Source organism: Clytia hemisphaerica, unplaced genomic scaffold, assembly GCF_902728285.1.
Source record: "Clytia hemisphaerica strain Z4C2 unplaced genomic scaffold, Clytia hemisphaerica genome assembly, whole genome shotgun sequence".
In the NCBI taxonomy this organism is placed as follows: Eukaryota; Metazoa; Cnidaria; class Hydrozoa; order Leptothecata; family Clytiidae; genus Clytia; species Clytia hemisphaerica.
Window position 1 is genome coordinate 256,884 of NW_027103749.1, and position 57,588 is coordinate 314,471.

Consider the following 57,588-nt stretch of genomic DNA (forward strand, 5'->3'; position numbering starts at 1 on the left):
AGAATTCAGAAACAGAGACTTTTTTGAGATGTAAGAAAGGGTGTATCTGCAATGGTGAGTGCGAAGCTAAAGGACTAAAACAGTGTCCCGTTTGCTTGGAGGTGAAAAAGTCTGTGTGCAGCAAAAGTAAATGTCAAATCGACGGAAAAAAACCGACCATGATAATGCTTTCCAGCTCAACAAAATCCAAAAGTGCCAGAAAACGAAAACTCGAACTTGATATTTCAGAGTCTGAAAGTGACTGTGAGAGTGTTGCATTTGAAGATGAAGTTGAGGATGTCGATAACTTCTCTAACGAAGATGAAGATACTGAGGATAGAACCGAATTATTGGATGAAACATCAAGGAAATTACTTGACACATGGAGCCATCTTTCTCCACCATCAAAAGAGGCTGACATTCTCCAGAAATGGTATGTTAGCATACGTTCAACGAAAAAAAGTAATCAATTGTGCATTGGTCAACTAATGATGCGATTTCTAGATGATGCTGATGGAAAAGTTATTTCTGTCATCCTCAAGTGCCCAAAGGCTAAAGGTGGAGCAGGGATAGTAATGGATGAAAGTCTTGAGTATCAGTACGATGAATATTTATTTCAAATTGAGGATATCATTGATGGTCCCATAGAACTTGTTGAACGGCGTAATAAGAAATGGAACATTGTTAATTACGACCGAATTTCAAATCACTTCAACCATGCTCTTAATATGGATAGGGTATCTCTGAAAAACTATCAGTATTGACGTTATTTCTTTCATTTTTTAGAAGTTGAGTAAAATTGTGTTTTCTGAAATTTACAAGGTCAAAATTGTAATAAAAGTTGGTTTAGAGAGCTTAATCTTCGTGTTGTCGTTTTTTGTGTCTTGTACCCCTTAAAACCCACAAAAAGTCAACAATACTTTAAACTTGTATTTCTTTCTTTGGGAGCTATCTACGAGAAAGAAAATGTTTTTTTCACATCCGCTATAAGTATAGGTATCTAAAAAGTATAGGTTTTATGACCTTAAATTCAATTGTGTAATCTCTAGGTCCGAAAAACTTGATTTTTTGAAGGAATTTTTGATAAAATTTTGAATAATTTCGAATTTTACGATACTCTAACATATTTGAAATCCTTAAAATTTGGTATTTTACGAAAGAACATTTATAAGAGGATGTAAAAATGTGAAACATACCAAATTAAATTAAGTCAGACAGTTAAGAAAGCCCAAATTGCAATATTGTGGGTTTTAAGGGGTATGTGGTTTTAAGGGGTATTCACTGGTACTTATGGCGAGACCAATTTAATTTGTTGTTTTATGGGCCAAGCTACCTAGAAAAGAGGGTCGGTCGGCGAAAAAAATAAAAATAAAATTAGAATTTCACTAGATATAATCTCCTAAAAAGGCAGCAAAAACTATTACATTTGCCAAAAATATACGAAATAGAAAATAAAGACACAAAAAGGTCGAATTCATCGATAAAATGAAAAATCGAACATAAAATTCTCAAAACCTTGGAAAAACTATCAAAATTTTGAAAATTGGGGAGTCGGTAATGAAAATAAAATTGTACTAACATAATAAAGTTTATTTTTATTTCGATTTTGGAATTTCAGGGTCGGTCAGGCCCGTAAAACAACTAATCAAATTAATCTCGCCTAAGTCTAAAGATGGGAAGGGACTTTGAGTAAATGCCTTGAGGGTCGCTTTTTCACTTCCAAAGTTTCTCTTTGTGAGTTGAGCTTTTACAATGAACAAGTCAAAAAATTGTATTTAGAAAAACAGGAAATTTTCAAACAAATTAAAAATATTTCGTGAAATGAAGAAAATTTTGTGAAAAGGTGAAAAGGGTCAAATTTTTAGTAATAGGTGAGGTCCGGAGACAAACATAGCCAGTATCCTACAACTCTTACCAACTCTCCCCCATGGGGGATTCAGCTCCATTGAAATTATAAATAAATTAAATAAATTAATAAGTGAATAAACTTAAAAATTAAAATTGAAAATAGAAAACAAACCCAAAGATAGTATAGTCTCTCTGCAATACAAGAAGATTACATACGTTTTTATAGAAAAATAAGGATAGTTTAAGAATAATGCTAGCTGAGCCTGGAATGGCTTAATCTTAAGTCAATTAAGAAATTAAGGGTCAAATTAGTCAATATAAGTTATCAAAACTAGATTACATAAGATTTTACTCTATAAATAAGAACAGGATAAGAACAAATTCAGGCTCAAAGTGGCGAGTCTCATAAAAAACTTACAGTTCCTTCTTATTGTAAAATAAAGAATGTATATTGAGTGTATGTTTAATGTAAATACATGAATTAAAATACGAAAAATAAATTCCATGATTATTAATTTAATTGTCAGAGTCCTTTTTTTGAACGACTTTGGTAACAGATTTCAATGAGTTTTATTCTTCAATCGTATTTAAAGATATTGGCAGAGTACCTAGATAAAACTAGGAACTCTAGCAACAATCTTTAAATACAATTATTGGACTACAGCATTATTTTCAGTTCAAACAAAGTTCTTACGCTTTGTTTGCTTACTCTGTTGTTGCAGGTTCTGTTGATGGTGGTGGGCCATCAGCTTTGTCATCAGTCGTTTTCACTTTGGAAACATATTTGTTAACCCACATATTGGCCAAATCAGCTTTGGTAATATTCTTTAAAAAGAAATTGATAGGTACACCTACACTTGTTGTCTTGGCTTGAGTGACGTAATCTTCCAGAGCAGCTACAAGAGAATTGATATTCAGCACACTATCCTTTTCACCGTCAATCGTGCTCAATGCGGACATTGTGCTTTTGACTTCATTTTCCCTTATGGTAGCAACCGTTTTCCCCTGTCTTGCTATATTGGCAGCGCTGGCGACGGTCTGTTGAGCTTGGTTGTTTGAATTATGCATTGTAGCCAAATTCTCCATAGTAGCTGCTGGATCGAACTGAGCAAACGTTTTAACACCAAGTGCCACTTTGTTACTTGCAATGGTTGGAATGCATCCTTCGCAGATAAGACTGACGTGCGATGTTACCACTTGGGTGCTCAAGAGAGATTTCAAATCTCTTGAAAAGGATGAATCGACTCCAAAGCCACCAGAGTAGTGAGAAAACCAACCAGCAATATCGAAGCTGGCTGTCATAGATTCGGCAGATGACATCATACTCTCACTATTCTGGGTTGATGTCTCCCGCAAATGATGTACCATACCTACAAATGAAAGACAGAATTATCTCTATCGAACAAAATCCATTTTACACGATTTCGTCGAAGAATTGAAAGATGACATGAAAACAATATCTTTAGTAATAACAAAATTTCGAAGTTTTTCTCAGCACAAAAAAAAAAGAATTCTACAGTTAAAGTTCTCAAATTTGACTATTCCAAATAATTATAGCCCAGTTACAGCACGGTACCGAGTACAAAATATGGGATATCTTGTATTTGTACGGTATAATATAAAATACAGTATTTATGTACACCTTTTTAACCAATAAGATTACTCATATTTTTCATGTTGACGACAACTCTAAATAACCCCCGGAAATCGATGATAACTTCATTTCAATAGGCTCTCCACCAATCTGAGATAACAAACGTTATGAACGCTTTTCCACAAATAGTCCGAATATCCAGGAGGTTAAATATCTACAAGGGAGCAGCAAAGTGTCTTTTCAAGTAAAAAATACGATATCCAGGGGTAAGCATCTTTATTAGAGGACATCCAGGGGGTTGAGCACATTTTTAAGAGTGGATATCCAGGGGGTTCAATACTTCGAAAAATCAATATCCTCAACAGTGGGGGTAAAATCACAGTGACTTTCAGGCTGAATTCACGGTAAAAAGTTCTCTAAATCAAATACAGCTCTAAAATCTTAAAAATGAATCATTGAAATATTTTAGCTTCTCACCGTAAAAAGACACTATCATCAAAATAACATAAGAGTTTAGGGGTATATATGATTATCTATGGGGACATATAGGTATATGCTCCGTATATATTTCCAGGAATTCGTGTACTTAGAATTCCACTTTAAGACAGGAAAATAAAGAAAAATCACAGTGACTTTCAGGGTGAATTCACCGTAAAAAGTTCTTTAAATGAAATACAGTTCTAGAATCTTAAAAATGAATCATTGAAATATTTTAGCTTCTCACCGTGAAATAACCCAAAAAGTCACGAAGATTTTTTCCCATTTAAAAAGACACTACAGTATCATCAAAATAATATACAAATATATCAAGTACCTACAAAACAGGAACCATAAGTAGCGCCTGATACCAAATGCATTGAATTGTTGTTGTCCTCGTTCTGCATGACTAATTGACACATCTTACTTTTACTCCTAGGATTCAATTTGTCTTCAGGGAAATAATCATTCCAACAACTGATAGCTTTGTCAACATCAAGGACAAGTGGAGCAAATATGGAGGCGTTTGCGTGAGTACAAGTTGCAGTGATAACCAACGTGCCACTTGTATCATGCTTTTGAATTTGTTTTGTCATCTGACTTTGAACAGCACTAGACACCTTGGAACTGATATGATCACCAAAAAAAGATACTTCACCACCAGCAAAAGCCTTCATTTGAGAAATAGTTGCTCTGCTACTTTGCTTGTTTTGAGAGAAAGTGAAATACTGGGAGTTCATCTTGATTGTATTAGAACTGATTGGTAAATCTTTTTTCAATAAGGACAAATTGTAGTCAAGCGGTGATTCGACATGATCAGCAATATTAGCGATACCCGACTTCAATTTAGCAATAATAGGCAGGTTTTTTATTTGTGTTTCTGCATAATCCTTGATTGTTGCCTTGATTTCAATATTCATTTTTTCCGTTATTTCATCAAGGCTTTCATCCATTGCCACACCCATGGAATGAATCTCTTGCTTGGTCATATCAAGACTGTTTTTAGCAGCCAAGATGCTGTTCAACTCTTGCTGCTTTGCAGCGATTTCCGTCTGGCGTGTCCCAATCTGTTCCAAAACGTCAAATTTACGAGGATTGACAAGGTTACCAAGAACGATGGTTGGGTCAAACGGGATAGTTGCCATTTTTGCGTTTGTTCGTACTACGAAGAAAAATGAATACTTTTTGATAGACACTTGTGACTCGATATAATTTTACTAGATACAGTTATAGCTAATAAGTAAGATCAAGCGCTGACTTCAAGGCAATCATTGGAAAAGAACATTATATTCCAGCTTTTATTCAAAATTTCTTATAAATTTTTTTTATCAAACAGAGACTTGACGTGGATTCCAGAAAATGATGGCTGGTGGGTTGGAGGGTATGTTTTCCAGGGGTGAAGAAAATCATTAAAAAGTTTCCAATTTCAAGGGGCAATAACCCATTTTTTAAAGGCCGGACAAATTCTCAAGGGGGTTGAAATCATTTTTCCGTAGATAGTAGGGGGAAATTTGTAAAATCGTTCGACTTTTTTAGTCAAAGCACTTGCTATACATTTTTGGAAAGCTAAGGGGTAGGGGAATCAAAATAACTTGGGTGCCAATTTTTTTCGGACACTTGGATGTGTTTTTCGGACAAAAATGATGGTCTCAGGCAAAAATCATAGGGTCAAAATTTAATGAAAATTTTAGCTTGAGAAAAGTAAGACCTGTTGTATATTTTTGGAAAGCTCTCAAAAAATTAAGATTAGAGATATATTGCGAGTATAGGTGATTTCAGTACTTAACGGCTCTGGACATACCCAATTTTTTGATTTTACACCAACTTAAATGGCAATTTCTGCATTTTAAAAAGATTAATGTATAACTTTTTTTGAATGTCCTGTTAAACCTACCTTTTTAGAATTTAAAAATTTAAAAATTGAAAAGAAAAAATTAAATGAAAAAGAAAACGAAGAGTTTTTCGAAGAAGAGTATTTCACCTTTCAAAGCCCTGATCTTGGTAAAAATCAAAACATTTTGGAATTTTTTTTGGTTCAGGTGATGTATCTATTTAGTATCTAAAAATATAACTTCGGAAAATTTTTGTGGATATATCTTTCCACATGACCAGAGCCCTTAACTCGAGATATCGAGCTTCAAAAAGCGCCAAAACTGGACAAATCAGCTGTTTCTGGCTGAAAAACACTGTTTTTAAGGGTTAATATCTCGAGTTAGGTACATAAATCATCTATACTTGTTATGTATCTCTAATCCTAATTTTTTGAGAGCTTTCCAAAAATATACAACAGGTCACCGTTTTCTCAAGCTAAAATTTTCATTAAATTTTGACCCTACAATAATGGACAAAAGGTTTGTAGACTTCTGCAATATTTGTAAAATACTTCAATATCGATCAAAAACAAGTTCCCAGGAGGTTCTGGGTGCTTTCCAAACCCATCCAAAGGGCATAACCACAAGGGCTAACCATTGAGTTTCAAGCCCGAAGGGCTAGAGGTCAATCTCTAACCTTTCTCAGGCAAGAAAAATTGAAGCCTTGAAATATGCGCCGTATTTTTTATGACGGATTGAATCTAGCAATCCCTTTGTTTTCGAGTGATATATTTTTCGAAATTAAGCGGTAAATTTTAGTTTCAATCTGTCATTTGTGTAAAAACCAGGCGGGTCGCTCAAGGCCGCGCAACTTTGGTAGGATTTGTTGGCTTCAAATCCTACCAAAGAGATTGACTTCTAGCCCTTCGGGCTTATACTTCATTGGGGCTAACCACAACGGCTTGATTGACTGGCTTACACCAGTATCAAAACACTGATTTTTTGCTTGTGGTTCCCTCAAAAGCAATTCAAAAGCAATGCAACGACTTCAAAAGTGTTTTTCTTAACTTCCATCCCCTTTCAGACATATTGAAGAGTCATTTTGCTCTATTTCTCATCATTTTTCACTGAAATTTCATTTGTCTACAACCTTTTGTCCATGATTGTATGATTTTTGCCTGAGACCGTCATAATTGTCCGAAAATCACACCAAAGTGTCAAAAAAAATTAGCTTAGCTTAGCTTTCCAAAAATGTATAACAAGTGCTTTGTCTAAAAAAATCGAGCAACCTAAAAAAAAACGAACAAATTTCCCCCTACTAAAAGTTAAACTTCTTTTCTGGAAGATTTAAATAAGGGATGTGAGCCTGAAGATAATTATTAGACCCACCAGAAATTTCACTCTTTTGAGTTTCGCTTTGAGATTTGCTGTCTGGTATTCAGCTATGAGCCGAACGGCTTTTGACTTCGATTTCAACTTCTTTTTGGACTTTTTTGCTATTCTTAATTTTCACTTTTTCACGTTTTCCTTTGTTTCGTCTCATTGAGCTTTTCAAAAGGATAGCTTTCCATTTCATTTTGTTTTTTATTCAAGTCTTCTTACTTCGATTGGCAGTCCCCCTAAAAGAACGAAAATGCACTCGTTTCAAATTTTTGCGATCTTCGAAAACTAAATCTATTTTCTTTTCTGACAAAATAAAGGTATTGTAAATATCGAAACTATAATATTATTTGCTCTGTAAAGATTAAAACGGGTGCATTTCGTCTTTGAATTGTCTACCCTGAAGTCTATATTTTTATATGTTTGCAAGGGAGTAAAAATTTATGCTTTTGCATGTATGTAATAATATATAAAGTATTTGGCCCCCAAAACGTCGGTCAAATCTAAAATCTCTCTCAAATCCAGAGGAAAAATTGTACAAAAATTTCTACTTTTGTAGAAATTCCCGAAAGTTTTCTTTTACAATTTTTTTTCAACAACATTTTTCGATCGCTTTAAGATAGTCAGCTTTTTTCTAATGGCCCTCAAAACGTAGGTTTAGAAATTTCAGAAAAACAGCTTAAGTGAAACTGAAAAATTAAGCTTTGATGTTTTTTTTCTCCTATAGTTTGCAAAAAATGACAGAATTAGTAGTTTTTGCTGATTCAGCGAAAATGTATGAATGTATAATGTTATTTTTTTGTTATAAACTATTACGTCAAGCTGGTAGGAACGGAATTCCAAGATTTTTTGCTTTGTATTTAGAATTTTCGGTTTTATAAATGCTGGCTCTAGGGCCCTCAACCCAAAATACTGGTTGACTTTTAAGATGCTATATCTTTTACCCATCTTCTAAAGTCACAGATGCATCTGCATTATCTGAAAGGCATTAGACGTAGAAAGTTTTTCATTTTCATGACTTATCTTCAACATCCAAGGAGCTAGAGTGAGTTATATGCAATTTTTATCTAATTTTGGTGCTGTATATTTCCTTATAGACGCAAAATGTTATTTTGAATCGGTCTAACAAGTCACGAAAGATGACGAAAATTTCTACTTAAGCAGTCGCTTCATTTTTTATGTTTTACAAATTTGCTGCTTCAACATTTTACGTTCTCATTTTTAAGTATAACCATAATTTTTTCAAAATCCTCATTTTTAATAACGACCTACTTTTTGGGGCCATATATATTATACTGTAAAGAGACTGAAGAAGAATTCCTTGTAAACGGAAAGCCCGGGGGGGGGGGGGGGGTAGGTACTTAGGCAAAATGGGTGCCGGGTATGTGCGAGCCATAAGGGTACCTTTTCTCATTTCTCAAAAGTCTCTCAAAGGGGTACAAATTCAAAAGTTAGTCTCTGAAAGGGTCCCAAAATCACGAAAATCAAAAATTTCTCTCTCAAAGTGTCACAATTTCCAAAAATTTTGACCAAAATTTGGTGAAAATCAAACCAAAATTTGGAAAAAATGGACCAAAATTTAGGAAAAGTCTCTCAAAGGGTCCCAAAATCACCAAACTTTTGTCTCTCAAAGGGTCGATTTTCTATTTTCAGCTCGGACATACCCGTCACCTCGCAAACCTAGTACCCCCCACCCCCCGGGACGGAAAGTAAAGCACTAAAATAGCGGCTTGACTGTAAAATTTATTCCCAGTTATGGAAAAGCGTAAATCTTGAGGCTTCGCTTCCTGGGGAAAGTTAAAGAGTCTCCTCTAGCCTATAACTCAATCTTTGTTACTTTCTATAGATATAATCTTACCTTAAATGCTGTTTTCTCTTTACAATGTTACAAATGTTAATCCAAGTCGACTCTTGAAGTTGAATGGTGATAGGGTATTTGTGGCCAAGCTATATATAAGTTCTGGTTTACACTTCCGACTAATTCTACAAAAAAATAACTCCAAATTTTAAACCGTTTTGATTGGTTCATTTGTAGAACCACACCTTCAAAGAATTGGAACATGAGTCAATATTCAGATTTGTTTACAACTTTTGAGTAATAATATGGTACGATGCATTTTCTGGTTTACACTTCCGACTAATTCTACAAAAAAATAACTCCAAATTTTAAACCGTTTTGATTGGTTCATTTGTAGAACCACACCTTCAAAGAATTGGAACATGAGTCAATATTCAGATTTGTTTACAACTTTTGAGTAATAATATGGTACGATGCATTTTCGAAAATTAAATCTTTTGTGTAATAATCCATTCATGAATTGATAAATAAATATATCCACCTAAAATCACCTCAATTTTGGATATATAGATTTTGTCTATAATTAGTTTTTGTGGAGGTTAATGAGCAAATTGGCTTTACGGCTCTTTACTTTTAACGACTGAGCATTTTTTTGTTAGATATAATTCTGGATATAATACCTTAAGGGTATTGATTAAAATTAAAATGAGTCATGTAAATGTTTTTACTATCCTAGACGGTACAAAACGTCAAAACAACGTCTATATGTGACATTCATAACGTCCAAATAACGTTATTTGAACGTTAAAACAACGATGTGTGGTTGTTGGCTTTGTACCAGGTCCTCCTCCGCAAGGGACTGCGAGAGACCTCTGGGAAAGAAATGATGAGTAATTAAAGTAGGACATCTAAAATAAAATTTCTTTTCTAAAAATAATTTTTGGGAAAAACAATCAATCCCGTCCCATACCCCTGTGTTTAGTCTTTAGTGCAGGGATGATCAATAGAGCTCTCGATATTATATTTCTGATATGAAAGAGGAAGAGTTTTAGTTTAGACGTGTCTTGATAATTTGTAATTTCAGTTATTTTTTGTAGTTATATACCTGTTCTAGTAAAATCGAGTTTGAATAACCACTGACACAATAGTAAAAGAATATTCGAAAATATTTTGGTAGTTGTTGTGCGCCTTGTTTTATTTCTCGGTTTTTCTAAGTCATTTAGTTTCCTTTTGAAAATGGTGAAGTTTTCAATTTACCAGTAATTTAGAAAAAAACTGATCATTTTACTCAGATGTTAGCTTTAAGCGGTCTTTAACGAAACTGTTATCTGGTCAGATGTCATAACATATTCACCTGTTAAATATTTTGTGAGAAATTTGCAAACGAAAACGAAAACTACATACAAACAATATTTAAGGGTTAATGGTATGTTTTTCAAGATAGCAGAAACACACTGTAAGGATAGACTTCTTGATAAATACACTGAAAGGGTAAAAATTTCAGAAAATCCAGGAGAGATTTTAAATTCTGCCCAAAAGTTCTGATTTTTGTTTGCTCTAAAAAGAAGTTGAAAATTCGGGAAAAATACACTGTAACGATATGAATTCCACCAATTTTTCGCTGCTGCACTGTAAGGGTGCAATTCTAAAAGCCGATTTTTTCGCCACACATACCGCCAGTTGGTACACCCACTGCCCCCTCCCGGATCCCCTTTACATCTAGCCCTTCGGGTTTTATAAATTTATGGACTCCCCCACTTAAGGCTCCACCGACTGCCGCCAGATGAATATACTTACTTACTTAAAAACTTTTAAAGCTTATAAGCTTTTTTCGTCATATAAATGCGCATCAATAGGAAAAATATACTCAAGAATTGTCGGAATTGAAAAAATTTGCGTAAAATGTGAAAATCCATAGTTTGATTACGTGAATAATGTCGCGTACATGCGTAAATTTTTATTTTTGGCGAATCCCTCCAATTTTCTCATTTCCCAGAAATTTACCTGATCCTCTTGAAGCGGATTTGTGTGAATTTGGAAAAAGTTTGAATTTCGAAAAAAAATGCTTGAATGCAGTAATTTTGGGTCCCTTTAATGTAAAAAGACAAGGCCCCGGTTGTTCGAAAGTGGATTAGCGGCCGATTAGCTTAATTTTCGATTAAATCTCGATTAGCGCCGATTAACGCAGAACCGTCGGTTGTTCGAAAAAAATTAGGCTTAAATCTGGATTAAATCCCGATTAAATTGGCCAAATTTTAATCCTGCTCTGACCCAGGATTAACGAGGATTAAGAGACTTTTTCCTACAAAAAAAGTGAAGTCGCTGCATTGAAGTGAGAAATTTGAACAAAAAAAGATTTTCGAATGTGTCAAGATTAAGATTTTTGAAAACACAGGCAAAATGTCCACGATTAGTTAAACTGACGTTCGAACAACGGAAGTTAATCGCCGGGATTAACTAATCGAAATCTAATCGCAATTAGCGCTAATCGGGAGTTAATCTAATCGACTTTTGAACAACCAGGCCAAGGACTACATCAGCTAAGAACAGGAGTTCTGGACAAAAAATAACGCGATAAAAAAGCGCAAAGTTCGTTCCGAAACAAGGAAATAACAAGACAGAAAACTTAAAATGTTATGACTCATTATAATTAAACTCAGGTCTCTAAATCAAACATAGCAGATATAATCAAGCAAAAAAAACAAAGGATAACCACTACTGCCATTAGGTCCAATTTTAGTCTATTCAAACTAGGAAATGAAGGGCCTACACAATGGCTGGCAAAAGATTAAAATACCATGGACAGGGTGTGGAATGTTTTTGTTTGACGCGCTTCAAAAAGTTAATAGAGATGAACGAGGAAACTTAAAATCGGTCCAAGCTTGAGTCATAAACTTTTTATCGCGCTATTATTATCTGCACAATTCAAAGTGTATATAAAGCAAGGGTTTAAGATAAATTTCAGTCACATTTTAAAGGATCTCATCTAAAAAAAAAAAAAATCAAAACTTCAGTCTATCGATGGATGAAGAAAGACTAAAAAAAGCGAAGTCCACTTTAAAGGATTTACTATCGCACCACCCAGGTACAGATGATGAATCCGGACCAAGTTGTAACTCCTGGTGGTGTTTACCGTCCTTTGGGAATTGTCGCGGCGATTCTGATGATGTTAGTCAAAAAGACAAAGGTGAAGCCATCCCACTTAACACGCCATTTAAAATGTTCTTCGTACATGAGGATGGTGACATGAAAAAAGCAGCAGTGATTCCTGAACATGTCGTAAATTCATTGACAGAAAAGGACGTCGAAGCACATCAAATGACACAACAATTTCAAGATTCGACTAAACAAAACAAATCTTTGAAAGGAGCAGCACCACTTCAAGTACTGAAAGGTATCCATTCGTTTTGATGTTGTTTTTCTGTTTTTGGCTTACTTTATGAATCTTCATTTATGGGCTCTTTTACCTCAAAATAAATTAGTCATGTGTTTCTTTGCTACTGGTCTGTAGAATAAACTGTAAACCCGTTCCGATTCTCAAATCATTTATTTTAGCTTGAAGTTTTAACCAGTAAAGTAATAATTATTATTGGAGTGATAGATGGTATGTAAAATTTCAGTCCAGACACCTGCGGCTCAATATTTTAAAGCCCGGTCCACTATTTTAGCTTTTCACCAGTTTTTCACTTCACAAATTTTGTTATAGGTGAATGTGTACTGTTTGAAAGAACAAAACTTCACAATGTCGATGGTTCGAGTAAGGATGACAGGGTAAAATCTTGGATTGAATTCTGGAAGCATTCTTATGGTATATCGCATCCACCACCATGTTACATAGAGACCCCAGGTCAGCATTCGAATCCTTCAATACCTCCCGTAGGTGGTCACGTGCAAACGTTATGGTTAAATGATGATTACTGGTACATTCTTCCAATCTGTTATGCCCATAACGCCAAAACTTACGACCCTAATGGCACCGTCATGATTACCCACAAGAAAGCTTATGCTGTAAAGATTCCTCCTGTTTAACTTATTGATTACGATTAAAGGTTTATGCCATTTTTCTTATAAATACGTTTGAAAAGCAACTTATCATCATACAGCTCACTAATTGCACATTACATGTTTTTTTATAAGCATACAAAGATTAAAAAACTGGCTCGGAGATTAGATTAAGAGATTGACAAGGCTGACAAATGCTTGAAAGATACCTGTATCCTCAGCAAAATTTTAGGTAAATTCCGAAAAATCCATAAAATCCCAGCCAAAAACAGTCAAAAACAGAAAATGTAGGCTCAGGTAATGCTTATCATATGCTTAAAGTATTACCATATGCTGAGCCTATAAAATATGCTTATAAAAAAACATGTATTTAGGTAATTCTACCGACACCTTTTAAAAAGCACATTATTTGGAAATTTAAAGTTAGGAACCACAATGATTTTAAAATATTTATCAGAAATAAAATTATTTGAGATTCAATCACTCTTACACGTCCTTAAAAAAAAATTTATCCAATTCTCCTTGTTGGAGAGAAGCTTTGAAAACAATTTTTTTTAATTCGAAATTCCAGTCACCTCACGAATTACAAATAAAGGGTGACCTGGAATAACTCATATACCGTATACACTATGGCTTTCGAGGATTTCAAAATATTTGAAAATAAGATGAAAAATTTAAGGTGAGAAAATGAATGTTTTGTCGCTTGATACTAAAAACCTTTTGGTATAGAGGGTTGGAAGATCTGAAAACCAAGTTTTTGTTCGAAATTTTTGGACATAACTGCAGATTTTAGGTCTCTATATTATTTACAGCATTTTTGTAGATGGTCAAATTTCAAATATATCATGAAATAGTCCAACTTTTAATAGTTTTCGTCGAGAATTTTACTTTTTAAAGAAAGAAAGTTTCAGTGGCAGCTTTCATTTTGTGCACGGCGGAAGTAACGCATGATCGAGACCCTTAAAAATTATTTTACAAAAAACTATTGTGTCGATCGGTCAATCGAGGCCGGTTGGTTCCATTGTTGAAAAACACGGAGAGGTCTTTTTGTAAAATATTACTTAAAGACAGTCCGATTTTCAGGTACTTAAGATCGCTTCTGAGGAATCACAAACCTGTTCCGCTTTTTTTCCGGACACACAATATCAATATTGTTACGCAATTCTTAACAGTACTGTCTACGAAAGTAATAAGAGACCATTAAAATAGCAAATCACGAGACAAAAAGATAATTTCGTTTTTTAATTAAAATTGGAAAACCACAATAAGAGATCGTTAATCAAAAGCACGCTCAAAAGGAATTTTTAGACGTACTTCGAATTTGTGTTCGTATTTTTAGCAAAAATAACTACCTTATCAGTGGAAATTCGTCGGCAAAAAGTGAAAAAATCGCTTGCTGACAAAATTGTTTACCGACAAACTTTTAAACTTTGACGATTTTTTTTGCTGACGAAACTTTTCGGATGACGATCAATTTTTCCGACGACTTTTTTTTTTTTTACTAAATAATTTTTGTTTACTTCAAAAACGTTTGAACGTTTAAAAATGACTATTTTAGCACTAAATTTTGGGAAAATGTAATAATTGTTGGTGTTTTTCATAATGCTTGCCTTGTAAGCGGAAAGATGAAGTTACTGTGGTAAAAAGCTACTACTGTGCTATATCGCTATATGAACGCCAAAGAGTTCAAACTGTCGAGCGTCCCAAACGGTAATCTCCGAGTATATTCTGATATTCCGCGCATGACACGTATTCAATCTAAAGTGAATCTGCCCGCGAACCGATTTGATCTTTTTCGCCCAGATTTGGGATACAAATTAAATGAACTTTCGAGCGCGGTGATTGGCTAAAGCAAAACAATCGGCAAAATCAATGGCATCATAAACATAAACATTAGAACCCAGTCGCTTTCGCTTTGGCTTTCAAGCATAAGGCGATGCGTTCTTGAACGTTTTAGCTGAAGAACCAGGTCAGATCGTCATATTTGCCATATCCCTTTACCGTAAAGCTTGCGCAGAACAGATGGTCTGTGATGAGATGAGACCCAAATCGATATGATTGTTTTTTAAGCCCTCGTGCTTCAGATGAAAGAACATAATATAAGCGCTGTAAGCAGCTTAAGGTTAAATTCACCTTGAACCAATTCAAAGAGACTTAACTAGTCCCTTTTTGCGTCTTTTTACTTGCAAAATAACTTACGCAAATTTCTTGTTAAGGAATAGTTCATATGAGGCATTATCCAAACTCAACGAATTATAAAATAGTCACACCTATATCATGTTCCACACCGTCTTAAAGGTATTTCTAAGTAAAATCAAATGTCAAATCTAAAATTAACTCTTAAAAAAGGCACTCCAATAAACCCCAATAATTTCGAGTGTTTGAGGTGTAGCTTAGTGTGGTAAGTGTCCTCTCAAAGTAACTAAACATTTCAACCAACTCGTCAATTTGAAAAAATAACATGGAGTTTTTGATTTCAGTACTTACATTAACTATATTTTAAAACAGTAAGCATATACTAAGAAAAAAAGCCAATCTCGAGTTATTTTCAAGTTTTTTTTTGGTGGGGTATAAAATTAGGGCGGCTCTCCGAGGATAGACCCACCGATACAGGACCGAGAAAATAGCGATATCGTATGATGTCAGTGGCACTTAATGGGTTAAGAGGTTGAGTGGGGGTCTTTATGCCTCTTATCTATAAGGCTAATGATTAAATTATGACTAGCCGGTGCCCGGCGTCGCACGCCGGTTTAGCTGTTTGCTGAACGCACTTTGGATGTTGGGAAGGTGGCCTTAAACACGATGAAATCAAAATTAAAGGGAAGAATTCTCTTCAAAGTTTGACTCTTTGATGTTTAGGAAAACTTTGATGTCAAGATAAGCGAAGTGAAATAATAGACATGACACGAGATTCGTCGAAAAAGTGAAATATGGTATGGGTATGGGCCGGCCTTAAGGGTGCCTTTTTTTAAACATGGCAGTTTGAAAAATTGGAAAATCAAACTTCAGTCCCACTAAGAATCGGAAAAATAGGAAAATTTCAACTTTTTGCCCCCAGAAAGATAGAGATTTGGTCAAATTAGTCCCAAAAAGTGAATTAAAATTCACACAATTTCCCTTGTTTCTTCTCTTTATTCTGCTAAGGGTCCGAAGGGCAGCGCCGAAAGTCCAGCTCGCAACCATAGTCCCCCCGGAAGACAGCTAGGACACGCAGACAAAAAAGCGTGATAGCGCAATTTCATGTTACTTTTTATAAAATAACTTCGTCATAACTTTTCAAATTCAACAGTGACTTAGATTTACAGCAAAATAATTATCGACATAGATGTTTAGATGTTTTTATGAAGAAAGAACTCTAGTTTTTACCGCCTTTTGAATATATTTTTAATGTTGCTGTTGTTCTAACAAACTTGTCTTTTCTTTAACAGATTCTGTTTAAAAGATTTTATTTTGTTTTGTTTTGAAAGGAATTCGAATGTCTCAAATCAAATAAGGTCGTTAATTACATTCGAAAACATAAAACAAAAGAAAAGAAAAGAAAAAAGTCTATCAAAATCAATTAAAACAAACTTATCGATCAACTCAAAGTATTTATAAAACGGCGCGAATCTGATTTAACACATTTGTGGAACAAGAAGCAAAAGTCATCTTTTAAAAGAACAAAACATTGCTTGCGAAAACGAAAGTGACACACAAAAAACAAACAAAATGACATACAGACTACGGCTATTAATATATAGATGTAGCTTCTACGATCAAGAATCTTAGAGACCTTCTCGGAAGAGGAACTCCATATTACTCAATATTTTCATTAGTAAATCCATAGAAAGCAAGCTGAAATTGCACCTTTATAAAGCCTAAATGCAAAGATGCAAAAATGACGCGGCTACAGTGAATTCAATATCGAAACACTGTTAAAAACCCTAAAACGTCAAATCTCTGATGGACAAGACAAGACGCAATATTCTCTGAGTAAGGATCCTTCTTGGCAGAGAAACTTCAGATTACTCAATATTTTGATTGGTAAATCCATAGAAACCAAGCTGAAATTGCGCTTTTATAAAGGCTAAAATGCAAAATGACACGGCTATAGTAAGTGCAATATCGACACACTGTTTTGAAAACCCTGACAAGTCCTACAATATCAAATTACTGAAACCGGCTTGCAGTTAAAAGACCGTGAAATACAACTTTTCGACCGTAGCCGCCGATTACTGCACGGGCATTTGTTTGTCCGTTTTACCACCCTAAAACCGTCCCATTTTTTCGCATCTGTAGACAATAGAAAAATGTTTAAAAAAAGGATTGAATCGAGTCTAGGGGGAAATTAAATAATAAAGTGGCACGCACCTGACCGCGCGACTGCGGTCAAAAAGGTGTATTGAAATATAGGAAGAGGAACTTGTGATAAGTCATTCTGATTGACACCCTGATGGGAAACAAACTAAAATTGCGCTTTTACGTAGGACATCTTCTCGGGTGAACACTACACTTTATAAGCTTCAACCAGCCCATTGAGTTTTATGCCCGATGGAATTGAAAAAATCTTCGACCTTTCTCATTATAAGAAAAAGTGAAGCCTTGAAGATTTGCGCCGCTTTTGGAATGATGGATTGAATCTAGTTGCTTTTGCTTTCAGGAGACATATTTTTTCGAAATCTGGCTATGGATTTTACATTAAATCTGGCGTTTGTGTGAAAACCAACCGGGTCCAGCATTTCAGATAGGCAATAAGCGGCTTCATTTACCATCGAATGGTTTAGTTTCAACTCTAGCCCCTTCGTCGGGGCATTAAATTCAATGTTCAACCCCTTGCATGAGTAAGGAATAATAATTAAGAAAGTGAAAAAAAAAATAGATCAAAATGTGTCTCACTGATTTTTCTTGAATGTTATAATCTATAATTGTTGATGAAGCTCTTCCACCTATGCCAGTGTTTCCGTCACAATTTCCTGGTAAATATAAAAAACGATTCAAATAAGTAAGTCTCGGTAGCTATCTACCCGAAGCTAGGAGAGGGCGCCACTCTTTCTCCCTGGATTGCTCCACTTACCCTTGATCCTTCTCTTTGATTGTCGAGCATCAAGCAGAGAGACATGAAGTACCATTTTGAGAATCTTTGGTATGACCCGGCTGGGGGTTGAATGCTCGCACCACGGCTCAAAATAAAATAACCAAAATAGATAAAGCGTAAGATTTTGAGGTGAGTTTCAAGGCAAAGTATGTATGTATTAATATACAGGTATTGGTAGTTTTCAATGGTAACCTTACCGGTTGGGTAACTGGAAAGGGTCCCACTCTATTTGGAATTTTAGACACTTGACCCTCCTTATAAATTGCCGAGTAACCCTTTAACTGCCGATGTCGGCATATGCCGACATGAGCATTTTCGATTTCTTTGCCGATGTCGGGATTTGCCGACATGGGCACTTTTCATTTCTTTGCCGCAAAATTTAACACTTCTACAAAGATTTTATATTAGATGGTTTGAAATGAAAAAAGATAACAGTGAAAAGCTTTTCTATGTTGAAAAATAACTATTCAACAATGCTCAACTCGAAATTTACCCCCCGGACATTGTCAATTTTGACCCCCTGGAAATCAGGCCATAACCCCCCGGAATCGCATCAAAAATTACCCTCAAACAGAGGCTCCACCCCTCCTCCCCCCAATTCAGCAAAGAGGCGTATTTTACTATTTCTAATTCCTTGGCTTGGTTTGAGTCCACTAATTCATTGTCAAGAGTCCGAAAGAGCTGAAACAAGTTTCTTTGTTTATCATAAAAAGGCCTGAATTAAAATTTGCAACATTTAGTTCAAATAAACACAGAAAGCAAAGAGACCCTTTCATTGTCTTTTCAAGGGGTTTGCACATCCAAATAGGCGTGAATGTAATAATTTCTGGCATTTCGAAATGAGCAATCAAGATTTCTAATAGCTTCCTTAACAACACCCCTAACAACATATTTAAACAAAGTCATAAAAATTTCGAGATCCCTAAGCAACAGTAAGGTTGTTAAAAATAATAAAATGTGGTATGTCATAAAATCTGAAACAATTGTTTTAGTAATTCAAAGTGACCACTTAAAATCGTCATAGATAAAAGGCATTTTGGACCCTTTCCAAAATCTTGTACTCACCGCGAAGGAGAAAAAAATTAACCAATCACTATGATCCGTTGTATATAATTCTTTTGTTAAGGGTAAAACCTATATTTTTAACTTATCAAGCTTTCTTGGGAGAATAACAAAAAAAAAAAATTTTTTTCGCTGAATTCTCAATTTTTTCGAGCTCAACCTTAGAGGTTTTTTAATTTTGCGGTTTCATTAGAGGCCTATAAATAAGAATCGTTTTGGAATTCAAACGACCACAGTTCAACAATTAGACTTTTAATGATCAGCAACCTTTGCTGAAACGAGGGAAATATTGCTTTTTTGACATTTTTTGAGGAACATTTTTTGAGGAGTTTATAGGAAAGTCTAAGATGGAAGCACGATACTTGTTACTGCTTCTTGTTGTAGCGATCTGCGCTCAGGTAAGGAAACTACATTATTATTACAAATACTGAGGTTAAGCATACCAGGATAATCACCACGACGGACGAAAAATGTTATAGGCTAGTGAAAATACAAAATTTGATTGGTTCAAACTCACTAGCCTGTTAAATTTTCGTTCGTCGTCCATTTTACCGATTTACTTAACCTCACTAATAACTTGAAGAACCAAACGTTCTAAAACTAGATTATATTAATCATTGAACTAAAGCCGCGGAAGAGTTAAAAGAAGCTAATGGCTTTCTCGTGCATGGAAGGACTTCTTCATTGGCACGACGCGTGTTTTCTAGCGGTTTTATTTGACTTGTTTGAAGCCGTGCTTTTCGTACAGCGAATGTTGGAAAACCGCATTCCTGAAAGCTGAATATCTTCTTTGGCCGTTTTATTTCCTTTAAAACATAAGAGCTACAAGAGCTACTGCTGCACTTATATGATTTATGATTTAAATCACGAGTTAAAATCTTCACACTACAGTAATCAAGCAAGTAAGTCTACAACCGTAGTCAGAGGCGACTCGAAGGCTCCTCTTTTGATAGCTAACTACCCGAAGGTAGGCTCCCTGTATTATTCCACTAACTTTGCTGAGCAGAGAGGCACCAAGGACTATTTTTGTACCAAGTACAAAGTTCCAAGTACTACCAAAGTACCAAGTTTTTGGTATAACCTGGCAGGAGATTGAGCCCACGACCTTGCATACCCATAGCCTGATGCTCTACCGTTGCACAACAGGGATAGTAGCTTTAATAAAATTTTATAATTTTGTTCTATCTAGTTTGCATCAGCAGATATTTGCAAGCCGACCAGTCCTTGTTTAAACGGTGGCTTATGCCAAGCAGATTCGGAAGGTGGATTTACCTGCAAGTGTAGATGGAGCTTTTCTGGACCTATTTGTAGTGTAAGTAAAACCTAAAAATCTCCTTTTAGTTATTTTTTTTATTATTTTCTTCCGGGTACACAGATTTTAAGTTTTTAAACCTCTCCTAAAGATAGCCTTAAAACCCACACATAAAACACTTGATGAAAAAACTTCCTTGTATTTACGAGACTTCGGCGAAACTTTAGAATTGAAAAGTTAACTTGTTTTTATAACCAAAAAAAATGGACTATCATACTTAACCCTTAGCTTTATTCTGCAGACCCGTTTCAATTAGCCATAACTCCAAGAAGTGCATAGTTCGTTCGTCGTAGCATTTGTAGAACATATATATCAATAAATTTTCCAAAACGTAACATTTTGATGTATTTGTTTTTTCAGCGAAGGAACATCTGTCGGTTAAGAGAAGAAGTTTGCAAGAATAATGCAGCTTGTGTACCTGATAATTCGAAACACGGATTCAAATGTGTCTGTCCTCAAGGCCCGGGGGGGGCAGCTGGGCAAAAGGACCGACGGGTATGTGCGGGCACTAAGGGTGTGTTTTTCAAGGCACCTCAAATGCACTGTAAGGGTCGGAAAAACTAGAGATGCACTGTAAGGGTAGAAATTTCAGAAAATTCTTGAAAAATCTAGATATTTTGACCAAAAATGCTAGAATTTTGACCATTTTTTGCACGAAAGGGATCGAAAATTTGGGGGAAAATGCACTCTAAGGGTATGATTTTCACTGATTTTTGCTGCACTGTAAGGGTGCAATTTTAAAAGCCAATTTTTGGCCCGCACATACCGTCAGTCCACAAACCCAGTGCCCCCCCCGGGCCTCAAGGATATTATGGTGAATTTTGTGAGGTGAGTATTAGTACTAGTAATCGTATGGTTTGGAGTGCAATTAACGATTAAGCATGAGTAACAAAGGAGAAAATAGTAATTTGCACGAGTCCGAAGGACGAGTGCAAATTACGGTATTTTCTCCTTTGTTACGAGTGATTAAACGTTAATTGCACGACAAAACATACGATTCCGAGGTAATCGTCAGTAAACATTCGAAAACCTCCTTTTTTTCTTTTGTTTAAAAAGAAAACATTGCAGTGTAATTTTTCTTTGTTTTCAATTAAAAGAAGCTATTGTAACGTAAAATTTCTTTGTTCCCTTTCATATTCATGATATGCACCACTGCAATGTCTTCTGACATTACATCACGGAACCAGTAGCTCATTGGTTGGAAGTGACGTAAAAGCAGTCAATACGTCACTTTCAACCAATCAGCTATTGGGTGGAACGGAAGACATTGCAATGATGCATATCATGAATTGAAGAAAAAAAATGTCTTTGTTTTTTATTATATAGTAAAAAAAAGTCTCTGACACAGGACTTGGGAGGGAAAAGAATAAAGGGACAAAAGTGTCCCCCCGCCGAAGAGTGCAAAAAGTGGTAATAGTGCAATTAACGATTAATCGCACTCCTCTAAACCAATCAAATTCGAGTAATTTTGCACGGCTGACGATTATACTTTTAATTACATATTAGTATGTTGACTCTGTTACCTGTGTTTGAAGTTATAATTCTTCACTTTTTGGGTTCAAACCACTGACTTTTATATACCCCTGGACCAAGCTACATCCGCCATCTTTGATCGAAGTTTATTTGAAATTTGGTACCCGCAAAAAAACCATTGTGGTGTTTGAAACTTTGCCTAACGAAAAACGGCACTACATCATTAGTGTACAAGCGAAACTCCGCGGGTACAAATTTCAAAAGAACTCCGATCATAATATTCAACCATATTTTGCTTATGACCGGCATTGAGTAACTTGGCCCAGTGATATATAAAGGTCAGTGGTTTAAACAGTCATTCCACTGCTCCATTTGTCTTGTTTCTTTACTCAACACTTGTTCTTTCCTTCCCTTAGCTTAACAAGGTCGAAAGACAAATGTCTGTATCATAGAGTACGCCCACAGTAGCGTAGACAGGAGGGAGGGGCGCAAAATTTGTGCAGGAGAGCAGATTTTTATCACACTGTAATTATCTATTTATAATATAAAAAGATAATTGCTGTGTCATAAAAATCTGCTCTCTTACACAAATTTTGCGCCCCCTGTCTATGCTACTGCGCCCGTGCAATAACACTCGGCCTTATCTATTGGATAAATTTCACTAATTCAAATTTTACTAATTCTTCTTACTTTCTTGAATAGCTTTCAATATGCGATGATAACCCGTGTGAAAGCCAGGGTCAATGTGTACCCGACAACTCAAGAAGTCGATTCCATTGCAAGTGTAAACCAGGCACTGAAGGCCCAGTCTGTCAGGTAAAGGATATAGCGCTTTATACACTTTATACAGTATATCGGATCTGTCGGCCTTCCTTTGATGAAGTTAATTTATGAATTTTGTCATTTGACTGCTTTTTGAAAACTCAATAGAAAATGAATACACCCCGTTCTCACAGACCCACTAAAAAATTTGACCAAAATATCGTCCCCCGTGGAAAACTATCCTCCAATTTTTGTCCCTACTGAAAATAATCAAATAAGCAAATCCACACTAAAAAATATTATGCTATTTTTCCCATCCCCACTGAATTTTCTGACTTGAAAACAAAAGAATTCAAATCCTTGGCCATAAAAAATATGTGAATTATCAATCCCCATCGAGTTTTGTCAGTGATTTTTACCCCCATTGGCTAAAAACCGGGTCTGTGAGAAGGGGGCTGACTGTCGTTGACCAGATGATCACAACCAACTACGATTAACGGTCACCTTTCTACCGGTTAAAATTTTGACTCCATTCGCTACATTTTTATATTACTTCTCATTTTTCAGATCTCAAACTGTGACAGTTCACCATGCAAGAACAAAGGATTATGCACACCAATGGCTGGACTCAAGGAATTCTCTTGTAATTGTAGCGGAACTAACTTCTCTGGACCAACTTGCGAGGTATATTAAAACAGATCTTTAACGTAAATTCAATTGAATTTACAAAATCGGCACACAAAATATTATCAAATAGAAATATAGGTTAACCAAGAGGAAAACACTGAAGAATTATTTTCAATATTATTATATTACCTTACAAAAAACTTTTAAATTAAACTTCTTCCACACCAATACAAAGCGTACAAAGTCAGTTCCCCCAAGAAAAAGGTCTAAGCATAGAGCTATTTCTATAACGCTTGAAACTGCCGGCGCTGACATGGCACCAATAACAATATTCACACCTACAACGCATGAAGAGTCAGTTGTTGTTCGAGTTATGGAGAAGTATGTAATATTCTTGTTTTTCATTTCTATTCCAGATTCCAAATGTATGTCACCCGTCTCCTTGTGGTGAAAACGGCACATGCACAGCTGACGATTCCGTTGATGAAGGTTTCATTTGCAAATGTGACCCCGGGTTTAAAGGAAAATATTGCAATGTAAGTGAAAGTGAAATTTATTATTATCGCCAAGTTCTCAGATAAGCTCAGAAATCAGCAAGTTTATCCTGCTCCATAAGCATTATTAGACTGTATCATATAAGAAACAAACCTTTTTGCTAAAAGAACAATATTTCCCGCAAGACTTGGACAAACAAGCAAAGAACAACCTTCCAGATTACAGCAACATTATTTAGCCAAATGCTCGAATTCTAATCTCATCTCTAATCCGTAGGAATCAGCTTGTACAGTAGTACCAAGTGCATGCGGATCGAATGGTGTTTGTCATGTTGACGGATCTAAAAGTGGCTTTTATTGTGAATGCAATGGCAATTATTCTGGAGTACTTTGCGAGGTAAGAAAGGAATATTCTCGATTTGATTTCTCATTGTGGGACTGACGGCCAAGTGGTCAAAGGTGTCAGCGTTACGAACAAGGGATTTCTTCGTTCGAATCTTCGCTCCTTCAAATGTTTCGTTCAGTTTATAGATAGCTAAACCGCCTTGGCCTTCATGAAAACAATCGAAAGACTTTCTAGATATCCTGGATTAAACTGGTCTATCTACGTAAAATATCGAATCTATTTTAAAGATAAATTAAATAATTGCGCACCTCCTTTAAAAAAAAAACATTCAAATGACATTTATCATTTTTATGTGTCATCACTTTTGATAATCACAAACTTTAAAGATTCCTAGATTATTTAGCCTATCATCACATAGTATAGACTAAATCTACCAGCGTACCCTTTTATTATTCTAGATCAAATCAGCATGTGAAGACCCCTTAGTATGTTCGGGCCGTGGTGTCTGCTCCGCAACCACCGCAAACCTCAAAGGATATAAATGTGAATGCGATGGCGGATACTCTGGATGTAACTGCGAGGTGAGAACATTGCTTTTAAAGACAATTTCCCGGACATGTTCGGTTTTAAACTGTCCGAAAAAGTGGGTTGCCTTGTCCGGATTGATGGGGACATTTTTGGTAACTCAATATACCCTAAAGAACATCTGTGTCAATTTTCAGAACTTGATGGCAATTTTGTTCATTTCCTAGGTTAATTCTACCTAACTAGATCGGTAGTTCACGAGCGCTTGGAAGGGTAATTAATCTTTTAACAAGATAAGAATAAACACGAAATAAAACCACTCTTTTTTGCGTTATGAAGAAGGCTAACTTAACGAACTATCTCAGCTTTGCTCTTGCTTGATTTCGTTAGAATACTCTTTTCAAAAGCTTTCCCAATCAAAGTTACGCCAACCAACAGATATCACGATGGTCAAAGACGCCATGGTTCAAGGAAGAAAACATACCTTAAATACTCTATGCAATAATTGCAACACATTCTTCTTTCTTCTTTAGGATTCGGTATGTAACCAAGTCCAAGGGTTGTGTTTAAACGGCGGTGTGTGCAACCCAACAGCAACTAACCCTGGATTCAACTGTTCATGTCCTGAAGGCTATGCAGGTGTTCGTTGCCAGGTAGGTGATACCAGAATGTGCCTCTTGATACAAAGTGCTCGTCAATACTGAAAAATGAGAGAGATATAGAAACGATCAATGATTTCTAAATTACTAAAGTTGAGGCTCTCTTGTTCAATTTTAGAGGGGGAATGGAACCTTTTCATCAAATAAGGGAATTGTATCGAATAGTAGAGCGTCGTTTATGAGAGTTGTTGTTGAAAATGATTTTCAAAATCATCCATTAACGGATTGAATCGAATAATAAAACGTCGAATTAGAGAGGGTCATCTGCACCTCCTGAATTGATCCATATCAGAATTCGGGATCCGAGAAAGAGCTGCAAAGATTCGCCAATATTCGATATTTTTGGTTTGGAAATAGTCTAAGGCTGCCTTTAAAGAAGTAATCTAAAAGCCTGATTTTAAAGAAGCAGTTTCAGGCTGTACATGGTTTCAGCCCCCCCCCCCTTAAAATAAGGGGTGATTTAAAATTTAGAGAAAAACACAAGGGGCAAAAATGTTAAAAACTGAGAAATAAGGGGGGACTTGGTCTCAAGGGTCAAATGGAAGCCCTTGCTACTTGAGGGGGGAGTAATCTTGTTCCTTTCTTGCAATTTTTTTCGCTCGCTTCGCTCGCAATAAAGTTCATTGGTAACTTCTTTGCAATCTAGCTAATTTACAAGTTTTTTGTGTACAATATTGCATTATTAAATGAAAATCTAACTGCGCCCCAAGACCAATATGCTGACAACAATATTGAAATCGTAAAACATCAATTTTTTCGCTCGCTTTGCTCGCCATTGTTTCTCTAAGTTTCTTTTCACTCTAGAAAGTCTCTAATTTGTATATTTGTATTTAGTGATTTAGGGTATCTTGGCAGTCGATTTAAAAAAATTTTCTAGTCGGCCCCAACCATGGTGGGGCCTGTTGTCCCCTTTTTCATTCATCAAAGATAAATCTACTCTTCTCCACTAAATATTTCCTTCCTCATTATGCCTAGGCAAATGAATTAGTAAAAGTTTAGAAAATGGTGGGTGGGGACACCACTTTGGAAAATTGACTTTGGCCCCTCCAGAAAGATTTTCCCACAACGCCACTGCTTGCAAAGCATCTAAGGCTCAAATCACATTTCAGCTATGGAATTTTCTATTTCGATTCGAATGTTACATTCTAAAATATTTTTGTTTCCTTGGTGAGCCATCATCCTACACTACATCTAAGGCTCCAATCACATTTCAGTAATGGAATGGCCCGTGATTCGAATATTTACATTTTTTAAAGACATTCAATTTGGAATATTTTTCTGTTCTGCTTCTATATGGAATAGTTTCGTTCAAATGCTATCAGTTTGAGGAGAAAACGATTCTAGAAAAGTGTATTGTAGGGATTTTTATACCAGGTATATTGTTTATTGCAGTTTATCATTCTCTACTAATATTTTAAATTTGCTGGTATAGAAAAGTATATAATGATAAAAAACTTTTTCACAAAAGAAAGAAAGAAATATCAGTAGAAGAGCTTAAGGACTAATTTCTCGCTTGTCTCTACACCCCAAAAATTAAGGGCATGTATACATAAGAGTCTTGCAAATTTAAGGGGGCAGTAAGACTTAAGGGGCACCTCAAAACCATCTTTAAGCTTTAAGGGGGGATAAATTGATAAGGGGTGATTTGTGTTTTAAGGGGGGACTCAAAATCATGGATGAAACCATGGGCTGACTAAACGAAATAGTGGTTCAAGGCCAACTTAACGAAGTAGTTAAAGGATGAATTAAATAAATAGTTTAAGTATTAGTACTAGTAATAACATGGTTTAGAGGGTGATTTGGGATTAATAACCCCGAGGTTCATTGAAAACATTTCAAAATAGCCCGAACGTAGTGAAAAAATTTTTTTTTTACATCAGGGCAATTACAAAAAAGCGGGGCTATTACGGATTTATCGCCCCGCTCGTCCTTTACAAATCTAAGCTAAATGTAATCAACCATATAATTACTTGACGAACTAAAGAGAACTTTCTTTTATTCATAGGATTCTCTATGCAGTATTATTCGACCATGCAAAAATGGTGGAAAATGTAACGTGGATGCTTCAAATCCCTTAGGATACAACTGCTCGTGCCCGCCAGGCTTTTCTGGAACCAATTGTAATGTAAGAATATACTTATAGAATACTACTTACACATTAATTATCTACAAATTGCTTACACAGCATTTTTAATCAAAATATGAACAAGCCCGCCCCTCCCGCGGCGCGCTAGCCCAAATTTTGAATTTTTTTTTGGTTAATTCTCCTTTGTCAGCATAAGAGCGGAAGCTAATTTCGGTATCGTGAAAAATATTGATCTTTTATGTGTTATTTACTTCTAGGTGCCACAAAACCTGGTCATTATTCAAATATAATGATAGAGAACAGACTGCAGACTAAGAAACTCCTATTAGGGGGAGGGGGTTAGCTCTTTCCGAGAAAACGATATACTTTTAACCTCTGTAACTGTAGAATAAAATACGTTTTTTATCGCTTTTGAAACTCAACTATTTCTCTTCAGATGTCAGCTTGCGATTCGAAACCATGTCAAAACGGTGGATCATGTTTCCCATTCCCTAACCCCAATGGATACAGTTGTCATTGCCCATATCTCTTCACTGGATTGAAGTGTGAACAAAAGGTTAGTAATTGATGCTTTTCATTACGTAATGTTTTCTTACAGAAACCTCCCGGGTTTTTACCAGAAGTGGCAAATTAAAGTTCGAGAGAAAAATATTTTTAAATTTGCCACTACTGGCAAAGAACCGAAATTTATTGAATATACATTTTTTTATAAGCAACCAGCTTTGTGCTAAGGCTAGAGCCCTGAAATTAACCAATTTTTTTTCACCATCTCGTAAAGCAAAAGCTTCCTAGATAATCTAAGCATGGCAAACGATAGCCCTTGACTCAAGAAACATACATTAAATATGGTAAAACTGGGTTGGGGTGGTCAAAGCAAATTTTTCAGAAAATTAGCTAGAATGCTAAGAAGCAACCCCAGCCCTGACACGAAAATTGGAGTTGGTTATAAAAAAATGTGTATAGCTTTACGTGCAAAATCCTGAAATGAAATTCACACTTTTGTCAAGAGGTACCTGGAAATTAGTTTTTTCCTGAGTATGCTCTCAGACACATTTCTCTAACAAAGGCTAAATCGTTTTCTAAAAGTCGGCAAAAAAACCCAGGGAAACTCTCAGTATAGACGAAAATCAAAGGATACAAAAATCCAGGGGGTAGACCTTCCAAAAAGAAATTAATCATGGGTCAGTTTTTTCTGGAATAGCCCCTCTTTCCCTTATACATTTTTCTAGTCAAAGACAAATAATTTTTCTCGCAACAGGTTTCACCGTGTAACCACGGACAAGGGTGTGGTCAAAACGGAAAATGTGTTCAAAGAAATCGATGGTTCCGCCCAAGAAGATGGAGATGTCAATGTAACACGGGATTCTCAGGACCTGCTTGCCAATTCGGAAAGGTGACTTAATGATACAATTATCAGACTATGTGCCAAAGGTCTGAAGAGAGGGGATTTAGTTTGAACTTAGCAGGGTCAAATACTTGTCAGTATTTCTGCTATTAATTTACTTGGCAAGTGAATGTACCTTCACCCGGGCCAAACCATACCAACCAAGGGAAATTTTTTTAAATTCTACTTCTTTTACATAGGCATGTTTCGGATGTCAAAACGGAGGTTTTTGTGTTGATGGACATTGCCATTGTCCAGAACCTTTTTATGGTAACAAATGTCAGGTAAGACGTGGTTCTGTATTATAGAATCGTTAATGGGTCTTTGTGGAACACACCACCGGATAGTTTCCGGAAGACTGTACATAATGGATTTTCTTAGACTTTATCGCTGTTCGCGGAAAGAAACTTTCACAAAAATACAGGTAAAACTCACGAGTTTTAGCCCACATCTTAGCCACCAAATCAAACACTTTCTCGAACGAGAACCCCAAGCCTCATCTTTTACACCCCCCCCCACTCAAGAACGAAAAAATATTATCGATATGCAACGAGCGTGGTTTTAGAGACTAGATTCAGAACCGGCGGAACAACCGTAAAAGTGGGTAGGCTGAAGGCTCAAAATGAGATAAAACTCGCTAGGAATTCGAGCAAAAAAATCTCATTTACTCTAAAGTGGGGAGGCTGAAGTCTCCCCAGTCTCCCCGCTTCCGTCGGGGTTGAGATTAATAGCCATTATATTGTTCCATATTCGAATATTATATCATTGACGTAATGAAAACAAAAAGAGATATTTTTTTGAAAAACTCTCCTATACTTCTTTCTAGTGGACATACTACGATCCTTACCATGGCAACAATAATGGCGGATATGGTTATAGCAACGAATATCCTCCACCGAACCATCACTAAAAGATCCCTGGATTATAATTTTGTATTTGACGACTGACAAACGACTAACAAGTATTATTATTTATTTAAGTAAAATAAGCAACCAACTTCTAGTGCCCAGTCATTTTCTTTTTTGTTGGGCTGTCTATCATTTGATTAATAACATGAATTACCAGGTCAACTCGAAGGTTTTTTAATAGACGTCTTTGGAGTAATCAATACAATTTACCTTTTTGTAACCTTTCACATTTTGATTCCTCGATATCTATCCCGGGGGGTACTAGGGTTGGCGGATGAGGAGACCCTTAGAGAGACTGATTTCTGAGGAAAAGGTGACCCTTAGAAAGACTTTTTTTTAAATTTCTTCGATTTTTGAAAAATTCCCTACCCTTAGAAAGACTTATTTTACAATTTTTTCACTCTAAATCAAAAAAATTTCCTAGAAATCAACTTAGAGAGACTAGTTTAAAATTTTTCTGGTTTTTGTGACCCTCTTAGAAAGACTTTAAAAGGTGAAAAACCCGAACCTTACCCTCGGATATCTATAGATAACCCTTGTGAAAATCTTTAGAAGTCTTTTAAACTGCTTGAAACCTACCATCACCAAACCTATTTATACTAATTATCATAAATTATCATAAATTTTACTTACTTCAATATTACTTCAATATCATCTTGTGTATAAAGTTTATTTGTTTATTTTCTTTGTGGGGATAACACTATTCTTTCATAAATTATAATTAACAATTATGTGTAAAAATATAAAAATCATTCTACAAATTCAGCTATGGACTATTTCAAATTTTAAAAAATTAGGCACGATTGCGAAGGTGCTTCGAGATGAAAGACATCAAAATAACCTTTAGAAGCCCAAGAGAGAGCCTTCAATGTGGAAATGACTTCCCTATGCACAAAGGAAACCTTTGAAATCTGATGCGTTAGATGAAATAAATGAAGCAATTTTACTGAGGAAAATAGGAATATAAGGCCATTTTGAAGAAAACAGGTACGGCAACTACCAAACTACTCTGTGTCAGAGTGTATCTCACGTTTATCGCCTCGTAGTACACTCTGTGCGCATTGAATGTTTGATAAAAAAATTCCCGTGCGGAGACTTCTGCGAAGTTATATAGCAACACTTCTCTCATCGTCTCCCCTCTATCACCCGCGCTACATCGCAGTGGTCGGTTTGAAAAATCTCACATGAGAAAAGACAATGACAACAGACCCTCTACGGTAATGAATTTTAAAATTAGCCATAGATACTAGGTCTGTGTACAGACGACTACCATACAGGCTACAACTAATGTATCTACCCTAGTTTGCTGAACAGGAAGCTTTTGACGTCCTATAATCAAAGTCGTTTGGTCAAAATCAAATAGACTCGAATTTACCAGGGTCGAATGATGTCACAATATCTTGGGGTATTGGATAGACACATTAAGAGATACAGGCTTTCATAACGTCATTCTACCCTGGTAAACTAGAGCTCAATCCCCCTCAAGCGTTAAGGTTGAATGTCGTGTTATAACCCACTTTCATAGTCTTGATTCATTAGCATTCTCCAGTAAACTGATTATAACAGATTCTCTACTGTTCGGATTAATCATGGACCATGAAAAATCAAAATCTGATTTCACGCACTCAGACGCCCTCTGTTGAAAGTTATTGGAAGTTGAGTGTTGGAAGGGTGGCCTTGTTTTACAACTATTTGATTCCATTTCTGGTACTGAGTCGTTGTTGTTGCATTCTTCTGGTGAACGGTGATTAGAAATGGAACTTTCTGGTAGTGAGTAACATGTATGAAAATCATTGTCTTTATATTTTTGCGACTGAAATTGTCTATTATTGTTACAATCTCGTCCTCGTGTATCGAAACTATTCAATATCCTTTCTTGAGGCACCATAGAGTGTTTTTGAACGGCACGTCCGAGATGACCATCCGAAGGACGTTCCAAAGCCGTATAATCATACTCCCTAATTGTTCCGTATTTCCCTTCCGGGTCTCCGTCATTTTTCTCATAATCTGTGATAACAATAATTGGGTGATTCTGATTGGATGTTATAAGTTGTGGGACCATCTCATCGGCAAGAGTATCCTGTTTCTTTGCGTTACTACGCGTGCGCGTTCGAGCCCGTGTTGGGTTTGCTTCAGTACTAGATCGAGTACGTGTCATGTTGGAATCTTGGTCCGGCATGTATCGAAGTGTATCAAATCGTAATGAAATTTTACGCGTTTGACGCTTTGGAATTTGAAGGTAAGGCGAAGATGGGTTTTGCTTAAGGCCAGGCGATGACGTTGCTGTGTCGGGCGCCAATTCGAATATTTCTGCATTGTTGTTATTGGTAACCAAAAACGACGTGGTCGTTTGGAAATTCTTTTTCAACATTTGTGGTGTTTCTAAAAGCATTGAGGTTGATTGAACGTCAGTTGAATTACTGTTAGTCGGACTTTGCTCGTTACTTTGGATACGACAAACCACTTTCATAACTTCTAAAGTATATGATTTAAAGAACCTTTTAAAAACATCTTTATAATCATTCCTGGATATCCCATAAATTAACGGATTGATTGCTGCTTGTAAGGAGATTGCAAAGTTAGAAAATAAGAATAAATATGAGCCGAAGGATTCATTATGAATGTGCAGATAAACGGATAGGTAGAAATTAATATGTTGCATTCCGTTACATATTGAATAAGTAAATAACAACATTATGACCATACGAATCATACGCTTGTGCAGTTCATTTATAGCCTCTTGTTGCTGTCGGGATACGATGATTGCCATATGGATATGAACACCAGATATTAGAATCAAGGGTAAAATATATTGTAAAACCATGATGGTCGTCCAGTAAATGACCATCTCTCTAAGAGACCAATCTTCATAACACACCATTGATCCATCATTGTTTCGGCCCACATTCCCGTGATAAGCGAGCGGCGCCGCCGTGGCAGCCGACATTAACCAAATGATCGGTATCACTATTTTAGAGGTCCTCGTTGACGCGGCACGCCAATCAAACGGCCTCATTAGGCCAGTGTAACGGTCTATACTAATAGCTATGAGAGTGCCGATAGAAGCTGATAGACATAAACAAATAATCCCGAACGCTATAATACACATGTCTTTACCCATAGTCCAACTCATGTAGTCTCTCACGAAAATCATTTGCGTTGGAACGTAAAGTAAGAGTAGAAGGAGATCGGCAACAGCTAAGTTGAATATATAAAAATGAATCGATCGTCGCATTGTCTTCACTGTGATAACTGCTACACATGTCATAAGGTTTCCGAGAAGCCCACATATTAGTAGAATACAATATAGGAAAAGAAGTATGATACGAAATTCGTTACTGTACGGTTTAAGGCGGCGTGGCGGTAACAGGGTGGTCGATAAGGGTGGCTGGGCGGTTGTTCTGTTTAAGGTATCGTTGAAAGATATATTTCTTTTCACCATCAAGGTATCGTTGATTATTGGTGATATCATTTCCAGTTTGTTTCGTTGTCGAGGTCAGAGTTTAGTGTTCAAATTCAAATTACTGCACCGGTATGTATTCAAGATTTTTCAACCAACCAAAGCTTGTTCTTCCTGGTACATTTCACGCGGGATTTCACCTCATGTATGTTCTTCTTTAAATGAAAAATTCTGAAAACTCATTTCAAAGTTTTCATTTTTTAAAGTATTTTCACTGCAAAAATTAGAACAAAATTAGTATAAATTTTTTAAATCAACATCTAGTCTCTGATAAACGAAAGATTGAAAAGTTCTTTGCGAGCTGAGACCAAACCTATTTATGATAGCCAATTACATAAGTAGAAACATTTTAAGTACTTGCCGCTAATGCGTGAAATTCTTCGCAGATTTTACGTAAAGATCATGATGAGTTGCTTTAATACCTTCTTTGAAGACGCGAAACGAAAGGAGATTTGAGGTACTTTTATGTAAGTTGCGTACATTAGCGGTAATATAATCACTTGAGAGTTGTCAAGAAATGTCAAGATGGAAACTAATAAATCATCATTAGATTGCAAGTATTGACCAGGCCTTTTCAATACACCTTTTCTACCAGCCGCCAATTGCCGCACGTGTATTATTTTGTCCGCTTTATCCCACTACAACCGTCCAAATCCTTTGTTCGCACCTATAGATAATAGAAAAATCCTATCGCTTCGGGTCAAGAAAGCCAGTTGGAATTTCGCAAAAATTTAAAACTTCAGCCTTTGAGTATTTAACTGGTTTACCCGTGAAAGGGCAAAACCTCGAACGATTATATCTTCAATATCTTTAAAACTAAAACCCTTTTACGGAAAAGATTTTCTTTTAAAAACTGAATCTCTCTTCCAAAGGCAGTCGAGCAGCTGAAGTCACAGTCACAATTTGACAGAGTGCAAACAATACAAGACCGCTTTCAGCTAAAAATATGCAATTGGTTAAGAAAAACTACAAGTTTAGAAAAAAGTTAAACACTTTCACATTTTCTTTTTTTTGGAAGTACCTGGTGACCAAAGCTCTTAAGAAATGTCCATTATCACGACGATTTACAAGAGTTGAGGAAGAAAAGTATAAATGTAAACAATTTCAATAATGTGCTGTTAATCAAATGTATATGAAATGCACAGCACCCCTTACTTTTTTTTGACTACGTTTATACGTAAAAGAAACTGTTGGCGCAGTGCAAAAAAATACAGCTGCTAGCTTGCTCCCCCACTCGATTCAAAAAAGACCGTACGTGCGGCCCAAAATTAGGCTTTTAAATCGGACCCTTACAGTGCAGAGAAAATCTAGCCAAATTTGAGTAAATTTGGGCAAAAAAAACTACCCTTGCGGACTTCGGGTCGTTTTGACCATTTTTAGGCAAAATAGGGTCAGATTTTTCCAAATTTCACACCCTTAGAGTGCAATTCTTCCCATCTTTGCTCATTTCTACCCTTACAGTGCACTTTGGGGAGCTTGGAAAAGAGACCTTTAAGGGCCGCACGTACGGTAAATCATTTACCTTGAGCCCCCCCCCCCCCCAGGCAGGAGCTGGTAGGTATTAAAGTTGAGTTGAATACCGAATAACCAAAAGAGTTACATCATTAGCCAAATTGAGTTTTTAAAGCAAAGGATGTTTTTCCCTGAAAAAAAAACTTAAGGGGGTGTAGACTATAAGACCTTTTCGCCTTTCCATCCGCCATATTGAATTGTATGCAAAAATTATGGTGGCCGAATTGCCGTGGTGAAATTCCCTTAGAAAGTATGCAAAACATATGCAAAAAGAAAGTATTAATATAAAACTTACATGCATAGTTGGCATTATATTAAAGTGTTATCTTGTAGAAGAAGATTAAATTTGCTTCTCTTGAAAACTAAAAATAATTATATTCACTCATCTCTTAGAACAAGCACTTCAAAAAACCATAATATTAGACATAAACTCAAGCTGAAAAATCACCCGCGAAGGTACAAAAGTAATCCTTATTCGGCTGACGGTAAATTATTCTCCTGGGAATGGAACGGCCAAATGATCAAATCAAACATTGTGACGTCATAATTACTGCTTTCAAAAGTTTCAGTTTGCGTGTTTTGAAAGTTGATGTGTGTACTCCGTCTTCGTGAAATTTTTTTAATGGCATGAAAACAGAATATGCTATGTCTTTAAGAACAAATTCCTAAAAGGCTTTTGTTATTCTGTAAATATTTCTTTTTGGATTAAGAAATTCCATCTTTTATTGTTCTAATGATTATAATATTTCTTTATAAGATGCATTGTTGTCTTTTTAATCTTTGTATAAATTTGCATATGTTTTGCATATTTTCCAACTAAATCCAACCACGGCTTTTTCGTTCCTGTATTTTTGTATACAATTCAAGATGGCGGATGGAAAGGCAAAAAGGTCTATACGTGTCAATTTACAACCGACAGTAAGTTTTCCAACCCTTTGTTGGACCAAACCATGAGTTTGAGAAAACAACCGAGCGTACAAAAATACATAAAACATTCAGTGTGATACATGAGTTATACAAAGGATTGATTCGAAAAAAATCCAAAAACAGCACAGAAAATTCATTCAATAAAAAATTTATTCTTAGATTTTCAGGAATCGACATAATAACATTACTCTACCCTCATAGCAAATTTTTTTCACATCAAAAATTGTAATTAGACTTATGTCATATCAATTTATTATCAAAATTCATAACAGAGTTTCAAACATGGTTGAAACAAAGAATTATAATTACTTCAAAACTACTCATAAATTGTTCACAGTATGTTTATATTGCCTTTTTTATGAATTCTGGAGCTAACAGCCTAGCGAAAGTTAAAAAAAATATATATATTGTAAGTTTTCTGAGGCAGATTCTGTGAAGATATTCAGTTTCACACTGAAATTACTCACATAGTTTACAAAATTTACTTTATTGAATACTTAATTTAAGCAGGAGACAGCACTCAAAGAGCTACACTCTTTTTTTATAAGAACCCCAGGGGGGGGTACTAGGGTTGGCGAAAAAAAAAAAAATCCTAAAAATCTTGAATTGTCCGATCCTTAGAGAGACTTTGAAAGGCGAAAAAACCGACCCTTACCGTCCGTACATACCCATCTTCCATTTTTGCCTAAGTAAACCCCCCCCCCGCCCGGGATAAGAACCAGTATAATTTTGCTGAGGCTCGACTGTTTTTTGTCACTTTGAGCCTCAAATTCTTCTCATCCTGTTCTCATTTATAGGATGTAATTGAGGTATTTTAGGTGTTATACCCAATTTTTACTACTTTGACCCCTAAATTGCTTGAAATTGAGTAATTTTAGGCTTAGCATTGTTCTTAAATTATTTTTTGGCAATTTTGAGCCTCGTTGTTCTTATAAAATTGTTCTTATAAAAACAAGCCACATGGACCTACCTAACAATGAGAATCAGATAAAAATAGAAAAATTGCCAAAGAGTAAGAAAATGCAATGAGGAGCTTGAAAAGATAGAACAGAGATGAACATTATATAAGTCATATCAAACTTTTGTTGACTAAAGAATTCATGTCAGGCTAGGACTAGCCTGGGAATCCATGCTATGATTTCTTCTTTGATAAACTGATGGCGAAATGTATAGCATGGTATTGGTTGAGAGTTTGAATTTCTCAGATCCTAATAACGGTTGAAAACATAGCCAATCAAATTTTGTTATTCTTTTACTGGTCACACTTTCTTAGAGAAAGCGCAACTTTCGAAATTTGGTTTTTATTTTAGTAAGTGAGGACAGCGCTAAATTCGAATTTCCCACTGTAAAAAATGTGTGGACTCACAGCTCGAACCCGTCTTGTGTACATCAAATTATAAAAAAACACACGACGGGTCTCCTGTCTAGGCTAGGACTTGAACAGCGATAGTCGGCTGGAAAAAAAGATTTCTAAAAAAATCGAACTCGGTCATGTTTTGAGCATTGCGAATATGCATCTTTCAGCAAAAAATCAGAAAAACTACAAAGGATGAAAATTTGAGAAAATGTCAAAAAACCGGTTTTCCGCCATATTTACGGCATTTTCGGCCGGAAAAAAATGTTTTTTGAAAATCGGGCTCCGCCACATTTTAGGTATTGACATTTTCCATCAGTGTGCAAAATTTCATAACAAAAATCAATTTTATTGAAAATTGAAACCTGCTTGATTGTGGGCAATGCTATTAATAATTTTTTTGAATGAAAAAACAACCAATTATAAGGAAAAAGACCAATGAAAATCCAGAAAAACGGCGATTTCCGGCATATTTCCAGCCGGAAAAAATTTTTTCTCTAAATTCGGACTCGGCCGTGTTTTGGGCATTGTTAATATGCATCTTTGAGCAAAAAATCAGCAAACACCAATGATAAAATCTCCAGAAAATGCCAAAAAAACCAGTTTTTCCGGCATTGAATCATTGTGCCAAAAATCAGAAAAAACTAATGAGCCAATCCTGAGAAAAGCTGGTAACAGAGGGACGGACGGACGAACCAAGGTAGGTCCTAAAAGAGCTACAATGAAAACATTATGTATTCAAGAATTGTCAATCCAGCATAAAGGAATGAATACCGAGGACAAGCATGATTTTTTATCCGATACAGTACAGTACTTTTAGTACATCTTTCTAAAATTACAGTAATGCATCAGTTGTCTCAAACTTTTAAGCATCTAAAGCCAGAAATCCATACAATCCCACGTCTTACAATCAAAAAGAATTTCATTCAAATTGCAAATGTAAGCCTCCCATGCGTGATTTCTCTGGCTTGCTATTAAAGAATTATGATTAAGGATAAATAAACCTTTCAAAAGCATCCTAAGCACATTCAAAATGTAATCTTCTTTGTAAGAACATAAAGACACATAAGTAAGAAAGTTTGTGACCGCAGTCGAGGGCGACAAAAAGGCTCCTTTTTCTCTAGCTGTCTACCCAAAGGTAGGGGAGGATCCACTTTCCCTGGATTTCTTCACTTACACTTGTTTCGTCTCTTTAATTTCTGAACATCAAGCATAGAGGCATCAAGAGGGGGTTATCTAAAGAATCCTGCATTACTAAAAATAGACAAAAAGAACGGCAAATTTCATAAAAAACGACATATTTCGCCGTCCACAACCCCGACCGAAAGTTACTGTACAACCCCTAGCGATTCATTCCCTTTCGTTTATCACGGGAATTAATTACATGTGGTCTAAAAGAACGAAAAAATTACGCATGCGTGTTACAATGCAGGATCCTTTTAGAGGAACAGACTGTCAAGTACCATTTTGAGAATCTTTGGTATGACCCGGCTGGGGATCGAACCCATAACCTTGTGCACCGTAGCTGGATGCTCTACCTTCATGATATGGTCGCTTTTGACACATACCACTGGATCTGTACGAGAAAAACTATAATCCCGAAAAAGATAACCCTAGATGTACATAAAATTATAACAGCAGTTCTATTTGGTGCAAATAATTTACTCTGCAGTATTTTAAATCTTAGTTTTTTCATTATAAAAAGAACAAAATAAAATCAATTAAAATGTGCTTATAAAATACAGTAGTGGTAATGTTTTTGACACCTTCCTGTTACATTTCTGATTAACAGAAAATATTGACACTCTGCCGTGCAAGCTTTATAAGCACGACTGATAGGCAGTTCAATTTTAAAGCTACCTACTGTTGCCTTCGCGAACAATACTCAAACTATGTGGTACTTCCTGGACCTGGAGATTTAAATTATGTCTCCTTATCAACTTCAAACAATACTGTTTAATATCCTTTTTTACCAAAGGTAAATTCCCCAGAATCGCCTGTTTTCGTTATAAGAACAAACTATACAAAAGAACATGAGGCTTCGATGGCCAAAATGTAAAGAGCAAGTTAAGAACATTTTAAGGCTTTGCGGACTCGAAAACGGCCAATTTCTTAGGAAAATGGACAAAAATACATAAGAACATATTTTTAGGCTTGAAACTCAAAAAGTTAAGAACGTCCGAAGGCTTCAAAAATTTTGGATGTTCTTATAAAAAGAAAACGTGTAGCATGCCTGACACCGAAATACCACCATAATTTCTTCAAACACCGAAACACCGACGGAAAAAAGGGCTAATACACTCACACCGTCAAACCCATACACTCATTTAAGGTTATACTATGGTTAGACAGCTGTCTTTCAACCTTGCTTTAGTATCAAATCGATACCTCTAACATTGAACGAAGGCAAATGTAAAAATTCGTAAATTCCTACATACAGGTTTTTCTTTTATAAGAACAAACTATATAAGAACATAAGGCCTCGATGGCCAAAATGTTAAGAACAAGTTAAGAACATTTTAAGGCTTTCTAGACTCAAAAACACCTTTTCATAGGAAATTGGGTAAAAATGGTCGCAAAATTGTGAAAATAAGAAGAGAAAGTTAAGAACACCCTAAGGCTTCAAAAATTTTGGATATTCTTGTAAAAAAAAAAACGTGTAGCTAAATTGATTGTCAAAAGAAATTCTGATGACTTTTTCACAAATGTTTCCAAACATGTGAACACAAACAAACAATTCTTGATTGCAGATTGTAACAACTTAGCATGCAAATATGAAATACATCAACACCAGGGGTCTTATTTAATGCCGTCCAAACGGCGATTTTCGCTGCTCAAAGACACGAAAAAATACAATTCGTCGGCCTAAAAATTCGGTTCTCTACCTCAATTAAATATTAACACTAATCAATACTGTGCTTGCAGACCTAGAATCTAGAGTTCGTCGGAGTTAATTTTTTCATCTGCCAACCTTTCAAAAACAAAGCAAAACGCCTGATCAACACTCGTATCGAACACTTATAGATAGCGAAAAAAATTATAAAAAACTAAGAATATACATCAATATCAGACACACATCAGAATCTTGTATTTTGTAGACCAAAAAAAGTTCTGCTTTGCTCTCAACATCTAATATACACGTTTTTTTATATAAGAGCATCCAAAAAAAAATTTCAAGCCTTCAAATGTTCATAAAATATTTTAATTTTCACAATTTGGAGAGTATTTAAATCCGATTTCGTAAAAAATTTAGTTTTCTCGATTCCGCGAACTTTGTAACATCTAATATTCTAGGCTTGTTCTAATATTTTTACCCATCGAAGCCCTATGTTCGTATATAGTTTGTTCTGATAAAAAAAACGCGAATAGACAAAGATATACTAAAAACAGGTCCAAGACGACCCTAATAAACATATGTTAGTAAAGCTGTTGTTGTTTCTCGTTTTACCCTCATTTTTATGATAATTAGACCAGATTTATATCTCAAATTAATCGAGTAGGGAAGGATATTATTGAAATCTTGCTTCCTGGATTTCAGACGTTCTTTATTTTAATGTCTGTTTTGATAAACATTAGCCTGGATATCCAGGTTGTAAACATTTTTTGTTAATTGTGGAAGTTTCTGGTTTACAGCCTAGCCTTCTTATTTTTGAATTATTTATTCCAATATACTTTGTCGATTCGAATATTTTGCAAAACTAAAAATTTTCCGACCCTAGGTTTACAAGAATCTAAGAAGACCAAACTGTAAATAGCAGTAACATTACTAGCCATAGCTTTCACTAACTGCCACCCGCTAGTACAAATGCTTGTGAAAACTAATTAATGCTAATTAAGGCTTTTTAATGCTTTATAATTATAACAAAAGTTTGGAAATGATCTGGAATAGTTAGAATGATTCTTCTCAACAGCATTTTCTTTCAGATATCAATGAATAAGCTAACATAAATGAAACATATTTTTTTTCTAAAAATGTGAATTACTTTTTACAAAGAATAAAATACGAATCTTAAAACATTCATTAGGAAAAGTGTCCAGGTAGAATCAATTACAGACAGTTACATAGATACTAAACCAGTCAAAAGACATGCAACTATATTTATTTCAACCAATTTGAAATATAAATGAAACATAGTAGAACCAAACAGCATAAGAAATGCTGTAGCATAAGAAATGCTATGAGCCAGAAACATAACGAGCCGGAACCAAGAATTGACAGGTAACAACGTACTTACAGTGTAGTTGGAACCTCAATATTCCAGGATTAGAAAAAGCTATACCTGTTATCTTTTTTCTTTAAAGAATCAACAAGCCATCAACATCGACAAATTACACACATTCCCTCAGAAACTTTTAAAATTATCTGCCATTATGACTTTTTTGAAGCTGTTCCGAAATTAACCAATCGGGTTAGGTATCGGAATTCCTATAGGAGTTCTTTTCTGAGATTTGTAAAAAAGCTAAGTCAGCAAAAAAACTTTTCCCGGGGGTTTGATAGGAATAAACAGAACTGTCATCATTCGTTTTTTATTTAACCGTATATTTAAATTTGCGCTCAAAAATACTTTAACTTTTTGCTTTAACAAATAAGTTAATAATATTCAAATATACTATTTGTATCTCACAGAAAATTTTTAAACACTTACAGAACGACATAGTTTATCATTTGGACTACCCCCGTGTTTGGACCATTCTATCGTGGGCGTAAAATAGGGCGGAAACTAAGTATCACCCTCAGTGCAAGATTGCCGCCTCATCTTTATTCGCCCGCACGAAAACGAGCTAGTCATTTTTTTCTCATGCGCTCAAGGGGAAAAGGAAAGTGATCGATATTCTTTGAAGAAAAAACGTCAGAAACAAACCCAAAGACCAAAAGATGTATTTTGTTGTTGAGAATCGATCCTGTGAAGATGAAAGAATTTCTGCTATGCGTTTTTTTCGGATTGCTGAAAAACTCTAATTTCGATCTTCCTTAAGGTAAAGAGGTTGCGAGACTTGGGCTAGCGAGGCAAAAATTGCTAAAAAACTGGTAAAATCGTAATCCTCAAAAATCGAAGTTCCAGCCTCACTGACTTAGGAGTTTTTCCAACGGTTTGACAAAGGATATCGTGATCCAAAATTGTTTACAATGGATTTATCATTAATCTAGAAGCTGTAACAGCGTCGTGTAAAGGATGGAAGATGATAGGACGTAACATGGTAATAGTATCAGTAACGAGGTAATATTGATGAGCAGGAAGCAGGTATTAACAGGAAATAGCGTACATTCAGGACTTTTTCCAACGGCATGATAAGGTATCTCATGGACAAAATTGTTTACCTTAAAAAGATATGCCAGTTATCTTGCAGTTTAACAGCAATATCGTGTAGAAGGATGGGAAATCATGACGTAACGTGGTAATATAAGCAGTAACAAGGTAATATTGCGTTGTCAAGGTAAACGAATCCTCATTCATAAAAAGCTTAAAGGGAAAATAAGAAACATGAAATTAGATGATATATGGTGAGTATACTGAAATTTCCTCAAAACTAGTTCACAAAAGTTTCTTTCAATCTTTGATAATAATTTCCCAAGTGAAAGATAGTGCCTGGTAAGGCGGTCTTCGAAAAATTGTTCTATTCGCATCACCCTCCCGCATCATATTTTCTGCTGATTTTCCGGTGCGGAGATGCGGAAAAAAATCCGGGAAAACCAATTTGTTCTTTCAAAGTATAGCTTTTTTCTCAATTGCTCCGACGGCCATTGAAAAATTGTTTTGCTCGCGACACCACCCACCCCTGAATTACTGACGTGATTTAAAAAAATCTGAGAATTTTTTTGACCGCCCGTCCGCCCGCATGCATTTTTAACACCAGTTGCCACGCGAACAGAGCATTTTTTCGATGACCGCCTAAGTATCAACAAGAACACAGGTTAAACATAAAAGATTAATAAAACCAAGTCCGTCTTATAAAAGTACACAAAGAAAAAAATATTTATACTCACTGTCGAAGTACCATAATACAGGATCTTTAAGCATTCTTGTTGGGAGTAGAGTATGTTGAATGACGATTGTTGAATTAATTTAGTTACAGTGGAATTTCGTTGCCAATTCAACCACTAACAACAATCACTTTTGTCCATATTCAATCATTGTTCTACTGTACTGTTTGGATCGAAAAATGAATCAATCTGAATGTCTCAGTACTAAGACAGAAGACAGATTGTATAATTTGACTGTCAGCAAATTCACTGATTTATATCTCAATTTTTTGAAAAAAGTGAATGCAATTCGACTGCTGGACTATTGCTCGAGAGCTTTCAGGACATCTTTTGAAAATCTTGAAAATCAAGATGGCCTAACTTTTCGAAAATGTGCATAGAATTACCTGCGTTTGAAAACTTAATCCACGAATTAACGCACGACAGAAAAAAACAAAAAACCCCGAAAGGCAAAATAACGAAAAACGTCCGCCGCGCATTTAGCGAAAGCTACTTGCTAGTTTGGTAAGCTATAAACGTTGCCGGATAATTACGGAGCACGAATTAACCGGAAGACCAATTACAAAACAAACAAAAATCGAGATTCCTGTCCCATATCCTTGCGTGAAGCTATGTAGGCCACCCTACGCTTCGCAAGCTCGCTACGGGCGGCAAAAACACGAAGTAATTTACGACTTGCATATCCAGGCTCGATACACATGAATGAGAATCTGAGTTGACTATGAATTTAATTTACTATTTTAGATTCTAAATCAAAGCACCCAATAAAATTTACAACTCCTGTCTCAGAGAGAGAGAGAAAGAGAGAGAACATTTTATTAGCCATTGAAGAATGAAATAAGGAAGCTAAATTGTAATGGGATAGAAATTCATTAATATATCTAATTGCACCTCTCTTATTATATCTTTCTGAGTGATTTTCAAGCGTTTCTAGTTTTATGACGCATTTTACACCGATACAAGTTTTAACTGTTTAGGTACACAACTTTTCAGTGAATTTCAAAAATCGTAAAACAATAAGAAAGGCTGACAGTAAAATTATTTATAAGATGATTATTTTTCATTGTTTAGATGTGGTAAATAAAATAAAAATTTGAAAAACATAAAAAACATGAAAATCACAAGACAGTTTCTTCGGCTTCCCTTAATCTTGCTAAACTTTCAACAGATAACGTTTCATTCGAAACCGTCTTTGTGTCGTCCAACGAGTGTAAGTCGTCATCCGAAGCCGAGACGTAGCCCGTATCAATATTAACGTTCCCATATTTCTCTGCTAAATTGCGGTGTAACGTCATCAAGAGAGGCGTACGAGTGGGCGTTGCTAGTTCTTTATATGATAACAATTGAACTTCGTCCGGTCTGGGTAAAAGACTTTCCTTACGACGAGGGATTGAAAGTAATGAGATTTTACGTGTTGCGATTGAAAAGTCTTTCGATACTCGAGGCGAATCGCAGTTAAAATTGTCCTCTGATATATCCGAATCTGGAGTATCCAGTTTCCCGATATCGGATGAGTCCGGATGAATTTGAATATCGGGTGGATAAAGATTTTGATTGTTATCTCCATAAAACTGACGCCCGACGCAGGGTGAATCAGGATAAATACTGTGTCCAATATAGGGCGGCTTCTCGTTGTATCTACGCCCAACATAAGGCGAGTCTTCATGAAAACCACTTCCAACGTGCGGGGCGTCTGCGAATTCTCTACGCCCGGCGAAGGGAGAATCTTCAAATAGGCGACGTGCACAATACGGCGAATCGGTATAGAATTCAATTTGATCCTGTTTTTCATTTTCTTCAAGTTTCTTTTTAAACATTTGACTGACTTGTCTCATTTTTCGACTCCCAGTCGACCTGGAGTGCGATTCGGAAAAATAACTTGTCAATACGCGATTGGCGAAACTCTCTTTCCCATTGTCATTCAAAACGTCTTTGTGGAGTTTAAATTTAATGAGTAAAACTACTAAGCTATGTAAGAAAGCTTTCTTAAAGTCACGGCGGAGGGTCCCGTAGATGATTGGATTCAAAGCTGCCTGTAGAGAAACAACGTAGTTCGAAAGAGCATATAAGAGAGTTTGTGTTTCAAGATTCATAGCTATGTTACCGAAAGTACCGATGAAAAAATAAATATGTTGAAACCCAGTACAGACGGTAAAAACAACAACAAGAGCGATTACCATAGTAACCATTCTTTGATTCTGTTTCTTATTGGCTGTTTCTCTAGCAACCACATATATCATTATGATTTGTGTCGTTACTATAACGATAAGAGGTATAGCAAAGACAAGTGTGAAATTTACAGACCAGAACCAATGCATTGATTTGGTCGTTGGCCACAATTCGCCACAGTAAGCTTCACCAGACGGCATAACGACCATCTCTGACACTTCAAATAAAGGTGAAGATAAGACCAAAGACAAAACCCATATTATTGGTATCGAAATTTTAGCTTTCCGTAACGAATCTGAACGCCATGAGAACGGAGTGACAAGTCCACGGCACCGATCAATAGTAATTGCAAGTAAAGTTCCAACAGACGCGTGCAGGGCTACCGGCAAAATGGCATAATTGATTTTACAAATCGATTTTCCTAATCTCCAACGGAACTGGTCTTGCATGATCAACATTTGACTTGGTACGTAGGCGCTTAAAATCAAAAGATCGGCCACGGCTAAATTGAATGTGTAGAGGTGGATAGCGCGCCTCATTGATTTACGCTGAATAATGACGTAACATGTTAGGCCGTTGCCTAGGAAACCAATTAACCATAAAATTATGTACGCACAATGAAAACCAATGAGATAGCGTGTTGGAAAATATTCTGGTAAAAGTCCATCGCTGTATGAAGCAGCTGGATGTGGGTCACTTTGAGAACAGTTTATTGATGTGTTGTTGTTGCATTCGATTAAATGTTTGATTGTTGTTAAGTTGGTGGAATTGTTGGTAGTATTTGTCCATGATTGGGTCGTTGTCGTGTTGTATACCATTTTGACATAAATCTAAAAAAAAGCAAGAAATAATTAAAAATTTAACTTCTATGGCTTCTTTCTAAATTTGTGAATCGAGCCGCTTAGATGGTGGCTTGCCAATAGCTCATCGTCACTGTTAGCAACCTTGGGACTCAGATTAAGAATGAAAGAATTGGTTTCAAAAAGAAGATGCCCAAGAGAGATAATTGCTTCACCTTCTCATTCCTCGGGCAGTAATGTGGGAAATGAAACTTAGGAACTCATCCTCGAGTCAGTCTTGTTTGTGGTTTAAAATCTTCTTAAAAATGAAGTACTAGCAAAAAACGATATTCATGCGTTAAAACACTTAAGGGTTACATACATTACACAATATATTGTCAGGCAATATAATGATAGTATATTGCTAAGTGTCGGTAATATATTGATAAGATGTCCGCAATATAGTGTCAGCTCGATTTGCAATATTCCAACAATATAAAGGGGATTGTTTATAGAAAGAAAATTCTTTTTCAAAATAGGGAACTTGTTGTTTACTTCGTACATTACGGTCCGCAAACTATATTGTTGAATATTGTTCACCAATATATTGTGTAGTCTAAGCAGCCCTTTAGATTTGAAAAACTGCCAAGTTAAATCACCAAATCACTAACACACTCTACTTATACACCATTATACCTACCTTAGCAGGGCACTAACTATCAATACTCACAAAAGTTCAATGTTTACGTTTTACTTAATTCTTCTATGATGTAGAATTCTAATACCAGTATTCAAATTGGTGATCCATAAAGATTAAAACTCCAAATTAAATTAAAACTTTTATGACACACAAAGGTAGTAAAATTTCATTCATTCGTTGGATAACAAAAATTTAAAAAAGCATCTTTTCCTTTGATGATTTCTCTATCTTTTCAGGAATATGAAACATCATTATGATGCAATCAACGAAAACTGACCCCAAAATTTCACTAATGTTGCTCAAGGTTTTTTTACGATAGCGAGTTTATGCATTCGAGATAAATCGAGGGGGACGATATAAAGCAAAGTTGACATGTCTCGAAAACCACCGTCCACTTTGCTGGCCTTTGCTCGATGACGGTAAAAACACCAAAATACCGTCGTCTGTTTAAGTGAGCAAAGGGGACATAGAGCCGTACATCAACTATCGACTTAGTTTGGTATCGATTTCACTTACCGTCACCCTCGATATCCTCCGATACATGCATAAACTAGGTAATAAATGAATTTAAAAAGTTTCTACAATTCTACATTGGCCTTCTAAACTTCTTCTTGAAAACACTATTGAGTTGGCTCTTGGTTTAGGCAAACCTTCTCTTGAAGGGCTTTGTATAAACCATTTTCCTATTCTAAAAAAAGGCAAATGTGACCAAATCGCTGAATACTTAACAACACAATAAATCCTTGAGTTGAAGCCCAAATATAGCAATCATTTTTCTCCTTTTCACTATTATGACCTCTAAATAATGTTGGAAAAGCTTTCAATACTCATTTCTAAATGTTGCCATCTCATTGATAATCTGTGTTTAAGTTCTTTTTGGGAAGTATCGAGCCTAACTTAACCACTTCTCATATTATATTAGTAACTGAAATTCAAGTGTGAGCCTTGCCAAGACCACTTAGCTGCAAACTAAAACAATTTACCTAGAGCTAGATCTTGAATCGAATTTGAAGAAAATTACCGAATTACCGATCTTAAAAACGTCTAATGTCTAATCAAATCAAATCAAACCACTTTGCTGCCAGAATATGTGTTATAATACTCTCGATAATGCACAAATTTGGTTTCAAAAAATAACTCGAAGAAAATCCTGTTAAACTTATCCTTAAACATACCCTCCAAGAGGAAGAGCCAACAATCAACTCTCAACCACTGAATTAGATCACGAATCTACTTCACCGTTCTGCTTATAACTATGGACTAAGTCCTTCAAATTAAGTCTATTGATCTTAGTATTAGCAGGATATATTCTTAAATGGAAATTAAGATCTTCAAACTTCATTGTCCGTACAAATCCCACTTAAATCTGAACAATATGTACCATCTTAGGGAGATAGCAATCTAAGGATTAAGTTGACGTAAACTGATAAATATGGCCAGTGTATCGCCAAAGTACTCCTCCTTAACCGTGCTAATAAACTGTTGTTACGTGACATGTAAGGTGGAAATATATGACAATAAATGAATATCTTTACCTATTATATACCAGAGATTAAAGCGTAGTAATTGCAGTTGTTTTTTTAATACCAACTCCTAAGCTCTCTTACTGTCGGTTTTCTGACAAGTTTGCACGGCAGAAATAGAATATCAAAGTTATTGCCTTCTAGAACGATGACTGACCCCCCCCCCTTCTTGGTGTTGGAGTTATGGAGGTTAGATTGGAGGCTAAGACTGCGTAACACACTAGACTAGATCACATAAGATTCACTCAATCTCGAAGCCACTATAAACATCACTCTTGAAGCCAAAATTAACATTTGACATTATAGCATACATTCAAAAAAATTAATTCTCCTTTTAGCTGCTGAAATGAAAAATAAGGAAGTAAAGACTTACCAGTCTGAAGTAATGCGTCCAATCGTGTATCAGATATAATCAAAGAAGCTCCGGATGATTTTTCTTCTCAAATTGACGGTTCTCGTACCAGCTATAAGGACAACCTAAAGACAGCAAGCTCAGACAATATGACTGATCAGCTATAGCTTTAATTAAGGTTTCAACTCTCAAAATTGGTTTAGCGTAACCAAAAAATACGTTGGATCTTCACCATAAAGGTCTCAACACTTAGAATATCGTCCAGACCCTCAGTAGGTGAGCAATGACTAGAATCGAGTTCATCCAAAGGTCATTCAAATCCAATTCCTAATCCGGTTTTTGATCAGCTTATCTTGAAACAAGCATACGATAGACACTTTTTTAATCTTTTGTAGCCACGCCAATTTCCCAAACACACTTGAAACGAGCATACGATAGACACTTTTTTAATCTTTTGTAGCCACGCCAATTTCCCAAACACAAGAGTTTTCAGAGTAACAATTCAAATTAAAAGTTTATTTTGAATGTGGTCTTATTTTAGTCAAGACCGGATATCGGAGATCAAACTTTAGAAATTCGTCCCCGTATTTTCGTAAGCGATCCTGATGTTTAGATACAAGACTTTGTTGAAATATCAAAGAGGCCGCTTTTAACGTAAAAATCACTTTAAGTTACAAATTAAAAACAAAGATTCGGATCTCCGAGGGTGAGCGCTTAGTATCCTGTATCAGAGTGAAACTCATGTTGATCATTCGTTCTTTCGCTATTCGCATAGGCTCTTTGGCGATAATTCGGGTTATATAGTACCCTTAATTGGTAAGATTTCGCTTGGTGCTTGCTGTATATCTATAACAAAGTTACTTTGTTCGTAGTGTGCCGCAGAGAGAGGTGTGCATTTCCGATGCATTTTGTTTTAAGAATCTCAAACCGCAGCAGACAATTACAGCAGACCCTCTACGTATATTAAGTTTAGTTTTTGACCTCCGTTGTTCAACTTTAATGTAGTCAAAAAGGCAACTGGGCCAACCCTAACTGGCGCACACATACAACCTTTTGACGACCGTGCATATAATGTTTAGTGCCCTCTTCAAACAATTCTCGACAAATTTTAGACGCATTTTAAATATCTTATGAATCATACAGGGTTTTAAATTATCATCGATCAAGATTTTTGACAAGCATAAATCTAGATCCAATAAATAGACTAGGCGCACTCCATCCTTGGCGTTTTGATTGATACAATATGTCGAATTTAATCAAAAACTTGTGAGGATAAAATGTATCCATAACATTGTCATAGATTTTAAGATCAATATTTGCATAAAGTTTAGCACAAGTTTTACTCCTCTGTTTTCTATCGTAATTTTGTCAGTTGTGTTTGTAAAAAAGTGCCTTGTAAAGTGATTTCTTAGTTAAGAAAACTGGGGGTAGCAAAAAGTTTATAATGGACTGACTGGTGGTCACCATATCCAATGGGTACAACAATCAACCAATCAAATCAAAAACGGTTAACATATCTCCTTCCATTCGCTTACACATTATTTCTTAACAAAAAAAGAACAAATCCCTCTTTCCCCACCGCACAAGCACAAAATTGTGTGAAAAATAGAATAACAGTTTTTTTATTCAGACAAGTGACTGACAATAATGTGCCGAACTTGCTTCAGTCTTAATATGATTATCCTAACAACCCTCTGAAAATTTGCCAAAACCAGAACAAAGCAAGATTCATAAATAATTATGTGAACGAAAATATTTCATCTCACAATTTGATCTGTCATTTAGCTGATCCAATTCTTTATAATTCTTATAAAAAATTATGTTCCAACTAAAAATCTGTTAAAAATCTGTCAAATTTTTTTCAAAATAAGCAGACAAAAAGTTTATCAACATGTTTTTGCTAATAACCTATCTAAATTAAATGAATACGATATAAAACCTTGTTTTTGTTACAAATTTGTTAAGGCTATTAAAGACTTGGTGTCTGACAGAGGAGTTATATCGATGGTTGCGCTCCTTTCACAATAGATGTGTAAGAGCTATGTGTGGAGTAAATATGATTGATGTTTTTGAAAAGCATATTTCGAATGAGAATTTGTTTAATCGTCTTGATGTCAATTATCGATTCTTATATTGTTAAAAGGCAGTTAAGATGGGCTGGCCATGTTGTACGCATGGATATGAATCGTCTACCAAGGAAAATGATTTCGTCGTGGGTCAGTGAAAAACGACCGCGGGGTTCTCCCGAAATGACTTACGGTCGCTCTTTGTTTAAAGCTCTTAAAAAGGCTAATATTGATAAAGACAACTGGTATAATCTCGCTATGGACAGGAACAACTGGAGAGATGCTTGCAATATAATTTCTTGATTTTTTTCTTTACCTAGCAGCGCAATGAATATCCTAAATTTGTTAGTTTTTTTTCCTAACAATTTTTAGGCCAATTCCCCTTAGGGGATGGCACAATTTATTATTATTGTTATTAAAGACTTAAAAAGGAACAATTTTAGCATCTTTTTGACGTCAGCTACAACTTTGCAAAGATCAGATCTTCAATTCTTGATGACCCTAATCTTTACAAGAACTAATGGTTTTTGTGAAATATCCATATCTATACCATATGAAACATTTAAAATAGAACTAGAATGATAATATGGTTTTGTGATCTACTGGGCAACCAAAAAACTGAATTTCAAAGATAACTCCAAAAAGCTAATGTTAATGAAAATAATTATCTGTCCGGCAATCAGCTAGAAGCATGTCGAGGAAAATGAGACAAAGAAGAATTTAAATGTTTCATGGCCAAAATATTAAGAACAAGTTAAGAATCATTTTAAGGCCTTGTGAAATCTAAAAGACCCGATTTCTTAGGAAATTGCACAAAAATGCTTACAAGATGGTGAATATAAGATCATTTTTAACCTCAATAATTCGAAGGAATTTTGGGTTTCTATGTGTTCGGGATGTATGGACTCAGGTGTAGTATTTTCATTTCATACAAAACAGCATCACAGGAGAAATTTACGCAGATTCTGTAGTACTTTACTAAATTTTGAGATGGAAACATCCCCTTCTCACAGAACCACTTGGACTCCTTCCTACTGGAAAAACTGGCCAAAATATTGTCTCCGATGAAAATTATCCTCAAATTTTTACCACACTGAAAATAATCAAATAAACCAATCCTCACTGCAAAATATTTACTATTTTTCCCATCCCCACTGAACTTTCTGGCATGAAAACAAAAGAATTGAAATCCCAGCCATAAAAAATATGGGAAAATCAATCGAGTTTCAGTCCGTTATTTTTATCATCACTGGCTGAAAAATTCCTACCGGGTCTGTGAGAAGAGCTTTTTTTACCGAGTGTCAGGTTTATTGCGAATGGCTAGCAGAAATTTTGAAAACCACTACAACAATAACTTTAAAGTTAATTGTGAAATTACGTAATTTTTCTTCTACTCAATGCATCATTTATAACCAATCAGCCGTCGTAAAAGTGACAGAATTTCAAAAGACAAATATGATTTTAGAATAAATTGACTTCCATTTAATTCAAACCCAACACTTACCACCATCGATACCATATAAAACATTATACACAGAATACAAAAATTTCAATGTTTTTCCCACGATATATTCGAAAAGTCATCATCATCAACATTCTTGAAGCTAAACCTAAAATCGTAAAATCCGACAAACCATACCACGTACCTGTGCCAAAGAGAACATAATACTGCTTTCCGAAAACCTTCATATATAGTAAAAACAGAGCTCCTGCATCAAAAATACTTATTGAAGAGGTATTTATAACGACCTAAAAAGCTACAAAGTAGGAGTGTGGTAAAACTTATGCTTTAAGATTTATAAGGTAAAAGTGCACTCCTTAGTAGAGCTTTTGAAATGAGAAATGCTTCCTTAATTTTAAGCCCCTATATAATCCCTTTTGAACGGTCCGTGATTGATCTGCATAATAAAATAATACAAAATTAATGGGATTTAAATTGTTTGTATTTGAGGATTAATTAGCAGGGTTCACTAACGTTAATTGATAAACAATTAATAACTTTTTGATCAATTAGGGTTTCTATTAAAAAAGTCTACGCAATAACGATTACCCGCTTTAGGTATATTTAAAAAGGGATAAAAAGTTTGTTTTTTGTTAGTCATAGCATGAGTATATGACCTAATGAACTTGCTTTAAAACCTTACTAATTACTTGAAATATCTAAGACCACCATAGTTTAATGGTAAAGAATTTCGATGGTTTAAATAGTTAGGTACTAAAATCTTCAAAATGGTTTTTAGGGTGCATTACTATTAACCTACCCAGCTGGCACACAACGTTGTTTCAACGTTCACCTAACGTTATATGGACGTTGTGAACGTTAAATAAACGTCGAAAAAACGTTGTGTGCCAGCTGGGTATGTAACTAATGTTGTTAAAAGTATTGTATACTTAAGTCTACCCAAGTAGTATAATATATCGGACGGGGGATCGAGACAAAAATACCATTAGATGCTAGAAATTTCCAAAATGTTTCGGCCAGGGCCGTTTTCAAGGTATATTTCTAGCTAAAAAAAATATTTCAGTTACAAGTAGTATAATATGTCTATTCACATTCACATCCCCGTGTTTCAAACATCAGTCAGGACCTCGCAATGATTTAGCATTTAAGAAAGTGACACCTCGTTACAAAGAACACAGTATAAAACCTCAGGGGGGTTACTACATTTGCCGACCGACGGGGTTGTGCAGCTGAAGTTCGAAAAATGGACCCTACGTGGGACCCGTTTTTTTGAAAACGGCAAGTGGCCCTGAATAGAACTGAAATTCAAAAATGTTCCCAAAATTTTCCATATTTTTCTCAAATTCCCCCAAAAAGGTATCCTATACGAGGGACAGAGTTTTCTATTTTGAGTGTGTGCGACCCTACGTGGGACTCGTGGAGGTGAAAAAGGTACCCTAACCAGCGGCACATCCACATACCGCTTTTTACACAAGTTACCTCCCCCCTCCCCGACGGGTATAAAGCATTTTTAAAAGGCTAGAATTTTGTTTAAATGATCATTTACTTAAAATTTCAAAAGGTTTTAGATAGAATCTATTGATTAGAGAAATCAAATACAGTTTATTCTGCAGACCAAACTGCAAGTTATTAAGTAAATAAATACCAGATGTACAAGTAAACCATTAATATATAATCATAATCTCTCAAGGGGGTTCAAAGGGATAGATTGTCGCCACACTTTCAAATTCTTTTGGAATGATTATTCAGTGAAAATTCCAATATTTTACATACTGTACAGCTATCCAGTCTTTTTCAATCAGATTTTTAAATTATTAAAATTTTTAGATTCCAGATTTTTTATATTTCCTCTCTATCGTCTTTTTGCTCGTAGCATAAAGCTTTTCCAAATTTTTGGATGGCAGTAGAGATGTAATAATATCTAAAAGTTATTGTGATTAGCTCATCTAGAAAATGGATGGTGGGGTGGATAAATATCTAAAAAAATAAAACTTACCACCAAAACTTTTTTGACGTTGGCATTTTCATTTCTGAAGACCTGAAAAGTAGAAATAAATAAATGAGGTAAACATAGCATTATCCAAAGTATTAAACCAGGTTTTCCTGCTTATGGGACACTTTTAATGGCGACTTGGCTGCCATCCACGCTAAGGCTCTGAAAGAAATGAGTGCTCTCTATTGCAGTGCACTCCTTCTAAAAATGGGGCAAAGTCCAATTATGTCAGAATGACAACTTTACCTCCTATGGAGAGTGGGTTAAGGATGCACAATTTATAATTGGCAACTTCATTTTCAGCAACTTTCAACAGATAGTCTTACTAGGATCTCTATGTTTCAGGAAAACCAGCATCACTTATCTCCAGGATATGCTTGCAATAATAATAATGAGTGTTAGCTGAATCAAGTTCCAAATCCCAAAAAGACATTACACATTTTTTATAAGCAAGCCCAATATTCGGCTCAGGACTGGAGTTGCTAAGGATTTTCCGAATTTCAAGCATAAAAAGTTGCTTATGGATTTTAAGCCAAAAATGCTAGCAACTTCAAAAATCTTTGCTTTTTATCTCATTTCATGTCCAAAATAACCCAAATTTGGTATTCAAATACCATTGGTATTTGCCAAATAATGCTGAAAATAGCTCTTTTTAGGTATTTTTTTGGCCATTCTCGGGGCTGGACCCTTAGCAACTCTTTTGCTTATAAAAACGTCAATATAAATTAAATGTTTATAATCATGTTTAATTAATTGTATTTTGTGGTAGAGTTTTCTTTTTAATTGGTTGAATCAAATGAGGGATTGGAACCAACATCAAATAGACCTTTTGTAGGACATTACATGATACTAGCATAAGGATGGCCTGATAGCCAATATAATTTCCAAGCACTTAAATTTTTATCTCTATTTATCGTTAAGATTATGCAGCTTTGGAGACAAAATGGTATGAGCTGGTGGTGGTATGACTCACAGACTGGGTCAAAAATGACCTTTTTGCCACTCCCCCTTGAAATTAGAACCATGAAGTAACTTGGTAACTAGGGGTAGGTATCCCAGGAAATGAAGTTGTATATCTTGAGTCTTTCTCTCTCACTGAAAAGAGGGAGCAAATATTGAAGAAAAATTGTCAATACTCCTGTTTACATTTATGTTGACAATGAAAAATTGGGTATAATTGAAGAACCAAGATGGACGCCTAAACCTTATTCATACTAGGCTTTTAGGGGTGGTTCAGAGCTAGGGGAACTTTTCAACTTTTGAGATTGTCCAGTGTTAAAAAGTATCCTCATCTGACAACAGACTAAGACTTTGTGTGTCCGGTGTCTGTAAATTTTGGTGCGTCATAGATGAAAAAATTTGAACAGCCAACCTTGAAAACAAATTTGAAGAGCAAATTCCCAAAAAAAAAGATCTATGCAAGATAGAGACCCACCGTCAACTGCTCTAACTTGGGACGATTGGTCCAAACATGGGACTGTTTGATATCTGGCCTGTATTTTCATATGTTGTTAAATCTCTTTGACAACAAATTTTTTTTTGATAACTCCACCAAGTTTATCAATCATACTTTCTGTTATAACATGTCACGATAACTTTCACTGAAAGAGTGCCCTTTTTAACTTTTTGTTTTCATTCAAAATGACCTAACGCTGATTGGAGAATTAGAGAACGCGCGATGGGATTAACAAATAACGAGTGTGTAACTTGCCGAGTGTGTAACTTGCCGAGTGTGTAACTTGCCGCGCAAGTGATGTCAAACGCTCATCGTTTTGCCACTAATTTGGTCTTCTTTGTTCCAGACATTCGTGTGTGTTCCACTACGGATTTTTTGTACTGTATATTTTAATTTAAAAGCCCAACACAAACTCACCAGGGAAAATAATGTTGTACATTATATGTAAATTTTTAATAATTATAATGTCCTACATTATAAATGATATGGCGTCTTACGACTTCTGCATTAATAACACGCATGCGTAATTTGTCATCCTTTTAGACCACATGTAGTTAATTCCCGTGATAAACATTTTTCACTTTTTGGTCGGGGTTGTGGACGGCCAAAAGTGGACTTTTTTATTCTTGCTTTTTGACCTTTTCGATATTTTTGATTTTTGATTATTTCGATCTTATCAGTTAGGGTCAGGGTTGGAGCTAATTATTTAGATGATCTGGGATGGATGCGCACCAACTTAAAAGGGAAATGGTTAATTCTGTAAAATGTAAAAGAGGCTTTCTTTTATTTATTTGAGTGTAGAAAGGTCCTTGAACAATTTTTAATGTACTACATTGTACCTCAAGACCGTAAGTTGGTCTAATATCGACATCCCTTGTCTAAATCCGACACCCTTCTTTAGAGAAAGGAATAATATTAAAGTTTAAATCACTGATTGAAAAAGGATTATTCCTCTCAGAAAAACAGTTTCAACCTTTCTATAAATTTCAGCTGATAAAAAGGGTGTCAAAATTAGCCAAGCTACGGTAATGTGCGACATTATTTATAATGTGCGACATTATTTATAATGTAGGACATTATAGTTATTAAAAACCTATACATATAATGTACAAAATTTTTTCCGTGGTGAGTTAGGACTGAAAAGCCTTCTCGAAATTGTGTATTTTTTAATTTGCGTTCATTAACTCAAATCAAATGACTTTGGAGGTTCAGTGAAATGGTGGCCAAATTGCTGTCCCATGTTTTGTCAGATAGTCCCAAGTTAGAGCAGTTGATGGCACCTTTTCTATTTCTATTTCTATTATTTGATTAGCAAAAACTTTATACAAAGTTATTCTCGCCAATGTAACAAAAAATATGATTAATAAAATGAAAAATATTAAGAATGTAGCCTAAATTTATAATATATAAATATAGAAATAATAAAATAATAAGTAATAAATAGTAAAAATCAATTTATTATGTACATATAAAGATCTAGATAAAAATATTAGCCTCTAATCTAAAAACATTACCTCCGTGGCTCAGTATATTGGAAAGGGTGTAATCTGGCATTGATAGTTAGTCGAAGGAAAGTAAACTCGAGAAGTTGAGAAAAGCTGAAGTGATTTGTGAATTTGTTAGAGCTTGACAAAGGTTTATATTCGCAATTGTGGGTAAAAATAAATAAGATAATGTTTAAAATTTTGAATATTTTAATAGGATTAAAAATCGCTAATTGATATTTTATCCATTTCTTTCTTAAAAACATCCAGGTCTTTTATGTTTGTCAATTTTGTTGGTAATTTGTTCCAGAGCCCCACCGTATTTGGTGTAAAAGAGTTTGCGTATATCTTTATCCTGCTTTGGATAGGGTTAAACTTTGTATTAGCACATCTTTGCTTTATTGGTATCATTTCTCTATTTACCTGTTTTGTTGAATGATATATTTCGTGTAGCATTTTTACCCGAGCTCTGCATCTACGTTCGTCTAGAGTTTCAAGGTCAGCTTTTCTTCTTAACATTGTTGGGCTTACAGTCTGTTGCCACGAGCTGTAGATCCAGCGCAAACTCTTTCTCTGAACCATTTCAATTTTAGCTTTTAAAGTTTCATTTCCAGCTGGGTCCCAAACAGTTGATGCATACTCTAATGTTGGTCTTACGAAGATTTTAAAGCATTTAAGCCGCATTTCTGGGTTACTCTTGACAAGATTTCGCTGTAGGAAGAACCTGGTATTGTTTGCTTTTGCACAGATATTTGATACATGTGTAT

At 35.5% G+C, this 57,588-nt stretch overlaps 4 protein-coding genes across 4 annotated transcripts; 1 reads left to right on the forward strand and 3 right to left on the reverse strand.

Annotated features, from left to right (window-relative positions):
• Positions 1-2,532: 2,532 nt before the first annotated feature.
• On the reverse strand, positions 2,533-5,060 carry LOC136805479 (uncharacterized). The gene is made up of 2 exons (XM_067062055.1): positions 4,236-5,060; positions 2,533-3,197 (listed from the first exon to the last, which is right to left on the reverse strand). The coding sequence occupies exons 1-2, from the start codon at positions 5,041-5,043 to the stop codon at positions 2,533-2,535; spliced, it is 1,473 nt and encodes a 490-aa protein (XP_066918156.1). The 5' UTR covers positions 5,044-5,060.
• A 14,188-nt stretch (positions 5,061-19,248) lies between these two features.
• LOC136805472 (adhesive plaque matrix protein 2-like) lies at positions 19,249-30,366 on the forward strand. Its single transcript, XM_067062046.1, has 15 exons — positions 19,249-19,423; positions 20,215-20,337; positions 20,698-20,797; positions 21,143-21,165; positions 22,513-22,626; positions 23,140-23,256; positions 23,616-23,735; positions 23,971-24,090; positions 24,498-24,620; positions 25,098-25,217; positions 27,229-27,348; positions 27,746-27,865; positions 28,568-28,702; positions 28,894-28,977; positions 29,520-30,366. Exons 1-15 carry the CDS (start codon positions 19,373-19,375, stop codon positions 29,601-29,603), a joined length of 1,554 nt encoding a protein of 517 aa, XP_066918147.1. The 5' UTR covers positions 19,249-19,372; the 3' UTR covers positions 29,604-30,366.
• LOC136805470 (uncharacterized) lies at positions 29,821-33,296 on the reverse strand. The gene has a single exon (XM_067062044.1). The coding sequence runs from the start codon at positions 33,071-33,073 to the stop codon at positions 31,121-31,123; it is 1,953 nt and encodes a 650-aa protein (XP_066918145.1). The 5' UTR covers positions 33,074-33,296; the 3' UTR covers positions 29,821-31,120.
• Positions 33,297-43,863: 10,567 nt separating this feature from the next.
• On the reverse strand, positions 43,864-49,564 carry LOC136805471 (uncharacterized). Its single transcript, XM_067062045.1, has 2 exons — positions 48,382-49,564; positions 43,864-45,836 (listed from the first exon to the last, which is right to left on the reverse strand). The coding sequence occupies exon 2, from the start codon at positions 45,822-45,824 to the stop codon at positions 43,956-43,958; it is 1,869 nt and encodes a 622-aa protein (XP_066918146.1). The 5' UTR covers positions 45,825-45,836; positions 48,382-49,564; the 3' UTR covers positions 43,864-43,955.
• Positions 49,565-57,588: the final 8,024 nt, after the last annotated feature.

Coding starts and splice junctions, on each gene's coding strand:
- LOC136805479 (XM_067062055.1), bottom strand. CDS start 5,043: ATGGCAACTATCCCGTTTGACCCAACCATCGTTCTTGGTAACCTTGTC. Junction 3,198..4,235: donor TTATGGTTCCTGTTTTGTAG/GTACTTGATATA, acceptor TTTCATTTGTAG/GTATGGTACATCATTTGCGG.
- LOC136805472 (XM_067062046.1), top strand. CDS start 19,373: ATGGAAGCACGATACTTGTTACTGCTTCTTGTTGTAGCGATCTGCGCT. Junction 24,621..25,097: donor ACTCTGGATGTAACTGCGAG/GTGAGAACATTG, acceptor TTTCTTCTTTAG/GATTCGGTATGTAACCAAGT. Junction 28,703..28,893: donor CTGCTTGCCAATTCGGAAAG/GTGACTTAATGA, acceptor TCTTTTACATAG/GCATGTTTCGGATGTCAAAA.
- LOC136805470 (XM_067062044.1), bottom strand. CDS start 33,073: ATGATATCACCAATAATCAACGATACCTTGATGGTGAAAAGAAATATA.
- LOC136805471 (XM_067062045.1), bottom strand. CDS start 45,824: ATGGTATACAACACGACAACGACCCAATCATGGACAAATACTACCAAC.